This window comes from Cucumis melo, chromosome 4, assembly GCF_025177605.1.
Source record: "Cucumis melo cultivar AY chromosome 4, USDA_Cmelo_AY_1.0, whole genome shotgun sequence".
Taxonomy (NCBI): domain Eukaryota; kingdom Viridiplantae; phylum Streptophyta; class Magnoliopsida; order Cucurbitales; family Cucurbitaceae; genus Cucumis; species Cucumis melo.
The window spans coordinates 7,097,498-7,169,586 of NC_066860.1; the positions used below are offsets into that span (position 1 = coordinate 7,097,498).

Consider the following 72,089-nt stretch of genomic DNA (forward strand, 5'->3'; position numbering starts at 1 on the left):
AAACAAAACCATTACTCAATTTAATTGGGATCTAAAAATGTTAGTACATTGGCAAATTATTGAAACTAATTCTGAAAGGCTAAGCATGCTTTCAAAATAAAAACAGAAATTATAAAGAAGAAAATATACTTTCATTGACGACTCTGTATCTGCCAAATGCCAAATTGGGGCACCACCACTTGAATACATTCCTATTTTTTAGAATGAAATTTTGGTTTGTGGGAACCAAAATTGGAAAGGAAATTTTTTCAGAGAATTTTTCTTTCGAGAAAATACTCAATACATAGAAATCCCAAAATGCTTCTTTTTCTCACATCCCAATTACTTCTAAAGAGGAGGGTAGTTGAGAGAATATGGAAACGTGGGAAAACCACCCACGTTTCCTACTTTTAATAAATTAATATTAATATTAAATTAATTAATTCGATCATATTTACTTAATATTTCATTTAAATCATATTTAAAGGAATATCTCTCACAGAACCTATAGTTTTAATTTAATTAATTCAAATAAATCAAATTTAATTAAATAAAACAAAACTAGATTATTAATTAATTCTTCAATTAATTAATTTGTAAATTAAATATCTTATATTTAATTTAATCCAAACTTGAATCATATTCAAATATAAATTTCTCTCCTAACATATAGTTTTAATTTGTATCATATACACATTAAATTTTAACCTATAGTTTTAATATGAATTTAATTCACATAAAATTAATAGTTGAACTCATTAAAATATTTTATTCTCTCATAAATTAATTTTGAATCATATCCAAAATTAAATTAACATAATAAATTTTAATTAAAATATAAGCGTTATATTATAATGTATCACGTACATTATATTAATCCCTTAGTAAATTGGAACATTTAAAATTACAAAATATACAAATAAATCTCATTACATTTTATGAGCTAGGAATGAACGTAATAGACCTATAGATCAGAAGCTACAATGATCTGAAATTGGATAAACTCATTATACTACTGAATGGGCTAATCCAATTTTTTGCATCGGGAAAGAGACACTTCATCGATGTAGTGACGTCTGCGTCGGTTGTTGTCATCTTTTCTGACGTTGTATTGAAGACGTCGAGACTGTGTACACCTTCCTAGATGCCATGCACGTAACAATCATTGGAAGGTAACATTTAAAGAATAATTTATTTTTACCGATGCCATGCACACCAACATCGAGAATGAGGTGGCTATGCTCGACATGGGAGTCTGTGGCAACGGGAAAAAGGGAAATTATTGTTTAAATGTTTCATTTTTCTCTACATGTTGCATGCACACGTCGGGAATTTAGTCACTATTCCCAATGTTTACATAGCCCACGTTAGGGAAGACGTAACATTTTAATAATAATTTCACTTTTTCCCGATGCTATAAGTTAAACGTTGGGAGTGATCCCCATTTATCTTGACATTTTAATTACGGCGTTAGAAGAAGTAGGGATCTCATAATGTTTATGGGGTGCATTGGGAGAACCCATATAAATATGAGTTCTATGTTCACATAACACAGAACTAAAAAAAAAGTAAAAGAAAGAGTTAAAGACCAAGAGAGAGATCCATCTGCCTTTGCCATCATCGTCCATTTGCCATCACTATCGCTTGCTCTGCCACTCACCACCCTTCACTTGTCATCCTATTTCGCCACCGGTCGCCCTACATTCTGGTAAACTATTTGTTGTTTTTTTTAAGTTAAATAAATATATGTTTTAAATGTATAACGAATTTATTTGGATGGATGTTTAAACGTATTGAAATCGTTTATTGAAATCGTTTAAAGTTTAGGAATTAAATTGTATGTATAAAATGTATATTGAAATTTGTTATACGTTCAAGGTTAAAATTGTTGAAAATTAAGTTTAAATGTATTGAAATTATTTGAACTTTAGGAATGAAATTGTATGTATAAAATATATATTGAAATTTTTATAGATATATGGTTTAAATTGTTCAAGTTTATACTTAATGTATTGGAATTGTGATTACGTTTGGGTTGAGATTGTTTGAGTTTTAGGGTTGAAATATATTAATATTTAAAAATTTGAAAATAAATAAGATAGTTTTTAAACGAAGTATCAAATTTTTTTAGTTTTATTTAGATACCTTTAAAATTTCAAAAAAATCAAATAGCTTTTTTTAAACAATATTCTTTTATATTATAGATTTATTTTATTTTAGTTCATGTAATTTCACATGTCTAAATTAGTTTTTGTACTTTAAAGAAAAAAATTCAACACGTATACTAAACAAAATTGACAAAAATTTGTAATGCTAGAGTTATCTATACATGAAAAATATAAGGGTTTTTAAAAAATATAACAAACCAGTAAAATATTTATACTTTATAGAAGAATTTTGAAAATGGAACAAGCCCACAGGCCGACAATGAAAAATACAAAAAATACTCCAATCAACACCTGATTAATCGACCACATGCATGCTTGAGTTGTGAGACCTAGATCCGAAAAAGGAGTCAAGTTGGAAAGAATCTTTGAACAAATGAATGATCATTTTAAATGGAAAGGAATGATTATTCTAAAAATAAATAATGGTGAAGAAGGTTATGATTTGAAGAAAAACGACACAAGGAGAAGTATCTGCATCTAGAGAGTTGTTGCAGTGAGGCAAACATTTGTCGAAAAGGTTAGGTGTCCCGTGTAGTAACGTATGATGAAGTTTGGGAATAAGGAGTGGGTGTGTGATTGTCTGTCGCAGAGAGAAGGCAAGCGGAAAAAGTTGAGCAATCCAAGAAGATAAATTTAGCATTCCAAGGGAAATGTCTAATCCTGAGTTGAGCATTCCAAGAAGATAATCAGTTTAAGGTTCCAAGGAAAGCATTCAATCCTAAGTTGACAGTTGACAACGTATCAAGTTTTAGTTTGGTGCATGACCTGACAAGCAATAAGTTGACGCATGTAAAGTTCTAATTTGGAACTAGCAGGTAAATATTGGAATCAGTCAAAAGGATCAGTATGTATAGGAGTAAAAGGATCAAGAGAGGTATTGTTATCCAGAGGTGTTGCCAAGAAGTGTTGAGTGTCGATTTGATGCCAAGGAAACTAGGTGGAAGAAGAGTTGAAGTTAGGCGTTCTGAGAAGAAGGAAGTCAAGTGTCTTCGTGAGTTATCTTCATAAGAAAAAATAAGTAATTCATGAGCAACTGTTATCAGTAAAAGAAGTATTCTTGTAAATAATGAATTAAAATTATTCTCTCTGAGTCTGTAGTTGTGCTTAACGAGTCTTGTTATATATATACTGTTGTGTTGGTATTGATATCACTATTTATTTGAAAAGAGAAAACTGACGATTTCTATGTGATAATTGTGATGCTTGTATGCAAGTAAACCATTGGACTTATTCTAATCAACTGAGCCGCTTGTCGTGTGGTGTCGTGTGGATGCCGTGTGCAACGAGAAAAGAAGAATCAAGAAAATTATCGGACACTGCGGATGGAGTGAACATCACGGTGGTCAAAATGTAGGATATTGACAATAATGAATCCTAGTAGTTTTTCCACAGGGAACAATTCGTATCTTAGTGGAAAGAAATAAGAAGCTAATGTGTGAGTTTCTATGATTTTAGAAAAAAGGCGTCGTGAGCCTGTGTTTACAAAAGGAAAATGAATTTATGTGATGTATTCCCCAAAAGGTTATCTAAAAACTTTATTCACTAAGTATTTAACTTACGTGTTGAGTTTCCCCTTCCCCATGTGTTTAGGAAGGGAACCCAAGTACAGTTAGGTAATATGTGTGGTTAGACGAGAAAACTAATCAAGTTATCCATTTTTTGATATTTTAAAGTTATTATATCTAAAGAGGGCTACATAATATCACGATTTTGTGTGAAAGTTAAGCCTTCATCTTAAGATGGATTGTTAAGCGATCAAGCTAAGCGAGGGAAGGAGTGATTATACTCCTACACACCTTGAATGCAGAGGAGCTACGACTAAGAGCTGTGTAGAAGTGTTAGGCGAAGTGTTAAAAGTCTAGAATTTACTTTTGTACTATGCAAGAGAAGAAAATATAATTTTAAAGCTTTAGCCAAGAAATAAAAGATGTTGTGTTTAGTACTTTTGTGGTGCATTATTTTGTTTTTACCACTAAATAGCAATAAAAGTTAAGTTGAGCTAAGTCCAAGGGGGCTAAGTTGGTCGTTTAAGTTATTTATTCGCTGTGTTATATTGAGGAATTCTCCTAAGACTAAGATGGAACCTTTGCGAGGAGACTGAGTGAGAAGTAGTTTCAATTACTAGGATCAATTGTTATGCGATATGATACTCGTTGAATGTCAAGGCGACATGCCTCCACTTGGTTGCATTAGTGGAAAAGTTTAAGCAGGACATGACATGAGTAATCTTCTTTTAAACGATCATGTACTACAGCCTGAACGAATGGTCTACGATCGTCTAGGTCATGATACATGATCATGTAGTTCTTTTAATGGTAAGAAAAATGCTTCAATTTTAAACGATGGTGTTGACCATGGTAAATGATCGTGCTGACTATGATAAGCAATCGTTTAGATCATATCTACATGATCATGTTGTTCTTTTTAAACGATGGAAAAAGGACCTCAAATCTATACAATTGCGTTGACCATGCTAAATAATCATGTTGACTATGCTAAGCTATCGTTTAGATCATATCTCAACACGATCGTGTAGTTATTTTTAAACGATGGGAAAGGTCTTCAAATTTAAACGATCATGTTGACCATGATATACGATCGTGTTGACAATGGTAAATGTGATGGAAAAATATTAAGAGACATACTGCAACGGAATAAAAAAGGATCATGCTTTACACTATATGCATCTAAATAATTTAGAAGTTGACATGCATGTGCTATGAGATGGACCTAAGCGAAGAGCATAATAGGTAAACGATAAACTTACCTTTTATAGTTCTGAACTTATTCTTCGATCCAAAACTTCTTCTTTGCCTGAATATCACTAGCAAGGACAACAACTAAGTTGACCTACTAATCTCAGGACCAAGAACGGAGTTGTGGGACTCAGTTTTGTGATGTAAAACTTACAGAGAAAGGAAGGAGCTGTATCGTTTAGGTGATTTTTTCAGCAAAACATCATCCTTTCTCATTTTGTAATGAGAAGTTTATATATGAAATTTTACATGCAAATTGCATGCAAATTATTTCATACATTCTCAACACCTAATTAATCCATTAACTCTTAATCAAATTAGTGGCTTTTATTTCACAATAGGCTACCACATTGCCCATTAACTTTTAATTAATTAGTCAAAAGGGCATTTTGGTCATTTGACCGATTAAGTCAAAGTCAAACTTTGACTTTTCATAGTCAAAAGTCAACTTTTTGACTTTTTACTATTTTTTCCGTCTTGACTAATTCTAACCTCCCGAGTATGAATCCGCATTCATTTTTCTATAATTCAAATCATATTAGAATATAAATCGGGTCAATGTTTTGTTTCTAAAAGTTAAAAGTCAACAAGTTGACTTTTAGAACTTTGACTGTTTCGAAACTTTCCAAGCTTCTAAATATGAATCTATATTCATATTTATTTAAATTATATTTAAACACAAAGCTTAAAGTTTATATCTACCAACTTATATCATATATATTTGTCGGTTTCTCTCTCTTCTCTTAATTCGAACAATTCAAGTTACTTCAACATATTGTTCTTAGTTGAATCCATATGAGCTAGTAAGGCAACCTAATGGACCTATAGATCATGGGCTCCAACAATTCGAGATTAACTGGCTAAACTCTTTTAGATTAAGCTTAATCAACATTCGTTAACTAAAGAGTCATTCCACTAAAGACTCTTAGTTGCACCCCCTCACTATAGATATATTTCGGCCCACCTGATATAACCAGGATGAGTAAGTTGATCCTTCACAGGTTGTTCGTAATCTTGGTTGGATCAAAATACCGTTTTACCACCGAGATTACATCTTCCTCCTTAAGACCCATTAAACCACTATTGAACAATTGGTTTAAGGTCCAACCTATAAACCTGAATTCTTCTCGGGCCAATGAGAAGGTGGGGCCCCTTGTTCAAGACTTGGATTCAGTCCTTAAGGGAACAATCTATCCACTATCCTAGAAATGGGTAGGAGTGAATTCCGTCTAGCAGCCTATGTCTCTAGCTATCCCCTCGGTCTTATCACTAAAATGGGAGGCTTATTGGGCCAGCGATGATGAGCTGCCCTCACCTATGCAGATCTAAGGATACTACCGAATGAACAGAAGTTCATAGTTAGTTCAGGATTAAGATCAAGGTACCTGGGTCATCATAATTGAAATAGTCAGTTTATAGTTCACGGTGTTATAACAAAAAGTGATTATTTCGTCGTTTCGGTCTTATGCAAACCATTAACATAGGATGCCCCCACTCCCATGTCTCTACATAAACAATTCAGGATTACATCGTTTGTACTAACTACGGAGCGGGCCGCATCCATAGTGTTTATCCAAAATAAGGTGCCCAACCTTATTCATACACTATAGACTATTTAGGCTATTAACTTGAACTTAATCCATGTTTATGTCTCTACATAAAGTTAATGTGTATTTGACAAACTCAGTAAAATAACCTCGGCACCTTAACTTTATAGCATTCAATAGTAAAATTTATTGAATCAAATAACAAAGTACACAAATTCCAACAAAATGATCGTTTAGATCATGTTAAAATGATATTTAAGCAATCTTGATATTCTCGAATATGTGGAAGATGAATTAGCTTAAAAATATTTTGTCGAAAAATAGAAGAAAGAAAATATAAAAGAGGAGATGAAGAAATCTGGAAGAGAATAAATCAAAAAGAAGGAAGAAGAAGAAAGAGAAGCGACACAAGGACAAACCTAGAATTATGAAAATATTTTGTCCTACTTCATGAACTTTTATTTTGTTTTGTTACACGGGATGTAAATATTTTTGGGTCTTGTTACATTTACGTAAATTAACCAAAGATATGCTATACGTATTTAATAAACAAGTTGCTAAGATTATTGTTTTATACATTTTATAATATTCTTTGTTTTTTATTTTTTTAGAAAATGTCAGACAAAATTTTGTTGCTTATGAATAATAATATGATTAATGACGTTGATGAAGTTGATTATGATCAACCAACATGTGGAGGTTTTAGTTTAAGTGTGAACAATGAAATTGTATTGGAACAATTCATTGAAATCGTAGGGTCATCAGTTTGTATATACACAGGTAAACTAGATAAAAATTATATATAGAAATCCAAACCTAACCTCATTATACGATTTATGTCATTCTCTATTCCTGACGAACAAGCAATGAAAATTATGTTTTCAATTGCAACGTTGATCTCGAACATTGGGCATCTATATGTCAATATGAATAGGATGATGTTGGGTATAAACCTGATTTTTGAACCATTTAGTCAATTTGAAGATCAAACTCAATTTATTAATGATGACTCCAAACAATATGCAACGCCACTTTATGACGATGAAGAAATAATAGCTAGTAATAGTTATAAAGGCTTGCAGACATAAAGAAATAATGAGATTGAAGAGTGACTTTGATGGTCGTGAACATGAATTGTCATGAAATACATTCAATCAGTTAGATATGGATGTAATAGAGAATATCTATGAGTATGACTCCAATTGTAACCCCCGTGGTTGATAACAATATGAAATTGTACAACAGAAGGATTTGTTAAGATAAAGAAACTTCAACACATGGTTAAATATTTTGTTATTAAGAATCACGCTCCATATGAGGTAGTGGAATTAACAACAATTGTCTAGGCAATTCGTTGTAAGAAGTGGGTAGAAGGTTGCATGTTGAGACTTCATGCAGAAAAGAAAAAATTAGATTATTTGTTTAAGACTACTAAATTACCTGAGCAACACACTTGTTTTTATTTAGAACTCGTTAGAGTCATGTACAATTGGATTCTTCAATGATGGCTTAAGAGTTTTGTGATGCCGTAAAAGGAAAATCGTTGATTGGTGTGGTATAACTAAAGTCCAATATAAAAAAAAAATGGATATGATGTTCCTTGTCACAGAATGTAGGATGGAAAAAGAAAGTGTTGGCTAAAGTGTTGTATATGCTTATTCATAGTAATCTCGAAACACCTGTGGAATTGAGAGTACGGGACGCATGCAAACCGAAAGACATATTACCCTTACTTTTGTATTTTTGTCATTTTGTGTAATGACCCGACTCCTTTCACTAAGCTAAGGTAATTACTTCAAAATAAACGACATTACAATTTAAACGAAAAGAGAGGGATACTAAAATTTTAATAAATACATTCAAATACTCATTCATAAATCATAATTTGGCAAAATAAGAAAAATGCTAGGTAAACATAGTTCTAGTTCGGGCCCTATCTAAAATTTAAAGAGAATCACATAAAATAATTAACAAGTTTCAATAAATTCAAATAAAATAATTAAAGTAAAAAAACATTGTAAGTATGAAAACGTGGAAGCAAATATCCTATGGCAAGTCACGAACCCTTCTTGTCATTTGCAAACTTTCCTCTTCTTCTACCTTTGTCTTAAATATTAAACATAGAAAAGAGTGAGTATAAATATATACTCAGTAAGTGACCAACCAAATTACTAGTCCCACTAGGTGTTAACTTCCCATTAGGATCCAGTAAGGAGGTACCCAAAACTATCGTGTGCCTGATGGAACACACTTAATCTAATGATCTCGTAGGAAAACTCTCATCTTTCGATCAACCCGAAGGAACACCCATGATATCAGGTTGTAAGTGATCTTGTCGGATCACTCATAAACAAATAAATCATGGTAGAGCACGACAATATGCAGATAGAGTAGAGTTGATTACTGTAGACTGTGATGCATGCGTGGCTGACAGAGCAACTTTGTTGTGACCTAGGTGGGGTCTTAAAGTCATGACCGACATTTTTTTATATTAAATAGGATGGGTTCTTTACATCCGTCTTATATAGTTTTTTTTTTCTTAAAATGAAAAACAATATGAAGGATATGGGTTCTCCCGTCCTTCCTAAAACTACTCTATTTTCCTAAATACTTCTTGAAGCTACCATATTTTCCTAAATAATTTGGCCAAAAGAATTATTTATAGTATATATAAAAGCTTCAGTGTGGATAAATTTTTTTCTCTCCATTATACACTTGAGTTTAGTTCTATGTCCAATTGAATATTTGGTTTTATGGCAAATTCATTTTTTTTTTTTGTAATATACATAATTATATAAAAGGCACACCCTCTCCCACTACTTTTTGAATTAATTTTACTTAACTTTAGTGGAATTAAAGTATGTACAATGAGAAAAGTTGAATGCAAATGGTTTTTCATTTATCCACCACTTATTTAATTAACTATACTTAAGTTTATTGGAATTAAAGTATAGGATGGAAAGAATTGGAATGCAAACCGTTTTTTATTGACATTTTAGAAATTAGTTATAAATTAAATATCTTTTAATTCTAATTAACAAAACAAATTTAAAAACTTGAAAGTTGAAAAGTTTTGTAACATTTTTTTCTACTATATAAAAAGCTTCCTCGATTTGTTTCTACCAACATTGTTATTGAGAAATTTGGAACCATCCAATGGATCATGTAAGGGGACAAGATTGGTATGTCAATCATTTAGCAAAAGTATTATACATGTTGAAATAGCAATGAGTGATCATACAGGAAAACAAGTTTTTCATTTAGCAAAAATATTATACATGCTAAAAAATAACAATTCCCCATTCATTTATGCTTTGCAGTGACAATTAACAAAGCACAAGAACAAACATTTCCTAATGTTGGAATATATCTTCATGAAAAATGTGTTTTTTCATAGAAAACTTTATGTTGCACTACGTAGAGAAATTTCAGTGAATATAGCAAAACTTTGGATCAAACCCATAAATGACAATAAGTTACCTTCAAATTGTAACAAAAAAAATATTGTTTATAAAGGAATTTTTTTTTTATATATATAAGTTTTACATTTAAATTCTTATGTTTTAATCTAATTATTGTAACTTCTTACTATTACATTTTGAATTTTATACTTTTAAATTTAGCACAACCTAAATATATATATATATATATATATATATATATATATATATATAGTTTACTATAATCTAAAGCTACGCATTATACGTGACATGGACGTGCCTTTTACTAGTTAACCTAGAAAGTTCAATTATAATTATCTTTCAATTAGTTATATTTAGAGTGAATGTGAAACTGAAAAAAAAATTACATATTAAAAATATATTAAAAGAAAAAAGAAAAAAATTATGTGGATGAAATTAAACAAATATTTTGATTCAATTCACCGTTAATTTGAAAGTGAAAGGTTTGGTTTTATTCTCCTACCTCTCTGCATATTGACAAACAAAATCCACACGATATTATATACTCTTTACATAGAGGGATAGTCGAAGGACGATTACAAAAGTTATTACTTATAGAGAGATAGCTATTAAACGTATAATCAAAACTTGTAATAACTTTTATTATAGAGAGATAGCTATTAAACGTATAATCAAAACTTGTAATAACTTTTAAATATATCAAAATTTATTAATTATAGATTCCATTCTCTATAGTTTCCCACCAATAATAGACTCTACCACTAATAAACGTTTACTAGGGATATATCCTATTATTTTTAGATTTCAAGAGCTAAATCGATAAAAAAATTTAGATACATTTTACTACACATTCGTAAATCTTTTGAATTATGTTATCTTTACAAATACTTTAAACATGATTGTTATACTTGCATATAGGTGTTTTTGGAGAATTAGTCTTAGACACTTTTCTTGCTTCCATTTTGTTGAAGGATAAATATATATGTATCCTAGTGGGTTGTTTTCAAAGGTCGGAATGCGTGACTTGATGCCTGGACCATACATTTATGCATATATGCTGAATAACATAAGAGGAGTATTGTGATAATGGAAAACGTTAATATTGTTAAGTGATTCTTGTGAACACTTTGAAAATATAATGTTTCCATAGGAAACGCCAATATATGTTTCCCCAAAGTCAATTTTGCAATAGTACACAAGGAGACAAACTAATCCCACTCTTAGAAAAGACCAATGGAAAAGAAAAATGAAGCACCCGATATGAACCACATTTATAGCCACATAACATTACCAATATTTTTATGCGTGGAAGATACGTCTATAGTTGATCTTTTAGTTATTTAGAAAACTTCTAGCATTTATTGGTGTGTGTACACCTAATTTACGTCACACTAAAATTTTTCTTTAACCATATATGATTTAAACGTGAAATATACTACTATTACTTTTATAGTTAATTTGAAAAACTTCAGATCTGTTTCAATTCATCACAACTCGAATTTCCAAATTTTGTCTCTATAGTTTTAATATTGTTATAGGTAATTTTAGATTTGATTGAATATAGATTGAAGGTTAGGGTAAGACCGATGAAAAATAAATCAAAATGAAATGAAATTCGTCTCAAATAGTAAATTCAAAAAGCAATTAGTCAACTGAACAATTATGATTTAATTAAATTGGATTACATGACGTTAATACAGTATCAACTAAACCTTTACTTGATGTTTTTAAAAGTGTCAAGTAATCGACTGTTAAGTATAGTCAGATTACTTGATACTAAAAAACTGTCAAGTATATGTTTACTTGACACTGTATTAACGTCAAGTAATCTATTGCACTTGACATTTTTTATGTACCAAGTAAGATCGTATACTTTGCCGTTTACGTGTCAAGTAAACGAATACCGTACGGTTTTTGCACGTTAAGTAAGATCGTATACTTGACACTATTTACACGTCAAGTAAGATTGTATACTTGACACTATTTACACATCAAATAAAATAGTATATTTGACACTATTTAGACATCAAGTAAAATTGTATAGTTGATGTAACGCTCCAAGTTAAGGTAATTTTAATCTTAATTATCTTAAGTTTAATTTTGGCTAATGTTGAAATTTTTTGGTGTTATTTGATGTAATTGTTGAAATTGTTTGTTTTAAGTGATTTGTAATTGAGGAAATTTTGATTAATTATATATGATTTTATAATTAATTGAATTTGAGGTAATTATATTATGAAGATAATATAATTATTTAAGGATATATTATTTTGGGGAAGATAAAAAGAAGATTTGATTGTCGAAGTTATTGAAGAGAGAGAGAAGATTTTAGTTAAAAGGGGAGATTTGATTGGACGTTTTAAATGTAGAGAGAGAATATTTCGATACTTATTAGGAAAAGAAAAATAATAATAATTTTATTATTATTATTTCTTAAATAGGTCTCGGGATGCGCATTATGACTATTCACCTTCCCTTCCAAGAAATCCTAACCACACAAAACCCTAGCAACCAATTACGTTGTTGCTGCTATTTAACCTTCTCCTCACAAGCCACATGTCTTCTCCGTCGTCCGTCGTCTCAGCCATCTTGATTTTGTCTGTCGTTTGCTCCCGCCGCGCTTTCATCTGCATCGATCGTCTGGCACATCGACCAATAGATACTGTCGACCAACATTGAAGAACCGTCAATAGTCATAAGCCATTGGCCATCATCGAACATCAGTCGAGCCTCGCACGGAACTCGAACCCATGCAAGTTGCCGCGTCTCTTCGTCGACTGTCGTTTTGTCAGCCGCGAAGTCAACCCAAGCTGTTTCTTCATCAATTGTCAGCCCTAGCTGCACGCACCTGAGCGAGCAGCCCCTACCCGAGTCGTCGCGTCTGCCTTCCCCTTTACCCAAGCCGTTTTGAGTCGTCAAGCTTATTTTGGCCCATTTTCACCTATTTTTGGTAAGTTTTGGTAAGTTCATTTGGGTTTTGGTTAATGCCCAGCACAGATTAATTTTGGACCCTAACTAATTTAATTTTAGATTAATTTAGTTAGATTTTAATTGGAAGTTTGGGCTGTGTAATTTTTCCAACCAAAGTTAAATTGGAATTCAACCTCAACCTTAGGTAAGTTTAACACAATGATTTTGAATCTTTAGGCAACTGTTAATTAAGTTGTGAGCTTAGTATTTTACCCTTACTGTTTAGGAATTTTTCTTAGAAAGCTTGATCTTGCTGTTAGGAATATCTTTGGATTAAGCTAATCTCAAGGTAAGAGATTCTCCTACTAGGCATATAAACTAAAGTAAGAGCTTGCATGTAATTTTCTATTGTGCATTGATGTAGCTAAGATGCATAATGAGTTTATGTTTATGATGACTGATAGTCATGACATAGTTTATGTTTAAGATGACTGATAGTTATTGACGTGAGATATGCTGATAATGTTGATGTTTATGCATGAAATATTAATCTCATGATTAAGAATGCTATGATTAATATTCATGTCATGCTTATGATGTTATGCTATGCTATATGCTATTGCTAAGGTGTACTATTAGCTTTATCTATTAAAGTCGTACCCACATGTCTATCCCTTGAAATCACCACTTTTTATGACTGTGTAGTCTGATAGGATCACCAGTCTAGTCTGTGATATGATATGTATATGAGTGGTTCGACAGGATCACTCACAATCCGATTGTCTTAGTGTTTCTTTCGAATTCACTAAAGACCAGTTTTGTCCAAGGTATTCCTTGTGTTCATCGAAGACAAGTTTTGTCCTAGGTGTTCCTTTGGGTTCACCAAAGACCAGATATGTTCCTACAGGATCACAGGTTGTGAGTGTTCGGGAACATGAGTTTAGGGATACCACTTTACTAGACTCTAACAGAAAGTTAACAGACACCTAACGTGACTAATAGTAGGTCCCTTACTGAGTATATTTTTATACTCACTCTTTTATGTTTAATTTTTCAAGTAGGGCTAGAGGTAATTAAGGGCATAGGAAAGTTGGCGAATGACAAGAAGTGATCGGTTACAGTGCCATAAGGAACATTTTTGTTTCCGCCTTTATGTTATTAGTTTTGATTTCAATTAATCTTTATGCATTTTCATTTTTACTCTTTTAAATTTAGATAGGGCTTGAGCTAGGATTTTATTTTTTTAAGATTTGTTTCTACTTACATTTGTTTATTTATGATTTTAATAAGTACTTAATGTTTTGATTATGAACTTTTTGTTTTATTTTTCCATTTTGATTTAAAAAGTTTTATTTTCCTTTAAGAAGTAATAATCTCAACTTAGTATAAAGAGTTGGATCGTTAAAGTTGACACTAAAAAACCGTCAAATAAAATAGTATATTTGATTCAAGATAGTATACTTGAGATGTATTTAACGTCATGTATACTATTTATTAATATATTAAGTATACAAATTTTCCATTTTATATTTCCTGCATTAGGTACATTCGTTTCAATAAAACATATCCATCAACAAAATAAACTTTCCAACAAGTAGTTACACAACAAAAAAAAAAAAAAAAATGACAAATAATTTCTTATAATAAGTAAACCAAAAATAATTTCACTATTCTAAACAATGTCAACAATTACACGATTTCAATCCAACTAAAATTTCCTATATGTTGCCTATTCCAAAATCAACAATAATAATAGCTATTATATATAACCAAAAACATGAATGTACATATACATCTTGAATGTACATATATGGTCATTATATACTTACAACATAAGAACATTGTTGTTATTCATATTATAAAACGAGAGATGATCATCGTTCTTAACATAAAACACAAAGTATAAGTAATATTAAATAATAAGAAATAGAGACATCACATTCCTCCAAATACCACAATGCTCTTAGATAAATCCAAACTTAAAGTCTCATCGATATAAAGTTACAGGTGAACTTCCAAATAAGATCTTCTCTAGTCATCAAAATGTTTTGCTCAATAAGAGATAATACTACCTGTGTACCTGAATAAAAATGTTATAAGTTCACCCATTTATATGCATTCTTATGCATGTTTTTAGCACTGAATTCACATTTTTCAAAAAAATATCTCCATGAAAAATAGACTCCTTCCACAATAATAAAAATGAACACATTGATATACTTAAGAATATTTTGTTGGCAAGAATAACTTAATTATAACTTCATCACATGGGTTTATCACTATCAATTTTTAAATCAAAAGATATTAAGATTATAAAACTATTTAAAATTTGAAGACAATGGAATTAATACGAAAATAAAGAAATGTAGTAGAAAATACAGCAGCAGTAAATGCCTCAATTTGACCACAGCAAATATCAAAATCAGTTAGAGGCTTAACATTTAATCCATGAGTTTTCTTAACTACCTTGGCCAGTTCATCACATAACCTTTGGACATGCCTTGTGTTCTAAAACTAGGCTTAGTACATTAGTTAAGAAGACAAATTGTATTAACAAACATACTAATTTGTAGATATTGAAATTATAAATTGGACAATAAACATGAAGGAAGGTGATGAGTGAGTAAAGAAGTTACGGAGAATGAAGGTAACTTCACCTATACTAGTTGAAATCGGAGTTAATGGCGAAAACAATGATGTTTTTTAGGGCGAGGGAAGTTGGAAAATCTGGAAGTCCAAGCTGCATTCCAAACGCCGACGGAGGTAGACGACGAAGCGACAAAGGGTGGGAGAAAAAGGGCGAGATGAAACACGTCGTGGCGGAACGAAAAGTGCCCTTCATTGTTGGGAACGAAAAGTTCCCAATTTTTTAGAGGAACCTAGTGGACCTATAGATCATGGGCTCCAACGATCCGAGATTAACTGGCTAAGCTCTTTTAAATCAAAATTAATCAACATTTGTTAACTAAAGAGTCGTTCCACTAAAGACTCTTAGTTGCACTCCCCTCACTATAGATATATTTCTGTCCATCTGATATAACCATGATAAGTAATTTGATCCTTCACAGGTTGTTTGTAATCTTGGCTGGGTCAAAATACCGTTTTACCCCCGAGACTACATCTTGTTCCTTGAGACCCACTGATCCACTATTGAACAATTGGTTTAAGGTCCAACCTATAAATCAAAATCCTTCTCGGACCAATGAGAAGGTGGGGCCCCTTGTTCAAGAATTGGATTCAATCCTTAAGGGAACAACCTATCTACTATCCCAGAAGTGGGTAGAGTGAATTCCATCTTGCACATATGTCCCTAGCTATTCACTCGGTCTTACCCCTGAAATGGGAGGTTGAGCTGCCCTCACCTATGCAGATCTAAGCATACTACTGAATGAACAGAAGTTCATAGTTAGCTCAGGATTAAGATCAAGTTACCTAGGTTATCATAAATGAAATAGTCAGTTTATAGTTTGCGGTTTTATAACTAAAAGTGACTACTTCGTGGTTCTAGTCTTATGCAAATCATTTACATAGGATGCCCCCACTCCCATGTCTCTACATGAATGATTCAGGATTACATCGTTTGTACTAACTACGGAGTGAGCCACATCCATAGTGTTTATCCAGAATAAGGTGCCCAACCTTATTCATACACTATAAACCATTTGGACTATTAACTTGAACTTAATCCATGTTTATGTCTCCACATAAAGTTCAAGTATATATGACAAACTAGTAAATAGCCTCGAGACCTTAAAATTATTGGTTTTAAGATTATAGCATTCAATAAATTTTATTGAATCAAATAACAAAGTATGAGTTTTAGGACACAAATTCCAACAAACTCCCACTTGGACTAAAACTCCAAGTAAGTTAGAATTTTATAATGAGAGAAAAGTATATATACATGAGTACAATAAACACATATATAAACTAGGGCATAAGCCCAATAAGTCGCCCACTTGTCCTAGTTTACAAACTACGTAGACCTAAACCAGGTAGGTGTCTCTGAACCACTTAGCCGTGAGAGCTTTTGTAAACGGATCATCCATGTTTTGCTCGGAGGTGATTTTTGTTACTATAACGTCTCCTCGATGTACGATTTCTCTGATAAGATGGTACTTTCGTTCAACGTGCTTTCCACGTTTATGACTTCTAGGTTCTCGTGATTTTGTAACTGACCACTGTTGTCACAATACAAGGTGATTGGAATATGCATATTTGGAACAACTTCCAAATCTGTTAAGAACTTTTTAAGCCATACTGCTTCTTTCGCTGCTTTGCAGGGAGCTACATATTCAACTTCCATAGTGGAGTCGGCAATACAGGATTGTTTTATGCTTCTCCATACTACTGCTCCTCCGTTCAGAATGAAAACTGATCCTAATGTAGATTTTCTAGCATCTTTATCAGTTTGAAAATCGGAGTCAGTGTATCCAGTAAGGATCAGATCCTTAAGACCATACACAAGAATGTAGTCTTTTGTTCTTCTAAGATATTTTAGAATATTCTTACGGCTGTCCAATGATCACATCCAGGATTGAATTGATATCTGTTAACTATTCTCACTGAATAGCAAATGTCAGGTCTAGTACATAACATTGCATTCATCAGGCTCCCAACAGCATAAGCATAAGGAATGTTACTTATATCCTCAATTTCTTGAGGTGTCTTTGAACATTGTTCTTTTGATAAATGAATTCCATATCTGTACAGCAACAAACCCTTTTTGGAATTCTGCATCTTATATCTTGACAACATTTTGTCTATATAAGATGTTTGAGACATGACTAGTGTCTTGTTCTTTCCGTTTAGAACTATTTGAATACCAAGAACATATTGTGCATTTCCCAAATCTTTCATTTGGAATTGCGTAGCTAGCCATTCCTTAATATCAGTTAGATGATTTATATCATTCCCAATGAGTAGAATGTCATCTACATACAGAACTAAGAATGCTACAGTAGAATTGATGATCCTTTTATAAACACAAGGTTCATCAACATTTTGTTCAAAACCATAAGATTTGATCGCAGTACGAAACCTTATATTCTAGGATCTAGAAGCTTGTTTTAATCCATAAATAGATTTTTGAAGCTTACAAATCTTTTGTTCTTGACCCTTTTGTATAAACCCCTCTGGTTGGACCATATAAATACTCTTTTCAAGATTATCGTTCAAAAAGGCTGTCTTGACGTCCACCTGCCAAATTTCATAATCATAAAAAGTGACAATAGACAAGCATATTCTTATCGACTTTATCATGGCAACAGGAGAGAAATTTTCTTCATAATCTATTCCCTCCTTTTGTTTATAACCTTTTACCACAAATCGAGCTTTGAAAGTCTGTACTTTACCAGCTTGGTCTCGTTTTCTCTTGTAGATCCATTTACAACCAATAGGTCTTACATCATTTGGTTGATCTACTAGAGTCCAGACAGAATTGGAATACATAGATTCCATTTCGAGGTCCATGGCTTTGATCCACTGGTCAGAGTCTACATCATTCATTGCCTTTTTAAAGGTCAATGGATCTTCTATTCCATCATCAAGTATGATTATTTAAGCTTTACTTAAACCCAAATAGCGGTCAGGTTTTCATATAACCCTCTCACTATGACGAGGTTCTCCCAACTCTTGAGAAGGATGTGTTTGACCAATATTCACTACTAGAAAAAGACCCTTTCTTGACGGTTTCTCGAAAAACCGTCAAGAAAGGGGCGGTTTAATGAAAAAATCGTCAAGAATTTTGATTAAAAGGCGGAGGGGAGACAATTTATAGAATTCTTGACGTTTTTGAAACGTCAAGTAATATGCAATGTTTCCTTGACGTTTTGGAACCGTCAAGTTGTTTATTTTACATTTTTGACATTTTTAAAACGTCAAGAATTATCATGAGTTTGATATTCTTGACGTTTTTTAAAACGTCAAATGTATATATTTATCCTTGACGTTTTAAAACTGTCAAGAAATATCGATAAATTCTTGACGTTTTAAAACGTCAAAAAATTTCATTTTCAAATTTATGGATGTTTCTTGACGTTTTAAAAACGTCAAGAATGTTTTAAAAAAAACCTATTTTTTTAAAAATATATTATTATTTTATATTATTTTTAAAATTTTATTATTATTATTAAATTTATTTTTCTAAAAAAAACCCTAGAGATTTCATCTAATTAACTTTTCTTCTTCTTCCTCATCTAACTTCTCCAAACGGCGGCACGCTCCCACGAGAAAGTCTTCGACGGCTGCACGCTTCGACGACAGTAGCTGCGACGGTCCTAGGCTTCGACGACCGCAACTTCGACGGCGGCACGCTTCGACGGCAGCAGCTTCGACGACGACCACCGCCTCGCGCCATTCATCGCGTCAATCAGGCTGCGACAACCGCCGCGTCTCTTCCGACGACAACCGCCTAACGACAACCGCCGCATCACCTCATTCATCGACGACTACCCAGCCGTAAGTCATTTTATCATAGTTTATTATTTGGTTTCGGAGTTTGAGTTCAAAGTTGAAGATGTTGCATATCTGAGTTACTTTAGCTAACTGTCTGTGTTTTTCTTAGCAATCTAAGTTGACGACTACCCCCCCCCCCCCCTCAACTGTGTTTTTCTTAGCAATCTGAGTTAAAATGTAAAATCTTTTTTGTTTTTTTCTTCTATTTTCTCAATTTTACATCTTCAGATCTCTTAATCAATCCCCACACCTATCCATTTCTTCTAGATGGGAACTCTTTTAAGTACTATTACAAGAGGACAATTTTACAACCTTACTTACCAAAGACTTGATGCAAAAAATGCACTGATTGCATTGACACATGTTGCATATCTGTCCAATAAGAAAGACATTACACATTAGGAATAGATAAATATTGCACATAAAAAAGTTTGAAAAAACCAATTATACCTTAACTTTTCATTTCTCAGAGCACTTGCATTTCAAAAGTCATTTTGAATGGAGATACAACCTGTGAAATTGGAATCTAATTACCCTAGCTACCCAAATTTGGATAAGTAGATTAATTGATTGAAGCATTGTTGCCTGTTGGTAACTATTACTAGCTGTCACAGGTTGAAAATTGTGTAGAACTTCCTAATCCCTTTTCTGTATGCTAAAAAGTGGCTACCACTAGGGAAGTGGAAGATAACTATGGCAATTACTAACACCAACTTAACAATCATCTCTTTACCAAGGGAATCCAATCTGACATGAGTCCATATAATAATGATGAGGTTCAGGAAATTTTATACGTTTAAAACACATTGATTTATTTAGAACTTTTAATTTTGTTGCAGTTTTGGTAAATTTCCAAAGTTATTTTTTTTAAAAAAAAAAGGTTGAAAATTCTATCTAATTTTAATGGAATTCAGTCCATAAAAGGTTAAATTTTATTCAACTTGATTATATACTAATACTAGTATTCAGACAAGTATGGTTCAAAATTAGACAATAATAAAATAACTTACAAGTATGGTTCAAAATTAAAAAATAATAATTAGAAAAAAATAAGTTATTGTATGTAAAGGACAAAAATGGATTGAAATTATAAAGGCTAAAATGGAACCAACTTAAAAATAAAATGATAACTTTTGATAAAAAAAAACGCCATATTGTTATTATCATGACCAACTAAAATTCAGCACTAAATTATTACATTAGAGAAATTACATATCCAATCCCTTCCTTTTCCTATTTATTATGCAACGGTAGAAGTCATGCTTTGAAGAAAGTTATGATTAAGGAAAATGAAAAGTGGAACTTTCTTACCCTTTGCTCTGTGTCCTGTGTTCATCAAAATATCGTACCATACTTCATTAAATAGTTGGTAATGAGGACCAATGACAATGTTACAAGTTGATATTAGCAAAAATTAGAAGGTTGAAAGTAACTTAAACCTTATAGTATCCCAAACTTTCTTTGTCACTTTTTTTTTCCCTTTTTGTGTTGCCATCAAATTTTCTAAGTTGATTCAACCATCCATAGACTTGGGCAAGGAGATTGAGGGGATATGAAGTTTCTTGATGTTTGTTTCTTATTCCTTTGTATTTTGATTGTTGGATTTTAATGTTATAGATTTAGTTATGGCCTATAGTAACTTGTATTCTTTTTGTTAGTAGAAGTTGCTAAAATCTTGTATTTCTTGTATTCTTTCATATGAATTTCTTTCATATTATGAATTTCTTGTATTCTTTCATATATCTCAACAAGACTTTTTGAACTAATTTAATTTACTTTATTTTTCAATAGATTTACAATTATGGATAAATCATGGATGCATAAAAGTAGATTATCCAAAGAATATGAGTTGGGCGTGGAAAATTTCATCAAGTTTGGATTTTCGAATACAAGTACCTCTTACATTCGTTGTCCTTGTTTGAAATGTGGGAATTGTGAAAAGCATAGTAGAAAGGATGTTAGAGATCATTTATATGTTAATGGTATTGATGAAAGTTATAAAATTTGGTTTTGGCATGGTGAAGCACTTCCTAACTCATCTTTCTATGGAGAATGTTCAAAGTTTGACACACATACATGTGAAGAGAATGATGTTGGAAGTGTAAAAGAAATGATTGAAGTTGTTCACGAGGAGTATTCAAAAGACCCAAATGGATTTGAGAAGTTGCTTATTGATGCTGAAAAACCATTGTATGAAGGATGTAAAAAGTACACCAAGTTGTCTACTCTAGTTAAATTGTATAATTTAAAAGTTAGATATGCATGGAGTGATATTAGTTTTTCAGAATTACTTAAAACTTTGAAGGAAATTCTGCCAACTACCAATGAACTCCCAAATTCATTGTACGAAGCAAAGAAAACATTAGGTGCATTAGGAATGGAATATGAAAAGGTTCATGCATGTCCTAATAATTGTTGTCTCTATAGGAAAGAATTTGCTAATGCAACAGAATGTCCTGAATGTGGTCAATCGAGGTGGAAAAACGTTAAGGATAGAAATAAAGAGAGAAAGCAAATTCCCTCAAAAGTGATATGGTACTTCCCACCCATTCCACGATTTAAAAGGCTATTTAGAAGTATTGAATGTGCTGAAAACCTGACTTGGCATGCTAGTGAAAGAATTGAGGATGGTAAGTTACGACATCCCGCGGACTCTCCAGCATGGAAGTTAGTAGACTTTAAATGGCCAGACTTTGGTTCTGAACCTAGAAATCTTCGTTTAGCATTGTCAACTGATGGAGTAAATCCTCATGGTGACATGAGTTCTAAATACAGTTGTTGGCCAATAGTGATGGTTATTTATAATCTTCCACCATGGTTGTGTATGAAAAGAAAATACATGATGCTATCAATGCTAATTTCAGGGCCAAAACAACCAGGGGATGATATAGGCACATACTTAGCACCAGTAATTGAAGACTTAAAACTTTTATGAGAAAATGGTGTTGAATGTTATGATGCTTATTGAGAAGAAGTATTCAACTTAAGGTCGGTTTTGTTGTGGACAATCAATGATTTTCCTGCATATGGTAACCTCAGTGGATGTTGTGTTAAAGGGTATAAGGCATGCCCAATTTGTGGAGATAATACAAATTCTATAAGGTTACGACATGGGAAGAAAATAGCATACCTAGGACATCGAAGATTTTTAGCACGCGATCATCCGTACCGACGTCAAAAAAAGTCATTCAACGGTAAAAAAGAACTTGGTACAATTCCAGAACCACTTTCTGGGGAGGATGTGTACTTGAAATTGAAAGATCTTGAATTTCCTAAAGGAAAGAAGATCCATAAGAACCTATCGATGAACAGAAGTGAAAAGATTTGTTGGAATAGGTTATCTTCCTTTTTTGAGTTGCCATATTGGAAAGATCTTCATGTTAGACATTGTTTAGATGTGATGCACATCGAAAAAATGTTTGCATGAATATCTTAGGTACGCTTCTTGATATTCCTGGTAAAAGTAAGGATGGGTTGAATGCTAGACGTGATTTAGTTGATCTAAAACTTCGACCAGAGCTTGCCCCTATTAGTAGTGAGAAGAAAATATTCATTCCTCCTGTGTGTTATACTCTTACAAAGGAAGAAAAACGATGTGTTTTGAAGACTTTGTCAAGAATAAAGGTTCCCGAAGGTTACTTTTCCAATATTAGAAACCTTGTGTCAATGACAGATTTAAAACTTAATAGTTTAAAATCTCATGATTGTCATGTGCTCATACAACAGTTGTTTCCCATTGCGATAAGATCGGTGCTACCGAAACATGTTCGTTATGCTATTACTAGGTTGTGCATCTTTTTCAATTCTGTATGCAACAAGGTGTTAGATGCGCAACAATTAGACAAGTTGGAAGAAGATATTGTGGTAACATTGTGTTTATTTGAAAAGTATTTTCCCCCTTCATTCTTCACAATCATGATTCATCTCACAGTACACATAGTTAGGGAAGTCAAACTTTGTGGCCCTATATATCTTCGATGGATGTATCCCTTTGAAAGATTCATGAAAGTCATCAAAAACTCTATGAGGAATAGATATCGTCCAGAAGGTTGTATTGCCGAAAGTTATTTAATAGAAGAAGCTATTGAATTTTGTTCTGATTTCTTATCTGGAGTGGATCCCGTTGGGCTTGGGACTCGCAAGTCACAAGACCATTTAGACACTTCAAACATTGGTAGGCCGTTGTCAATGGGAGTTCCATTCAAACCTGAACAAGAACTTCTACGTCAAGCTCATCGATATGTGTTGGAAAATACGATTGATGTTCAACCATATATGGAGTAAGTTTATTCATTGATTTCTTCATTCTTTCATTCACTTTTAAATAATTAAATCTAACTATATTACAATGTTTGATTGATGACTACAAAGAAAACATATGAAGGCTTTGCAACTACAATATCCGAACAAGTCTAAAAATCAGAAATGGCTTCAAGAGGAACATAATCGAACTTTTATACATTGGTTACGAGAAGAGGTACAGTGTTCAACTTTGTAATTTAGTTATACATGTTATGTGTTGAACTTGAAATAATAATTTTTGTGGTAGGTATCAACTGAGCTTGAAGTTGGAAATAATGGAGTTTCAGATAACTTAAGGTGGATTGCTCATGGCCCTCATCCATTTGTTATTACATATAGTGGTTATGCAATAAACGGATGTCGCTATCACACAAAATCTTCTGAGAAGGATCGAAGTGTACAAAACAATGGAGTTAGTTTAGTTGCAAAAACAATGCAAGTGTCTAGTTATAAAGATAAAAATCCCGTCATTGGAGATATGTCATTCTATGGAGTGATACAAGAGATATGGGAACTCAATTATAATACGTTTAATGTTCCGGTGTTTAAATGCAATTGGGTTCAGAATAGTGGTGGTGTTTGGATCGATGAACTTGGTTATACTTTAGTTGATTTAAATACAGTAGGACACAAGTCAGACTCATTTATACTAGCAAGCCAAGCAAAGCAAGTGTTTTATATTGAGGATCCAAGTGATGTTAGATGGTCAGTTGTACTCACTCCACCACAAAGAGACTTTGAAGATAGATATAATGACGATGAACTTGGTGATACAATACTTCGGTGTGAAGGAATACCCAATGATATGCCAGATGTCTATTTAAACAATGATTTGGATGAAAATGTCTCAACGTACGTAAGGTCAGATTGTGAAGGCACATGGATACCTACATAATATTATAATGGTGTGTTCACAATTACAAACAAGTACACCATAAGTTTATTTATGATTGATTTATTATTGTTTATTATTGTTTAAAATTTGTATATCATGCTAATTTTTTCTTCATTTTGATTGACGCTTCGCATAATATAATATGGACGATCTTAATGAAGAAGTTGGTGTCGGTGAGTTGAATGCAACAGTTGAAGAAACCCCAAAAGAGTTGAAGCGACGACGAGGACCTACTATTATGTTTGATGTAACTCGCATTAGAAGTTTGGGAGACAAGAAGGTGGTGAGGTACAATGAAGACGGAGCACCTATTGGTGAGAATGGAGCGAAGTTAAAGTCTTTCATAGGGTCTGCAACCCATTATCATGTCCCTATCACATATATGTCTTGGAAAAGTGTGCCTGCAGAACTGAAAGATAAGATATTCACTACAGTTGAGGTATATATAACTTGTTCTTCTTGATAATGTTAACTTATTATATTTGATAATGTTCTTGTTGTATGGACACTTGATTAAGTACTTTTATTATATTTAGGCTGCATTCGTCATTGATCCAAGATATAGGAAAAACGTTCTCCAAACTGCAGGTATTTCGTTTCGTCAGTTTAAGAACTAGCTAACAACGAAATACATCATCCCGCATAAAGATGAACCACAATTGCTTAAAGTTCCACCTGAAAAGTATTCCTTCATTGAGCAAAATCACTGGGAAGAGTTTGTAAGGTCAAGGTTATCAGAGACCTTTCAGGTATGAATAAGTTTTATACATGAAAATCATTCGGAATAATTTTTGCTACTTTCTCATTAACAAATACATTTGGATATAGGAAAAAAGAAAATTACAACAAGATAGACGATCGAAGAATAAATACAATCATAGAATCTCAATGAAAGGGTATGCCAATCTTAAGGAGGAAATGGTAAGATATTTAGATGTCTAAGGAGGAAACTCCCATTTTTGTAGTTTGTTCTTTCTTTGTTGCCAAAGAAACCTTATAGAATTTGGGATGTCTGGTTGGATATCTGGTGTAATGCTCCTCTTTGCTTGCGTGGTATAAGTTTGTTTGTTTCTTGTAAATGGTTGCATAAAAAGTTGTAAGTTTGTTGTTTGTTTCTTGTAAATGGTTGCATAAAAAGTTGTAACTAGGATTCTTGTACGAATTTGTCATGGGAGGGGGGGGGGGGGAGGGTGTTGTTTGTTTCTTGTAAATGGTTGCATAAAAAGTTGGGGGGGGGGGGGGTTGTTTGTTTCTTGTAAATGGTTGCATAAAAAGTTGTAAGTTTGTTGTTTGTTTCTTGTAAATGGTTGCATAAAAAGTTGTAAGTTTGTTGTTTGTTTATTGTAAATGGTTGCATAGAAAGTTGTAACTAGGATTCTTGTACGAATTTGTCATGGGCGGGGGGGGGGGGGGGGGGGGAGGGTGGTGTTTGTTTCTGTAAATGGTTGCATAAAAAGTTGGGGGGGGGGGGGTTGTTTGTTTCTTGTAAATGGTTGCATAAAAAGTTGTAAGTTTGTTGTTTGTTTCTTGTAAATGGTTGCATAAAAAGTTGTAACTAGGATTCTTGTACGAATTTGTCATGGGAGGGGGGGGGGGGGAGAGGGTGTTGTTTGTTTCTTGTAAATGGTTGCATAAAAAGTTGGGGGGGGGGGGGGGGTTGTTTGTTTCTTGGAAATGGTTGCATAAAAAGTTGTAAGTTTGTTGTTTGTTTCTTGTAAATGGTTGCATAAAAAGTTGTAAGTTTGTTGTTTGTTTCTTGTAAATGGTTGAATAAAAAGTTGTAACTAGGATTCTTGTACGAATTTGTCATGGGAGGGGGGGGGGGAGGGTGTTGTTTGTTTCTTGTAAATGGTTGCATAAAAAGTTGTAAGTTTGTTGTTTGTTTCTTGTAAATTTTGCTTTATACCAAAAATGGCATACAAGCTAATATGTTCACCAATTGAACTCCATGTTCTCGAATGAAGAAGGATGGTTCAAATGAAGTTTATGTTGATCGAGCTAAACTATGGAAGAAAGCTCGAGTTAACAAGCAAGGACAGTACGACAACGACGACATTCAGCAAGTCGTCCATAAAATAGTAAGTCATTACATGTAAATCACACATTTCAATTATCCATTACATAAGCAATCATTTCTATAACTTACATTAATTTTGCTATCTTTTTAGGATGAGATATCAATGAATACAGATTCATCATCTATGAATAGACACTGTTCGAATGATGTATTAACACAAGCATTGGGTACGAAAGAGCACAATGGTCGTGTGCGTGGGGTTGGTGGATACGTTACTCCAACAACGTACTTTCATTCAGTTAAGAAAATATCAAAAGATGAGGCGAACATTCTAGTTGAGAATGAAGAGCTCCGTAGGCGAGTTAGTGAATTAGAGGCACAAATTTGCTCAAACTTATCTACACCGTTGTCTGCACACGGGAGTTGTTCAAGGCCAATAGTGTTAGAGGGGATTGAAGAGAAGGGTAAGAGAATAGAAGTGGAATCGTTGGACAAACCAAAACATAAGGAAAAGAAAGGGAAGGAGGTGATGAAGATGAATGAACCAGAGTTGAACGTCTTGAAGGTATGTAATCCACTATTAAACTCGAATGTCTAATATTGTACGTCATACTGAATTTGGATGTTCTTGAATTAGGAGAGGGACTTAATAAAAATGCCTACAAAAGTTGTATGTGAATCAAAATCAACTTTGCCATTAGCGTTGAAGTCGATTCCCAGATATGCTGAGAAGGTAATGGAGAAAGATTCCAGCATCACTTTTTCACTACCTGCTGACCTTTTTGGCGTTAGTCGAAAGACTTTTGTGCTTCGAGAGGATATCGTTGATCTTTGTAACATGAACGAAGTGAAAATGTTTATATTGGTGGCCTATATGATGTAAGTCAATTTCATTCATTTGCATCTAAATTTATGTATCTCTTTTACGAGTTTATATATTTTGTAGGTACTTGTATTCGTCTGTTAGTGGTTCGAAAGAAAATATGCAGTATGTCTTTGTAGATCCGTCCCTAATCTCTTCTGGAAACACACAAGAATCTCGAATTCGAAACTTGTGTAGTAGATTGATGGTGTCCAAACCCGACCAAGTAGTTCTTGCTCCTTTTAATCCTGGGTAAGTTTAGTTAGGGTATTGGTTGCATTGACAATAAAATAGTACTTACATTTTTGTATAATTAGGGGTCATTGGGCACTGCTTGCTATAAATGCGTATGAGGATACAGTGTTTTACCTTGACTCGCTAAGGACGACATCAAAAGAAACTACAAGATGTGTAACCGACACGTAAGTTTAATCTTTTATATCATGTAGTGCTCTTAATTCTAATGCATGTACAATATTCTAAGATATGTGCAATCTTATCTTGGCAAAACAGAGCAATAGCAATATTTCACTCGCAAAAGAACATTAATAAAAGCAGGAAACAAACTTTATGGCGAACAGTAAAGGCAAGTATAAATATTTAAATTCAATTGTATTTTGTAGATAACTAGCAATTAAGACTAGTCCGTTATTCTAATTTATTGTTTTTATAGTGTCCACTACAAGTCGGGAGCACTACGTGTGGATACTATGTCATGAAGTATATGAGAGAAATTGTAAATAGGGGAAGCATTGTCATCTCGGATTCGGTTATGTTATATATCAAACTATTTCTTTTGTACGTATAATAATTTTCATGAATACTAATTCATTTATTTTGCATGTCTACAGATTGATACACGAAAATCATACTCACAAACCGAGTTAGATGAGGTGCGGGTTGAGTTTGTAGAGTTTTTGGGTCCGTACATGTGATCTACGACTTATGACGTCATCTCTGAAAAAGGAAATTAACTTTATTTTTTGTGGCTGATTTTTTGAAATGTTCATATGGAGGGTAGAGGTTAATTGATATACTTTTGAGACTTTGTAGAGGATTAGAGTTTAGGTGAATTGTTGATAGGTGAACTGTTCATATATGTAGGGGGTTGCCATTATGAAAGTTTATGGATTGGGGATGATATACTTTTGGGCTAGGTTAGTTAAATAGATGATGTTTAGTTCAATTCTTGGAAATCTGTTGAAATTGTTTATATATATATATATTGGTTTTGTAAATGATATATGAATATGATGCAAAGTTTTGGAAATGATATTGAATGGATGATGTTTAGTTGCCATTTGATGTATATTTGTCGTTTATATGTAGTTGAATTTTTGGACCAATGGGAGCATAATACAGGAAGAATAATATAAAATAAATTACAATTAAAAAATGAAAAGTTGCTTGACGGTTTTCAAATGTCATTAACAATACATTTCTTGATGGTTTGCAAATGTCATAAATAACAAAATTCTTGACGGTTCTAAAATGTCATTAAAAAGCACTCTTGACGGTTTCCAAATGTCATGGCAAAGAGTACTCTTGACGGTTATCAAATGTCATGAAAAATTAACTCTTGACGGTTTGTAAATGTCATGAAAATTGAATACTTGACGGTTTTAAAATGTCATGAAAAATGCACTCTTGACGGTTTTGAAATGTCATGAATAATCGTATTCTTGACGGTTTTCGGGCTTCATCATCTAATTCTTGACGGTTTAAAACAGTCATAAAAACGTATCCTCTTGACGGCTCTCAACTGTCATGAAAAATTGAATACTTGACGGTTAAAAAGTGTCAACGATATCAATTCTTGACACTTTTTACAACCGTCAAGAAAATGGCCTTTCTTGACACTGGATTCAACGACGGTTTTGAAAACGTCAAGAATACTCATTCTTGACAGTTTAAAACAGTCAAGAGAGTCAGTTTTTGTAGTAGTGATTTTTAGTTTTATCTACTACTTTAGTAGATGAACTAGGTCTATCTGTAGAATTCTTGGAAATTTCTTATAATACTAGTTTACTGCGAGTCTGATGATTTCTTATGTGGTCTTCCTTTAAGAATGTAGCATTTGTCAACAAAAATACTTTATCTTCTTGAGGGTCGTAAAATAAACCACCTCTTGATTCTTTTGAATAACCTACAAAGAGGCATAATTTTGAACGATGTTCAAATTTTTTAGGGTTTTGTACCAACACATGTGTTGGACATCCCCAAATCCTAAAGTGACGTAAACTACTTTTACGCCCTTTCCATAGCTCATAAGGTGTTTCAGAAACACTTTTAGAGGAACCGTTGTTCAAAATATAGATAGTTGTTTCTAAAGCATATCTCGAAAAAGAATCCGGCAGCTGAGCAAGACTCATCATGTCTAACAAAGTTCGGTTTCTTCTTTCTGATACACCGTTCTGCTGAGGCGTACTAAGTGTGAAGAGTTGTGATTGGATTCCATGTTCTATCAAATAGTCTTGGAATCGCAAATCCATATACTCTCCACCTCGATCTAATCGAAGTGTCTTTATTGTTTGACCTGGTTCATTTTCAACTTCAGCCTTATATTCTTTGAATTTTTCAAAAGAATCAGACTTGTTTTGAATTAGGTAAACATGACCATACCTCGAATAATCATCAATAAAACTAAAGAAATATTTGTATCCTCCTCGAGCCTTGACATTCATTGGTCCACAAAGGTCCGAATGTACGAGCTCTAAAGGGGTTTTGGCTCTAAGACCTTTTCCACTAAAAGATCTTTTGGTCATTTTTCCTTTAAGACAGGAATCACATAGAGATAAAGAGTTATCTTCTAACTGATTTAGAAGTCCAATCTTAACCAATCTCCCAATCCTATTGAGATTAATGTGACCGAGTCTTAAGTGTCGTAAGAAGGCATTAGAAGAAACTTTTTGTCTTTTATTCTGAGTTTCAGCTGTTCTAAACATCTCAGTATTTAAGACAAAGTTTGCTCGGGTTGGTCTTAACTTATATAAGTTGTTTTCAAGTATAGCAGAACAAATGTGAATACCTTTTCTTAAGATGAACGCTTCATTAATTTCAAAATATATTATATACATATGTTCTATTAAACAAGAGATAGATATCAAATTCCTCTTCATTTGAGGTGCATACAAGACATTCTTAAGTAGAATATATCTATCATTAAAAAATAACTTTAAATCTCCCACTGCTTTAGCTGAGACCATTTCTCCAGTTCCAACTTTGAGAGTGATCTCGCCCTCAGAAAGCCTTTTCCAATAACTAGTTTCCTGAAATGAGAACAAATATGATTAGTGGCTCCTGAATCTAATATCCAAGGGGAATTTTCATTTTCCACTAAATATGTTTCTAGAACAAGTAAATCAAATTTACCTTGTGCTTCTTTCTCTGCTTTTTTATGAGTAAGGTATTTTAGGCAGTTTCTCAGCCAGTGCCCATTTTCACCACAGTGGTAAAATTTACCTTTTTCTGTAGTCTTCTTTACCTTGTTTTGCTTGGGAGTCTTCCCTTTTTCCTTCTTTTCAATCTTTCGATTGGGTTTTAATGGTCAAGTTTTAGATCTAGAGGACGATCCTCTTTTTAATTTTCCTTTTGTAGTAGCAACATTTGCTTCTACTTCTTTTCCCTTACCCTTGGTATGATTCTGGAATCGCTGGAGCTCATTCAGAAGGGTTGTCAGGTTAAATTCTATCTTATTTAGGGACGCATTCGTTTGGAATGGTATGATCCTCTTCGGAAGAGATTCTAAGATAAAGCTAACTTGATTAGCCTCATCGATGACACCTCCATTTACTTCAGCAATATTGAAGTGCATCATCATGTCCAGGACATGTTCTCTAACAGAGGTCCCCTCCTTCATACGCTTAGTGTAAATGTATTTGAATGTCTCGTGTTTTAGGGACCACTCAGGTTGCCCAAACATTTCTTTCAAAGAATCCATAATTTCTTTAGCTATGGCTAAGGATTCATGCTTCTTTGCTAAAACATCTGACATGCTAGAAAGAATGTAGACACGGGCGTTTCTCATTTGCTTTTATCCATCGATCATATGCTTTCCAACTAGCTCGGTTTGCATTTGAGGCCAGGGTTTGAGGACATTCCTCAGTTAAGACAAATCTTAAATCATCAACAACTAGTATTGTGTTAAGATTTGATTTCCATGCCACATAGTTATCACAGTTAACTTTTTCGGAAGCTAATAATTGAACTATCGAGCTATTCATGCTGAAAAACAAACATACTTTATTTAGAAACTATAATTTGAATAAACCAATCATTTTGGCAAAACTTTATATAATATACCCTTTTATTATGTTTTGCAATAATAATTCAAAGGTTTAGAATAACCTCTACCTAAGGATAGTCGATTACTCGTCCTTTAAATCAAGACAATCTTGACCAAATGCTAACTCACAAATATCTCATATTTACTTAGCATTTAGTTACCGTTTACTTCGGTCAAGAATATACTAAGTATTTTAGTAATTCTTGTAAGTGTGACCCTCCATTTTCGGTCCTCAAAGATGAGAATCATTATGCTCCCGAAGGTGGAAAGACAATATAAAAACTTATCTATGAGACCCTATCCATATATGAAGTTCGGTGTTCCGAATCCTATAATACAACCCTCCGAAGGGAACGTCGCTCCAGGACAGACAAGCAGGCGCATTATAGGAATCTCGCGGTGCGACCTAATGAAAGAGACCGTAGGATGTATTGTCATATATCCCTCACCCACTTACTACGAACTAATTCCCTCATTCACCTTATTCATAGCTCATGCAAACACTCTCCAAAGGGAGTCCGCTCCTATGCACGATCCAAAGCCCTGCACGACCTCACGGTGTGAACTCTTGGAGACGCTAGAGCTAAAAGTACGATACTTTTCTCCAGCTGAAGTGTTCTAAATAATTTTTTAGGTAATTTATTTAGGATTTAATTTAGGCTAACTTAAACAAATCCTAAATCTAGGTAAAACATCCAAGTATAACACTTATACTTGGATTTTAACCTACGATGGCTAGGTGATAAACCAATTTTATTATCTTACATCTCTCACGCATGCTTATAAAATTAGGTTAACTAAACTCAAGAACTGATTACGATCTCCAGTTAGGAGGTGTTCCGTAAACCGTCAACTTAAAAACCTCAAATCCTTAGTCATCTTATCTGACTTTTTAACAAGATCGAATCAGATGAGTCTCTTGTAACTTAGTTTTACAAGATATCGACCTAAATCTAATTTTGGAAGATATGGTATTTAACCTAGGTGAGCATGCATCTTCTCATTATTATAGATTTTAAAGTCTAATTTTATTTTATAACAATTATAAAACCCTTAGACCAACCTATAATCATTCATCTAGGAAAAACAAATGAACATGGCTTTGCAATAATTGAATAATTTTGTTAAATCATATTTAATAAAATTAATTCAATTATCTTTTAAATTAATCAAATTAATTTAACAATTAATTAATCATATTAATTTTCTCAACATGCATGTACATGTTAACCTATAGTGGAATTTTAAAACTATATGTCATACAATATGCACTTACAATTTTAGTAATAATTAAACCATACATCACATGCAAGAATAATTAAAACACCCTAAAATAGATTGATTTTTGGCTCTCTAAATTAAGTTAAAACTAAATTATTACAATAATAATTTGATGGAGTACAATAATCGTTTGATAACATTTGCACGATCGTTGAGTAGGTAGACGACATTCACGGGCATAGGCGATTCACTTACCATATACAATCGTTTAGTATGTAAACGATCAATTGTAAGTGCCAGCGACACGCTACTATACGCAATCGTTTAGCATATAAACGATCGTTTAGGCGCTTAGCGTTATGCGTACCTTACGCGATCGCTTAGTGGATATACGATCACTTCAGAGGTAAACGATCGTTTAGCTCTAGCACAACACGTACCTTACGCGATCGTCTAGCAGGTATACGATCGTTTCTTATGCAAACGATACGCATACCTTACACGATCGTTTAGCATATAAACAATAAAGTCATCTCAACACGATGTGTGTACTATACATGATCGTTTAGCTGGTAAGCGATGGATTCTTCTTCAAACGATATGCGTACCTTACACAATCGTTTAGCTGGTAAGCGCGATGTTCACTGGCCCAAGTGAACGATAGGCTTGATTCATCTCCTTCTGAGCTTCTTAAACAACATCATCTTTTTCCCGAATACAAAATTTACAGCCTAATCTCAACTCTAATGACTCTAATAAACTACAGACTCTTTGCAAAATTAAATTAAGCCACCAACAGGCTATATACGAAGATTGAAGTAGATAAACAACTTAATTTAAAGCCAAAACCAAAACTAATCTATTTTAGTTCAACCATATCAATTTATCACATAAATTGTAAGAACCCACCATATGCATATGAGTGAAGCTAAGAGACATGCAGCAACTCTTATACCACATGCTCTGATACAACATGATGGAAAAAACAAAGCATAAGAGACATGCAGCACCAGAAGATATAGATCATGCATCGACCATGCGTTGAACCTAAACGAAGAGAAAGGAAGGTAAACGGTATACTTACCTTTGTAGTTCTCAATTTCTTCTTTGGTCCAAAAACTTCCTCTCTTCTTGAAAATCACGAGCAATAACAACCACCAAGGTGACCTACTATGTTGAGGATCAAGAACGGAGTTGTGGGACTCGATTATGCAAAGAGAATTTTATTGAGAGATGGGAGTCAATCGTTTAGGTGTTTTCTCAGAGAAAACCTCTTCCTTTTCTTATTCGGTAATGAGAAGTTTTATATGAAATTTACATGCTAATTTGCATGTAAATTATTTCATATCTTATCAACACCTAATCAATTCACTAACCCTTTAATGAAATTAGTGACTTCAAATTCATAATATTTTGTCACATTTCTCATTAACCGTTAATTAATAAAGTAATTAGCCTAAGGGACATTTTGGTCATTTGACCAACTTAAGTCAAAGTCAAACTTTGACTTTTCTTAGTCAAAAATCAACTTGTTGACTTTTCACTATTTTTCCCGTCTTGACTAATTTTAACCTCCCGAGTATGAATCTGTATTCATATTTCTAAAATTCAAATCATATTTGAATATAAATCCAGCCAAAGTTTAAAATCAACATGTTGACTTTTGACCGTTTTCTAAACTTTTCAAGCTTTTAAATATGAATCTATATTCATATTTATTTAAATATGAATCTATATTCATATTTATTTAAATATATTTAAACAGAAAACCGACTTATATCTTATATATATTTGTTGGTTTCTCTCTCTTATCTTTATTCGAACAATTCAAATTACTTCAACATACTTGTTCTTAGTTGAATCCATATGAGCTAGTAGGGGAACCTAATGGACTTATAGATCATGGGCTCCAACAATCCGAGATTAATTGGCTAAACTCTTTTAGACCAAAGTTAATCAACATTCGTTAACTAAAGAGTCATTCCACTTTGCACTCTCCTCACTATAGATGTATTTATGTCCACCTGATATAACCATGATAAGTAAGTCGATCCTTCACAGGTTGTTCGCAATCTTAGCTGGGTCAAAATACCGTTTTACCCCCGAGACTACATGTTGTTCCTTAAGACCCACTGATCCACTATTAAACAATTGGTTTAAGGTCCAACCTATAAACCAGAATCCTTCTCAGGCCAATGAGAAGGTGGGGCCCCTTGTTCAAGACTTGGATTCAATCCTTAAGGGAACAACCTATCTACTATCCCAGAAGTGGGTAGAGTGAATTCCATCTTGCACATATGTCCCTAGCTATTCACTTGGTCTTACCCCTGAAATGAGAGGCTTATTGAACAAGCGATGTTGAGCTGCCCTCACCTATGCAGATCTAAGGATACTACTGAATGAACAGAAGTTTATAGTTAGCTCAGGATTAAGATCAACTTACCTAGGTTATCATAAATGAAATAGTCAGTTTATAGTTTGCGGTTTTATAACTAAAAGTGACTACTTCGTGGTTCCAGTCTTATGTAAACCATTTACATAGGATGCCCCCACTCCCATGTCTCTACATGAACGATTCAGGATTACATCATTTATACTAACTACGGAGTGCGCCGCATCCATAGTGTTTATCCAGAATAAGGTGCCCAACCTTATACATACACTATAGACCATTCTATTAACTTGAACTTAATCCATGTTCATGTCTCCACATAATGTTCAAGTATATATGACAAACTAGTAAATAGCCTTGGGATCTTAAAATTAATGGTTTTAAGATTATAGCATTCAATAAATTTTATTGAATCACATAACAAAGTATGAGTTTTAGGACACAAATTCCAACAGCTTACGTGTAATCGTCTTATGAACGATCATGATACACGATCGTATAGATACACGATCGTGTAGGTAGTAGTATCAACGCGATCATGTAGTTCTTTTTCGACAATGGAAAAAGAGTTTCAAATCTAAACGATTGTGTTGACCAAGCTAAATTATCTTTTTGGTATGGTAAGCGATCAGTTACCTCATATCCACTTGATCATGTAGTTTTTTTATTTAATGATGGGAAAAGAACTTCAAATCTAAACAATCATGTTGACCATGCTAAATGATCGTGTTGCTATGGTTAACAATATTTTAGATCATTTTCACAGGATCGTATAGTTCTTTTTAAACGATGGAAAAAGAACTTCAAATCTAAATGATTGTGTTGCTATGGTAAGCGATCATTTAGATTACATCGACACGATTGTGTATTTCTTTTTTAGACGATGGAAAAAGAGCTTTAAAATCTAAACGATCGTGTTGACCATTCTAAACAATCGTGTTGCTATGGTAAACGACCATTTAGATCATATCCACACGATCGTTGTAGTTCTTTTTAAATGATGAGAAAATTACTTCAAATCTAAAACGATCATCTTGACCATGGTAAACGATCGTGTTGACAATGGTAAACGATCGTTTAGATCATGTCACAATAATATCAAACGATCTTGATATTCTTATATGTGCGAAAGATCAAGTAGATCCAAAGAATCTTGCTGAAAAATGGTGAAAATGAAATAGGAGATTTAAATAGAAGAATCAATCGCTTTAAACAGAAGAATTAATCATTTTATAAAAAGAATCAATCGATTTTAAATAGGAACCGTAGAAGTCTGGAAAGAAACTGTAATTCTTTTTAAACGATGAAAAATTGCAAAGAAAAGAAGAAAGAGAAGTGATGAATGGCCGAAAGTTGAAAGGCAAAAATGGAAATTATGAAAATATTTATAGACTTCGTCGCTTTCTGCATTTTGTTACACCAAACGTAAATATTTTACTGATTTGTTACATTTATGAAAATCTGCGTTAATTTTATAAATATTTCTTTTTTTTTTCAAATTAAATATATGACTTGGTGATTTGTACTAAATTTTGTTTATTTAGTTTTTATTTAAACATCATAATTTAGCTCTAGCTTCATTATACACCCACCTAACTACTAAGATCATAAAATAATTTTCCTCATACAAAATCAACGATTCGTTCTTCTATCCTAGTTAGCAAATCACATCAAATTGCAAAACTTTGGTAACAAAAACAAAAAGTAGTTATATAGATGTTGTTCCTAAATTTTATTTGTTTATTTGATTATTTTTTTAGGTTCGAGCATAAAAACAATAAAACCAAACTTTAGAAAGAGAATGGAGCTAAATGGAACCAATTTGGTGTCTTAATGAAGAAATTAGGCAAACAAAAGTGAAAAAACTAAAAAATTGCCACCAATTCGGGCGTTATGACATTCTTCGGTGCCATGCCACCAAAAATTAAACAACATTCTTTGGTAGCTCCACGACATTGTCCTATAGCATCGTAGTGCTCTACACAAATATAAAAATACCGCATCAACTTTTAGGTCATATCTTTTGATCAGGTGCCCATTTTAGCAAATGACCACTCTTCTCTTTGGTTTTTCATCATCTATCTAGCTACAATATTGTTTTAGGTTTTTTTTTCTCATTTATGCAATCAAGCGAAGTCTCTATCTTGTCCACCATTATTGGAAGGTAAGATCTCTATTCTTTCTAGCTTAGGAGATTTTGTAAAAACCAACATTTTGTTTTTTTGGGAGTATTTTGGCAATATGATTGAGATTTCTTGTTTATGTGGGTTTTACTCTTGATTTATTGAATACTTTGAATTACATTTTTTTTGTTATTGGTTGACAATAAATGCTTGGTTGTGAAATTTGATGCTTTAGATTAATATATAATATGTAGCATATATTTACATGTTAATCTTCGAAAAGAAATAGGTTAAATAGACTTGTGATTTGCTGTCTACAACAAAAGAGATTGTTCTATTGATCTTAGGTAAGCCTATTAAATTACTAATTAGGCATTTCATATGAAAAATATATCCAAACATAATCCCTAAATTGTAATGCGGTTAGTTAAATTGACTAAAGATGCTTCTTATCAAATTAAATTTGCTAATTTGATATTTATAACCCTTGGTTAATCTTTCTAATAATCATTTGGGCTAGGCAAAGGTAATGAGTTAAAATCTTTCTTGAATAAATTTGATGATCAAAGTTACATTCTTTGGACAACTCTATGCATCTCCCTGATTCTATTGAGGTTGGTTTCTATTGTCATTGTGCCTTTCATTCCTCTAACTATGGTACATATATCTTCTGTTGTCAATGTTCCTTTGCATGGTTGCATGGTGGTTGACGATCCAGTTTCTCTTGCCCCCTCTTGTTGGGATTATCCTTGCGATTCAGTGTTCCACTGCTTGTTTTTCTAATGGTGTTATTCCATTGCATATAGGGGTGAGCATTGAGGCACGGGATCGGTTTTGGCCAAAAATTGTTATCGATGTCGAACTCATTGGTTACCATCGGGTGGTTTTCCAATGGTTTTCAAGATATAATGAACATCAAGAATCAAGCACACGGTTGAATTAGTCAGATTTGATCGTTGAATTCTAGAAGCAAAATGAGAACGTTTATGATTTGAAAAGAAATAAAGAAAGAATAGAGAAAAGAAAATGTGGCAAATAGAGCCATTCGAACCAGCCAAATCTAATAAGAAATTAAAGAAATTAAAGAAATTAAAGAAAAACGAGGGATAAGGAGAAAATAAACCAAGAAGAAGAAGATAAAAGGCTAGATAATATAAAAATATTTTTTGAAAAAATAATAAGAGACGTTTACAATGTCACTAATAGAGTCAATGTCATATTAGTGACATTGACTCAAAATTGTTTATGATAATAGAGCTAAAGTCATTATATTTTCTAAATTGTATAAATTAGAAAAGTAACAAATTTAAAAACAGATAGCTCTCTAACTCTCTGATAGTTCTTTAGTAGTCTTCTGATATATATATAATTACCTGTCATATTTGCATACCTAAAACTTTTCTTTTCTTTTTTTTTTTTTTTTATTCTAAAATAATAATTACATACCTATAGCTAATCATTTCATATAATGGAGTCTTTTCATATGATTTTTTTTTATATCTTTAATTGGTTATTGCATGTTGGTCACTAAAAGTTGGTAATTGCACGTTTTTTGAGATGAATGTTTTAAAGACATTTTCAATATAGCTGGGGGGCAGCCCCGAAATCCAAGGGGTGCCCGTTTAACCTATAGAAAATCAGTGTGTTTCTTTGGTTTCCGGCGGTTTTGACTGTTCGGTTTGATTTTTTGGCTACGTTTGGTCACCTTTTGCATATAAAGAATTTTGTTCCTAATGTTTTCTTAATATGGTTTTTATTCTTTTTCTTATGCTACCCATGTGATTGATATCTTTCATCATATGAATGAACTTGCTATTGTTGATCCTACTGGTGATTTTGATGTTGATGTTGATGTTGATCCTACTGGGAATGAATATTTGCTAATGTTGATCATGATATTGCTACCTCTAGGTCAAGATTCTTTGGTTTTTTCACTGGTTTTGTGTTCTCCTCTAATGTTTTGTATCCTCGTCATTCTATAAGATCATGTTGTATCGACTAAATTAAGTAAAATGTTCCTATGATAAACATGGTTTTGACTCTACTTGTCACACCCATCGAATTTACCTACTCAATCAAGAGAGGATGTAACTGATGAGAGAAGTGTCAACATCCCTACTTGATGTGACACTCGAGGCGAATGATGTTATGTAATTTTAAAAATAGAAATTATATGTTCGACCTTAGTCCATAAAGTTTTTGTTCGACAGCATTTTGGCCTTTCATATTCAAAATTTTAATTTTTGAGGTTTGAATTTTTTAGTATCCTGAAGATTTGCCTTCAGTTTTTGGTTTATTGTGGCAAGAACACAAATGCAATTTTAAATTTTTAAAAATAAAAATATTGTAACGATCCAACTCTTTATACTAAGCTGAGATTATTACTACTCAAATGAAAATAAAACTTCTTAAATTAGAAAAAAGAAAATATCAAAATTTCGTAATTAAATACTCAAATATTCGTCAAAATCATAAATAAACTAAAGTAACCAAAAATAAATGTGAAAGTAAGTTCCTATATCGAGCCCTATCTAGTTTTTAAAGAGTAACATAAGTAAAAGTTCATAAATACTGAAATCAAAGTCTAATAACATAAGGCGAAAGCAAAACGTTCCCTATGGCATGTCACAGACACTTCTTATCATTCATCAGCTTTTCTATACTCTCACCTCTATCTCTGCCTAAAAAATTAAACATAAGAGAATGAGTATTAAATTATACTCAATAAGGGACCTACTACTAGTCCCGCTACGTGGCTGTTAACTTCCTATTAGAGTCCTGTAAAGTGGTACCCCTAACTGCACGTTCTTGAACATGTGGAATCTATGATCCCGTAGGAACATTTATGGTCTTCGGTGAACGCAAAAGAACACCTAGAACAAACTGGTCTTTAGTGAATCTCGAAAGAAACACTAATACAATCAGACTGTGAGTGACACCGTTGAGCCACAAGTAAACATATCATCTCAAACGGGATTGGTGATCCCGTCGGTCTACGCAGTCATATAAAGGTGGTGACCCCAAGGGACACCTATGTGGTTACGACTCTAATATAAAAAACTAACAGTACACCCTATTCATAGCATGAAGCATAACATAACATCATAAGCATGACATGAATAATAATCGCAGCAGTCTAAATCATGAGATTATTAATTCATGCATAAGCACCAATCATCATCAAACATGGTCATCATCACACTACCATGTCATAACTAACAATCATCATAAATACAAACTCTGCCCTGATTATCAGTCATCTCAACATAAACTCATTTCGCATCTTAGCTACATCAATGCTTAACGGAAAGTTCATGCAGCTCTTACTTCAGTTTGAAGGTCTAATAAGAGAATCTCTTACTTGGAGATTAGCTTAACCAAATATAATTATGACAGCAAGGTCAAGCTTCCAAAGAATAAATCCTAAACATAAAGGGCAATTTACTAAGTTCAATAACTTAACTCGCAGTTGATTAAGGATCCAAAAATCCAGTTGATTTAACTTACCCAAGGTCGAGGTCGAATTCGATTCACCCTTAGTTGGACAAATTTTCAACTCAGCTTCCAACTAAAATCTAACCAATTTAATCCAAAACCCACAATTAAATTAATTAGAGTAAAAAAATCAATCTTTGTTGGGCATTAACCAAAACTCAATCCACCTACCCAAAACTTACAAAAAAAAAAAAGGTGAAAAAGCCCAAAATAAGCTTGGTGCCTCAAAATGGCTCGACTAGAGGGAAAAATGGCTAGGCAACTCGGTTGAAGGAGGAAAATCGACTAGGCAGGTGCCTCGCACACACAGGGTCGGCTCGGTAAGGCTGCGCACGTGTTGAAGAGGGTTGCAGCTAGTGGCAGCTCAGCGCCTGGAAGTGGCATATAACTAAGGCGTGCGTACGGCTTGGGTACAACTTGCATGCCGCTCACTTGATCAGCAACGACTGACGGAAAGCGAGGCTCGGTGACGTGCTTGACGCAGCCAATTGGCTCAAGCGTGAGGTGGCTACGGACGACAAAGAAGACGGCTTGAGCGAACGCAGACGATTGGTTGAAGGTTGCAGATGGCTCGACGTGTAGAACGCGATGGTGAGGACGGCTGTTGGCTTGGGCGTCTGCAGCTGAAGGCTCACGTGACGACAACCAACTGTTGGACGATGGCGGACCAAGATAGAGATGGCCACGACGGAGGAGGCGGCTGCGATGAGGGGTGGCTAGGGTTTCCTTGGAGTTGTTTGAGGAAGAAGATGGTGAAGAGCTACCACGCATCCCAAGGTCCGAATTAAAGAAAATTAATAATAGTATAAAATTATTATTCTTTTCTTTTCTTTTCTTTTAATCTTTTCTTCAAAAATATCATACTCTCTTTCTTCAATAAAAACCCACCAAATCTTCTTTTTAAACTCAAATCTCCCTCTCTCTCTCCTATCAGATGACTATTTTTCTTTCCAAAAATAATATATAACCTTAAATAATTATATTATCTTCGTAATATAATTATTTTATCTTCAAATTTCAATTAACTATATAATCATATATAATTAATCAAATTTCTCTCAAATACAAATCTCTTAACACGAACAACTTTAATTAAAACTCCAACTTTAAACAGTTAGACATTTTCAAAAATATCTAATAAATTTCAATTTCCACAAAACAAATATTTCAACAATTAGTCAATTAACATCCAAATTAATCCCCAACACTAATCAAAAGTTAAACTTAAGATAATTAAAATAAATTACCTTAATTTGGGGCGTTACAAATATGTTGGTTTAAATATTACTTTAGTTTTTTTATTCAATTTGGTTATGATACTGTAATGATCTAACTTTTTTGTAACGACCCAACTCCTTATACTAAGTCGAAACCATTACTAATTTAAAAGATAAATAAATTTGTAAAGTTTAGAAAAATAAAATAAAACAAAAACCTCAAATTTTCATTTAAAAGCATGGACAAATGTGATTAGAGATAAGTATAAAAATGGAATCCTAACTCGGGCCCTATCTAAATTTGAAAGAGATAAAACGACAAATAAAGAATAAACTAAAATGCAAACATTAAGGTCTGAACTATGACGTGAAGCGGAAGCATAAGATCCCTATGGCTCGCCACGGTCACTTCTGGTCGCTCGCCAGCTTGCCCTTGCCCTTACCTCTACCTCTGTTTGAAAAAAAAATGGAAAGGAAAGAGTGAGTATAAAATACTCAGTAAGGGACCCACTACTAGTCCCACTAGGTGCCTGTTAACTTCCTATTAGAGTCTTGAAGAGTGGTACCCCTGAACTGGAACGTCCCCGAACACGTGCAATCTGTGATCCCGTAGGAACAAGTTGGTCTTTGGTGAAGCCAAGGGAACATCTAAGACGATCGGGCGGTGAGGGCTCCCGTCGAATTACTCACATCATGTCTATGTCAATGTCAATGTCTGACTGGTAATCCCGTCGAAATACACAGTCATAAGCGTGAGCGACCCCGTCGGAATACATAGTGGTGATCCCGAAGGACACTCATGTGGGTACGACTTTAATAAGAAGCTAACATACACCCTACCCATAGCATGTACACAACATCTCATCAATCACATCATAACCTATCATAACATGTCATAATTACGTCAAATCATGCCATAACATATCAAACCATGACATATCACATCACGTCATTCTCAACCACGAAAAAAAACTATGTCATTAGGACGAAGGCGATTGTGTCGACGTACTATTCACGCGAACCATAGAGTCAACCGGTAGACACAATTTCAATATCAGTCCGTCTCTCAATAATCTCGAGTTATATACTTAACTATCAATCGTGCGTAACCATATATTCATACATGCGGTCTCTTTAATGAAATTCGACGGTCTAGTAGGAGAATCTCTTACCTGGAGGTTGCTCAACGGGTTCTAGCAGTCCTACATGGTTAGAAAACCACAATTTAATAATTTAACCCTCAAAGAATTTAGGTCCAAAAGTCCATTTGAAGTGACATACCCAAGATCAAGGTCGAACTCGGTTTGAACTTAGTTGGACAAATTCCCAGCTCGACTTCCAATTAACTATAGTCAATTTAATCCAACATTTAACTTAGTTAGGGTCCAAAATAAACCTTAGCTTGATAGACTAGAACCAAATCAAACCTACCCAGGTTTACCGAAAAATATGGGTCAAAATAGGGTTAAAAGGAGCTTGACGGCTCAACTGGCTCGACTGAAGAGGAGAAAACCGACTGGCGGCTCGGATGGAGGTGAAGCGACTCGGCTGGGATGCAGGCGCGGCTTGACAGGGACGCGCACGGCTCATACGGGCGTGCGGCTCGACGCGGATGGGTGCGAGCGCGGCTCAGATTGCGGAGAAGAGACGCGGGTCGAGTCAGCTTTTGCAGTATTGGAGTCGTGGACACGTGGGTCGACTTTTCGGGTTCAGGTGACGGTGGAGACGGAACGCAGCCGCTCGACGACGGCTTCCAGGCAGAGGAGACGTGGATCGAGTTTCGATCTGCAGAGAACGGGCGGCTACAAGCGCAGGTCGACGGGCGTTTCACTCGGCTGTGCGATCGGCTAGGTAGGCGCGGGTCGACGGGCAAAAGGCTGCGACTGACGGCGGCGACTAGGGTTGTTTTTTCTTTCGTTTCTCAATGAAGGGGGTGGTGGTTCAATGGTGCACGGGTCCCAATTGGCCTTTTAAAGAGAATAATAATAATAATAATATGCTTATTATTATTCTTCTTTTCTCTTTTTCCTAATCTAATCAAATAAATTCACTTAATCTCTTTCTTATTTAAACTCAATAATCTCCATTATAAAAAAAATCAAAATCAACCAATCACCTCAATCTTTTTCCCAAATAAATATCACCATTAGATATTTTCTTGATGTCTAATAAAAATCAAATGTTCATAAATCACTTAATTCAAAACATCCAAAATTTCAATAACTACACTTAAGATAATAAATTAAATTCCAAATTTTGGGGCGTTACATTTTTATACTAAGCTGGGGTCATTACTATTAAAAATAAATAAAGACTTTCCTAACAAAATAGAAAATAACACTAAAATTATAAATAAAAGTATGTAAAAATAAATCTAGAAAATAAAATCCTTTTTCGGGCCCTATCTAATCTTTAAAGAGAAATAATCAAAGAATATACAAAAATACTAAAATCAAAACTATAAAATAAAAGCGGAAGCAACAAATTAAAAGTTTCCCTGTGGCTAGTCGCGGTCACTTCTTGCAATTCGCCAGCTTTCCTCTACCCTTACCTCTACCTCTGCATGGAAAATTAAACATCGAAAGAGTGCGTATAAACAAATATCTCAGTAAGATGTATACTACTAGTCCTAATAGGTATCTGTTAACTTCCCATTAAGGTTCTGTAAAGAAGTACCACTAAACTGGCACGCTCCCGAACACACGCAATCTAATGATCCTGTAGGAAGTCATCTGGTCTTCGATGAACCTAAAAAAATACCTAAGACCAAATTGATTTTCGGTAAACTTGAAGGAACACCTAAGACAAACTAGTCATTAGTGAACTCGAAGGAGCACTTAAGACAATCAGGCTGTAAATGACTCCGTTGAACCACTCAGACACATAACATATCATTAGAGATTGGTGGTCCCGTCAAACTACACAATCATAAAAAGGTGGTGATCTCGAGGGACACCCATATGGTACGAGTCTAATGGATAAAGTTAACAAAAAACCTATTTATAGCATGTAACACTTCATAAACATCATAAACATGACATGAATATTAATCATAATGTCCTTAATCATGTGATTGATATTTCATGCATCATCATTAAGGTAAATAAGTCATTATCATCAATATAAATTAGTCATCATCATCAAAATAATATTAATCCTAAATATCAGTTATCAACATAATTCATTAATATATTATGCATCTTGGCTACATGAGTGCATAATGGAGAAATTACATGCAAGCTTTTAACTTCGGTTCGAAGGTCTATTAGGAGAATCTCTTACCTAAAGATTAACTTAACAAAATTATCCTAATAGTCACGGTCAAGCTTTCCAAGAATAAGTCCTAAAGAACAAGGGAACCCAATAACTAAAATTAATAATTTTAATGGTTGACTAATAACCCAACAATAAATTTAATTCAGCTTACCCAAAGTTGAGGTTGAATTCCAATTCAACCTTGATTAGGAAAAATCACAACTCTCAATTCTTCCAATTAGATATAACCAACCCTTCATGAAAAATATAATCCAACATAAATCCAAAAATTAGTTTTCTTAAACCAAAAATCAATATTTGATGGGCATACTAAAACTCACTAAAAAAAACTTACAAAAACTTACCTAAAAACTACCAAATAGCTCAAAACGACAATAACAAGCTTAAGCGGCTCGACGAGAGGAGGATGGCTTGACTCACTACTTGAAATAGGACACACTCGCGCAAGAGAGCACGCGGCTCGCTCTTAGCTTGGTGACTGGTGCACGCGACTCAGGATTGATTTCACGCGGCTCTCGAAAGGGAACCAACTTTGCTTGCTCGTGCGACTTGGATGATGGCACGCGACACTCGGGTAGAAAAGATAGGTTCGAATGATGGTGCACGGCTCGGGTAGAAGGATCAGCTCGGTGGAAGACGACGGAGGAGACGACTTATAGGAAAGAGAGCGGAGATGGAGGCTTCGGCTTAAAGGACGGAGGCAGACAGAGAGATCGGCTCATAAATGCCTTGACTTCAAAGACGACTTGACTAGACGTCGATTTGGCTTCAGATGAGATAGAGAAATGTGGAGAACGATGGTAGTTGGTTGATCGAAAAGGGAGGTGGCATGCTAGGATTTTTTGAGGTGGCATGCTAGGATTTTTTTTTAGAGGGAGAATAAAAGGTTGAAGATGGAGTGCATGCTTCCCGAAATTCCTTAAATAAATAATAACTTTTCTTTTTCCTCCTTTTTTTTTTCAAAACAAAACATACATCTCTCTTCATATTTAATACTCAATCACATTATTCTTTTCTTTTTCTAAAAATAAAATTAAATATTCTCCCTCCTCATTAATCTCTTCCATCATATTATCTCATACATTCCCTCTTCCCCAAACATCAATTATTTTTCATAAATAATTATATTATAAACCAATATAATTATTTTTCTCTCAAAAATTTATTTATATATATACATTTTTATATAATTAACCATAAGGCGTTAAATCCCACCAAAAAAATTAAATCAAACTCATACATTAATGACAAAAATTTCCAAATCTTCAAACTAATTAAATATCACTACAAGAAGTGGGAAGACTCTCGACGCATGAAAATGTTAGCAGAAGTGGTAAAGACGTCAGGAAAAAAATTCTCGACGCAGAAAGAAACGTCGGGAAGACCGTCGGAAGAAATGCGTCGGGAGACTGATTTCCAACGTGTCACCAACAAGACATTGGAAAAAACCTTCTCCCGACGTCTTTGATGCGTCAGCAATAGGTAATCCTCAACGTCCACAGTTTCGATGTCATTTGTGCACCGAGAATGACAACTCTCGACGTGTTTATATCTGACGTTGTACATGGGTCGGGAATAAGTATCCTAGACGTCTTTATATCAATCGTCGGCATCTCCTCCTTTTTCTCTCTTTCGTTTCGGTTCTGTGTTTCACAGAACTAAAACATCAATTTTATAGGGGAACTCTCGATGGAGCACGAAAATGTCGGGAGATCCCTTTACTTCCGACACCATTTGTGACGAATAATTAATGTCGTCGGAGACCTCTCATTACTCCCGAAACTATTTTCGACGCACAAAAATAACATCGGGATATCCCCTTACTCTCGACGAAGTCCCCAATGTCATGAAGGATGGGTGAGGGGAATATTTGTACTGATTTCAACTTCCATTTATTTTTATCTCTTCTTATCATCGAAGGGGCCCCGGGGAAGCCACAAATTCCACTTTTGTCTGATCATCTTCTCCTTTTTATCTTTCCCTCATTTTTATGGCCAAGGACTTGGTACAGTCTAATTATACATGTCTCTCTCTGTGCTGCCTTTGTTTTATCACACCCCAAAATAATAATCATTCGCTTTTTCATAATATAAACAACAAAATTACATATCATGTGGCATATTTTAATTATTGGCAGCATAAATATATTGTATATGACCCAAAACAATAGCAATGTATTTTTCTATTTTTATTTCCACCTATTTTCAAACAAAAATGTGATCATCACACCATATTATATGCATATGACCATTATATATACCATTCAAGTTTCATTTGACTCAATTTTCTTCCATAATTTTAATTGTATGTTTTACTTTAATAGTAGTTTTGAAAGTTATCAGATGTCAGTATTAAATTTCTTTATAAATTACTATAACTTTTCGTTTTTTTTTTTTTAAATAGGGAAACTAGTATAACTTCCGACAAAAACTTTTCTTCAATAATTGAACCCCAAATTTAAAAAGGGAGGCAAAATATATATTTATATATATGGATAAAAGGACCCTTCTTATTGAGTACCCACAAAATGTAGCCTTTGTTGTGCGGCAACAATATAAGATCCACGGATAAACATTACACATAAATAAAGGAAGTGGGAATATAAAATTCACCATTAGAAGAGCTTGAATTAATTTACTGTGTAAAGATGAGAAGGTAACCGTGAAGTGACCAAAACATTAAGAGGAACCACCTTCTCGTTAGCCATTCCGAAATTCTCCGACATATCAATAGGTTCTTTGGTCGGGTTTTTGACATCAAAGGAATGTAAAAACCCAGCCAAAGCAAAATGCACCATTTGAAGTCCAAACGCAACTCCAGGGCAACCTCTCCTTCCACTCCCAAATGGAATCAACTCAAAATTATTCCCTTTCAAATCCACATTCTTATGGGTTGTCAAGAATCGCTCCGGCTTGAACTTGAATGGGTCGGGCCATACACGTGGATCTGTTTGAATCTTCCAAAGGTTTGGGATCAATTGGGTGCCTTTTGGGACAAAGTAGCCGGCTACAATGCAGTCCTTGTAGAACTCACGTGGTCCTAATAAAGGGCCTGCTGGGTACATTCGCATAGTCTCTTTGATTATGGACTGTAAATAAACAAGATTTGGTATGTCTGACTCCTTCAGTCGTCTGTCTCGGCCAACCACAGTGTCGAGCTCTTGCTGTGCCCTTTCGAGGACGTGTGGGTTGTTTAGTAACAATGACATCGCCCATGTTAGAGTTACTGTCGTGCTTTCAGTTCCACCGGCTACCATATTCTACACAGTTCGTTCAATTACTATAAAATTTTTATCAAATTATATTTTTTACTTTGACGTTAAATAATCTATCCGTAAACCCAAAAAATTAAGTGATGGGTTACTGGAAATTTGACTATATATCTAAAGTTTAACCTGTATTGTTTGGATATGGATTAATGTTGATGTTAAAAGAAGTTAAATTATAAAAAAGAATACCCTTCAACTGTATTTTTCTTCTTTTTTTTTTTTTTTTCCCTTAAGCTAGCTTGAAGGCAACTTTCAAGAATTTCAAAAATAATATTCAATCGTGTATTTTGAATTAAAAGTATTATAAAAAAAAAAGATAAATTTTTATAAACTTTCGTAAATGTAAAAAATTATTAAAATATTTACCATCGGCGTAACGGAAGCATAAAATTAGTCATTTTTTAAATATTTTAGGTTTGCCTTTGATCTTTCTTTCCCTACGGATCGTCTTTGTTTCGCTTTTTCTATCATCTTTTTTCTTTCTTTTTTCATTGTTCTTCTTTTTTTTTTTTTATTATTTTTTTATGTCGTTTAGATTGGGATAGCCAAATCTGATTTCTTTTTATAGTTTTTCTTCTTTTCTTTTTCTTTTACTCCATGCATCGTCTTTCTTCTTTTCCTCCTCTTTTTTATGTCGTTTAAATTTGAGGTAGCAAAATCTAAAAGATTGTGTATAAAAAGAATCTTGAAAAAAGCCTTACAAAAGAATTAAAAAAAAAAAAGCGTTTAGCCAAATCTAAACAATCGTGTACCAAAGAATTTTGGAAAAAAAAATAAACGATCACGTAAACAAATCTAAACGATCGTGTACATTGAAAGAAAATCTTTTAGCCAAATCTAAAAGATCGTGTAACCAAATCTAAACGATCATTTAACCAAATTAAACGATCGTGTAATCAAATTAAACGAGCAAGCAAATTAAATGATCGTGTAACCAAATTAAACGATAAAATTGAAAAAATAAATGATTTAAATTTGGTTATCCAAATCTAAATTACCAAATATAAACAATCGTGTATCGAAAATAGCCAAATCTAAACGATCGTTTACATTTGGCTACTCTAATCTAACTGATTTTTTTTTCAAGATTTTTTATACACGTTTTTTTATTTTTATTTTTTTACACGATTGTTTACTTTTTTCCACCATAGTTTACATTTGGCTACTCCAATCTAAATGATTTTTTTTCAAGATTCTTTATACACGATCTTTTAGATTCTACTATTTTTTGTACACGATGTAAAAAAAAAAGCAAAAGAAGAAAAGCGATGGAAAGAAATCGCAGAGAAAAAAGAGAAGAGGAAGACTAGAAAGACGGTGGAAAAACAAAAAAGAATGAAAAGAAGAAAAACGATGGAAAGATTAAACGATGTAAATAAAGAATTGAAAAAATAAGAAAGATGATGGAAAGAAATTGCAAAAAAAAAAAAAAGAAAGAAAGAAGAAATACGAAATCGCAGGAGAAAAACGATGAAAGAAATAGTAGGAGGAAGACACGAATCGCGAGGAAGAAAGGAAACATGGAAGGGCAAACCATAAATATTTAAAAAATGACAAACTTTATGAGTTTTATCATACGGGCCGTAAATAGTTTGGTGTTTTATTAGGTTTACAAAAGTTTCCCTAAAATGTTTCTCTAAGTGCTTGCTAAAATTTTAGAAAATGGTAAATAACTCCCGGATTTCAAAGTTTAGGAGTAAAAATTGAGAATTAAGCAGAACAGACTTACAAGGGTTGTGGCTTTGATGATGGTATCACCATCATAGTAACCTTCAATCTTTTTGCCATCATATAGAGAAACAAGAGCATCTATAAAATCTCCATCTTTTCTACCACAACATGAAGAAGTTCTATTACGCTTGTGCTCATCCAGCCATTCCCTTAGAACCACGTCGAATCGTGTGGCTATGTTTCCATCACCTTCACTTGTCTATTAAATCCTAGCCATCCGATCAGAGGAACATAATCTCTCAACAACCCTTGACCCATCAAATGGAATGAATCCCTAATTGCCAACTGAAAATCTTTAGCTTGTTTTTCACCTCCCTTGGCGTTTGGACCGACACATCGTTTTCCGATGATGATCTTCAGAAGCAGATTCACTATCACATTATTGGAAATGACTTATTGGGCTTGGCCCAAATAGCAAAACCATCTTGGTTGTCCCACATGGATAAATCTTGAAGTAGGATGAGGAAATATAAACTATTATCTTTCAAGAGGACTACAAACCAAGTTTGGTGGTGATAGCATAACCCTGTCACACACGCGCGCCGCCGCCGCCGTCCGTCCGGGCGGGCTCGAGCAACCGCGCTTGCGCGAAAGATGGGAATATAATTTTATTTTTTATTTCTTTGCAGCTAAGGGACACGTGTAATCTTTTTAGACAGTCAAGGCATTCACGTACGTGGCGTACTCTTAGGCGGTTCAAACATACGTGAAACGTGTCCAACGTTCTGCCAGACTTTTGCGAAGTTCACTCTCGTCCCCTTCTTCCCGTAAAAGACTCTCCTCCATACACTTCCTCCCTCACCCCTCTATAAATTGGAGAGCACTCATCCATCAGAAATCACAATTTACTTCGATCTTCTCTTCCTCTCTTCCTCTCATCCGTCCTGTGTTCTGAGCCCTTTAAGCCTTTGTTTCTATTCCCTGTACTTACGAGTGCACGTTCGTACCAGGGAAGCTGTGTTAACCTTGGGGAGCAAACGGCATAACGATTAGCACCACGGTCAGCCGAAATTGCTTTCAGGGCAGTGGTTCGTCACGGCACACCAATAATTCTGATCGACCCTATCTTCTAACAATCTGAAAGCAAATATGTCGATCAAGACTTCCAACAAAATCCTACCGGACCTGTCTAAACTTGAGCCACTCGACGGAACAAACTACCGCCGTTGGTCCCAAAAGTTGCTAATCTTCTTTGAGCAACTAGAAGTCGATTATGTCCTCACCACAGATCTCCCGACATCTGACCCCCCAACTACCACGTCAACATCCTCTGATCCAGAATCATCTACGGGACCTCTTACAGCTGTTGCTGTCACTGATCAAGTAAAGAAGGACGAAGTGATTGATTCTGAAAAATATGCAAAGGATAACAAGACCGTTCGAGGACACCTGTTAAACCATATGTCTGATCCGATGTTTGATCTCTTCGTAGTCCAAAAATCTGCCAAGGACATCTGGAGCACCCTGGAATCACGGTATGGAGGAGATGATGCTGGACGGAAAAAATATGTGGTTGGAAAATGGCTACAATTCCAGATGACTGACGACAAACCAGTCGTGGAACAAATTCATGAGTACGAGAACTTGGTGGCAAACGTCCTGTCTGAAGGCATGAAGATGTGCGAAATACTTCAAGCAAATGTCCTGTTGGAAAAATTTCCTCCATCCTGGAATGACTACCGTAATCATCTCAAGCACAAGAAGAAGGATCTAAGGCTCCCAGAACTCATCAGTTCATATGCGCACGGAAGAAGCCAACAGACTGAAAGATAAGTTAGCCTCCCAAAATTTAAATTCAGTTAATGCTAACTTAGTCGAATCATCCTTTGTGAACAGAGACAGAACGAAGCAGGAACAAGGACATAAAGGGAAAAACTCAGAGAAGAGACAATTCAAGACCACTGGGGGACAAATTAAGAAGAAAAAGCTGGTCTGCTACGTGTGCGGAAAGGAAGGGCACAAATCATACCAGTGCAACCAGAGGAAAGGGAGGCCAAGTCAGAAACCAACACCTCAAGCCAATCTAGCAGAGCAAGACAGTGAGATCATAGCAGCCATAGTAGAAGCCAATCTGATAGAAAACAAGACGGACTGGATTCTCGACACTGGAGCCTCGAGACACTTCTGCACCAATCGTGAACTACTCCATGACTACGAAGACACTGCTGATGGAGAATGCATGTTCATGGGAAACTCAGCCACTGCAGGAGTAATCGGGAAAGGGAAGGTTATTTTAAAGTTAACTTCTGGCAAAACTTTATCTTTAAGTAATGTTCTATATGTACCTTCCCTACGTAGGAACCTGGTGTCTAGGAGTCTGTTGAATCGGGCCGGGCTTAAAATTGTGCTAGAAGGTGACAAAGTTGTCCTCACGAAAAATGGAGATTTTGTCGGTAAGGGGTATCTGTCTAATGGCCTGTTTGTGCTAAACACGATTTCTATGAATGCAAATGCTTCCAGTTCTGCTTACTTGATTGAATCTGCAAACTTATGGCATGGTAGACTAGGACATGTGAACTTTGCATCAATTAGAAAACTTAAAGACATGAGACTCATTAATACCTCTGAGACGCATGAAACTGGTAAATGTTCTATTTGCATAGAAAGTAAATTCCATAAGAAGCCCTTCAAACCAGTTGAATATAGAACTACTGAGCTGTTAGAATTAATTCACTCAGATCTAGCCGACTTTAGAACCACTGCCAGTAGAGGTGGTAAAAACTACTATGTATCCTTTGTTGATGATTACTCTAGATTCACTAAGATATACCTGACAAGAACAAAAAATGAAGCTGTCAGTATGTTCGTAAAATTCAAGGCAGAATCTGAGAATCAGTTAGGAAAAAGGATAAAAAGATTAAGATCAAATAGAGGTGGTGAGTATTCCGATAAAACTCTTAAAGAATTTTGTGAATCAAATGGTATCATCCATGAATTTACTGCACCCTACTCACCACAACAAAATGGCATAGCAGAACGAAAAAATAGAACTCTTAAAGAAATGATGAATGCCATGTTATTAAGCTCTGGTCTATTTGATAATATGTGGGGGGAAGCCGTGTTGTCTGCATGTTTTATTCTTAACAGGATTCCCCACAAAAGGCTAGACAAAACTCCATACGAACTCTGGAAAGGACATGCACCAAATCTTTCCTACCTCAAGGTCTGGGGATGCTTGGCTAAGGTACCACTTCCTGCATTGAAGAAAACTACGGTAGGACCTAAAACCTTTGACTGCATTTTTATCGGGTATGCTCAAAATAGTGCTGCATATAGGTTCATGTGTTTAAATGACAAAACTATAAATGAATCTAGAGATGCAGAATTCTTTGAGCATGTTTTTCCGTTAAAACAATCATTGTATGCTCCTAGCCTTTCTGACAGAATGCATGATCCTGAAATCGTTAGTGAAATACCTGTTTCTGAAACTGTTGATACACCAAACCTAAGTTGTGAATTAGAACCTAGGAGAAGTAAAAGACAAAGAACTGAGAAAAGTTTCGGTCCAGATTTCCTAAGCACCTTCATAGTGGAAAGGCGTGATGAAATTGACTGTAACTTCACAAACTTGTTCTTAATAGATGAGGATCCTAAAACTTACCAAGAAGCGCTAAACTCTGTAGATTCAAGGATGTGGAAAGAGCCCATTAAAAGTGAATTGGACTCACTGGCCATGAATCATACATGGGAACTGGTGGATCTTCCTATGGGAAACAAGCCAATTAGATGTAAGTGGATCTTTAAAAGGAAAACAAAACCAAATGGATTAATAGAAAGATACAAGGCTAGATTAGTGGTAGTAGGATATACCCAAAAACAAGGTGTTGACTATTTCGACACCTATTCCCCTGTAACTAAGATAACCACAATTAGGGCCTTGATTGCTTTGGCCGCAATACATAATCTTCTTATTCATCAAATGGACGTAAAAACAGCCTTTTTAAATGGTAACTTAGAAGAAGAAATTTATATGACACAACCAGAAGGCTTTAAAATCTCTGGGCAAGAAAACAAAGTGTGTAAACTGAGAAAGTCCCTATACGGTCTCAAACAAGCTCCCAAACAGTGGTACGAAAAATTTAACAACACGTTGATAACCAATGGATTTAAAATAAATTCCTCTGACACGTGTGTTTATTCAAAGATGGTTGGAGCTGATTGCATATTAATATGATGTTGTGTACCCAACAAACTACAATTAAGCAACCACATAGCTAGTCACTTTACTATTTAGAATACGTTGAACATGATTCTCTCGTTAATGTTTGTGATTCAGGAATTTGAAAATCATCTGACATTACATTAGGTTTTTTTACTTTCTATCTTGGTTTTCTATTATTGTTAAAATGGATATTAATTGTTATTATCCAGATTGAAAATGTCCAAGATATCTATCCCAATATATTGATATCTTAATTTTCCTCACATTTTAATAAAAGTATCGTACAAGGTTGATTTCGAGAGATATTTTAAACAAATTATAAATTAATTGTAGAATAAGAATAGAAATTGAGTTGAATATCGTCTAGTGTTAAAAAGTTACGTAAAAATAAATATTTTATTATTTTCAAACAAGTTAGAATGTTTAATAACTATATTATATTTATATTAGTGATATTTGGTCTGTTTATTTTCTATATGAATCTTTTGTATGATACCATGAAAACATCAATTCATCTCTTATATATCAATACAGAATCTATTAAAATATAGAAATATCATTGAAAAGATAAATATACAAAATGAAACTTTAATATTGTGGTTATTATTCTGTTTCTTTTTGCTTGTACGTGGCTAATGTAGGTCCATAAATAAAAACACAAAATCTGACAAATTTTGAATAACAAACTCAACACATATGTGCTATGTTTTGTCTTGTTTCATCCCATCGATTTTGGGTAACTATTCTTTTCAGTCCTTTATCACAAATTGTGATTTCAACTTGGAGGAAAAACAGCTCAATCCACAATCTCCATATCCGATCCGAATTATTATTCGTATTGGTTTTTTAGGCCTTTGTCGTGTTTTATTGATGTGGCTAACCTTTTAGTAATAAGTATTTGAGCTCTAGAGATTACAAAGTCTATATATGTTTATAATATTTTGGTTGTTTTCTCTTTTTTCATACATTTATTAACTATTCAACACTTTCAAGTATATTGTGGTAGCTTCTTAAATAACTTTTTCAATATCTACATTATTGCATAATGTTGACAAGTAGGGTACTCTAATAGAAAAAACGTTACAGTTGTTGTTCCTATAAATATCTTGTAATGTATTTTAAAACAATAATTGAAAAACCAAATAAACGACGATATAGATTCAAAAGTGTGTCTAACTTATCATTAATAATGGAAATAAACGATTTACAATCTACATTTTTTCCTGACCTTAGGAATAGTTCTAAAAGATCCTTGAATGTGTTTCATTTCCTTTACCTGTCATAATCGTGAAGGACTAAACATCAGGAACTTAAGTGGAACGAAAGAAGAAGAAGCAAAACAAACTTCTTTTCTACAGAGGATGAAGCTGGACACTTTTTGACGAAAAAGGTTTCGAAGGTTTTGAAACTCCTCCACAAGAAGCAAAAACCCGAAGAAGATGATTGAAGGAACCCATTCAAGAATTTCAAGAAAGAAAATGGAAATAAAAAATCTGAAGAAGACGACTGAAGCAAAAACTTGAACATTTCCCTGCCATGTGCTGAACGTTTGAAGGGTTTTGAAGATAATTTTTCGGTGATCATTCCGCGTAACCTCTTTCGGTGAATGTTTGAACATTTGAAGGATTTGAAGCACATTTATGAGAATAGTCTTTCCAGTACGATTTGAAGAAAAAGTACGAGACAACAACCCCAATTTCTATTTTGAAGTTGTTGTTTAGATGGAGATGATATTCGGCTTTTAAGGGAAAATGAAATTTTGATGGGTTTTAATTGATTTGATCACTAGAAGAAATCTAGGCTTTAATGTCAGGTGGAAAAATGAAAAATGAGCTTTAATGTTGCTTTTCAAAAGGCAGATGTTTAATGTCGGTTTTAAACCGACATTAAAGCCGACATTAAAGAGAGAGCTTTAATGTCGGTTTAAAATCGACATTAAACATCCTCCTTTTTTAAAAGCGACATTAAAGCTCATTTTTTATTTTCTTTAATTTTGTAAAAACTTAATGGTTTGTCTCTCTTACTTTACTCTTTTCTCTCCAAGCCATACGATTTTACAATCTCTTTCACTTTCTCACTTCCTCAATTTTTTCCTACTCCTTTCAATCTTCATCTCATGCCTCCGATCCCTAACTCTACCTCGAACAACCGCCGCAAGAAATCCATCGAGCCAACCCGTGCTTAGTCATCGTCGAATCCAATACCGTCATCCCTCGTGCCCAACCTTGTCGTCGAACCACCACGCACCCAACCTTGTCGTCGTCTTTGTTATGAAAAAATTAATTAATTATTTGCCCACTGTCCACTCTCTCCCATTCTCCTCCTTCTTCACACTCTTCGTTCCATATCCACAACCTATTTCTTCTCTCTGAATTTCCACTTCTATAGGTCGATACTCCTATTCAATACAACCCTCTGGACGATTTGGATTTCTCACAGCATTTTTTATAACCTTCATGAATCTTTCAAATGGATACATCCATCGCAAATAAATGGGTCCACAAAGTTTTACTTCTCTAACAAGGTGTACAGTGAGATGGGCCATTATCGTGAAGAATGAAGGAGGAAAGGAATATGCTTCTAATCAGACCTATTTATGTTTTAGAGACTTAAACGATGGACAAGGGTTGGATGAAACTTAGGAATAAGTTTTTCCTTGAGTATAGAGAGGGAGTGGCCTAATTTTTAGAAGTTGTCAAGTTCCATGTTAATGTCTACTGACGAATAAAGTGTGCGTGCAAAAGATGTATAAACTCAAATTGGAACTCACTAGAGGGTGTGGAATGACATCTACTATCTAGTAGAATATCCCCCTACTACACAAAATAAGTGTATCATCGAGAGTCAATTAGCTTTAAAGGTATAGAAAACTTTGAGGAAGGAACTAGTAGTAAACCTTTTGATAAAGGAGCTAGTAGTAGTTAGTTTGATGAAGAAGATGATACGTTTGGTATGTTGAATGATTTACAAGTCCTCATTGAATAGGAAAAGGAAACGAAGGAAGGTCGCTTGGAGGATGATATGTCGGGGAATATTGGGGTAGATATAGATGAAGATACAACAAACATATTTAAGGACTTATTGAATGAAGCACGTAATGAGTTGTACCTGGTTGTTCTTAATTTTCTTCCTTGAATTTTTTGGTTAAGTTGATGCATGTGAAGGTTCTAAATGGTTTGAGTAATACGTTCTTCCACATATTGTTAGAACTCTTAAGAGTAGCGTTTCCAATGTATAGTAGTACTATCTCTAGTTCATTTTATGAAGTCAAACAAAAACTTCGTAACTTCTGCTTGGGATACAAGACTATTCACGCGTGCAAGTACAACGATTTGCAACATTGCCCTACTTGTGGCAAGGCTCGGTACAAGGTTAAACATAACAGAGGGAAAAAAGTTATGTATAAGATATTGTGCTACTTTCTTTTGGTACCAAGATTACAACGGTTGTTTGTATCGCAGAAAGGGTCCGCTGATATGAGATGGCATAGGGATAAACGTGTTGAAACAGATGATGTGTTATGACATGCAGCTGATGTAGAGGGATGAAAGCACTTTGATTCTGAATTTCCTGATTTTGCTTCTTATCCACGAAATGTGCATTTGAGGTTGACTTCAGATGGGTTTAACCCATTTCGTCAAATGAGTACCTCGTACAGTACGTGACATGTTGTGTCACTTCCTTACAATTTGCCACCATGGAAATGCATGAAATAGACAAATTTCTTCATGTCACTGCGCATACCCAATCCTATATCTCATGGTAGAGAAATCGATATGTATCTCCAACCTTGTTGTGGACGATTAATGACCTTCCGATGCATGGTGACCTATTAAAGTGGAGAACAAAGTATTGGGAATGTGCCCTAGTTTAATATATATATGCTTATTGTACTCATATATATATAATCTTATTCTTCTCTCATTGTTTAAATTCTAAACTTTGTATATTCTACTGGGAGTTTTAGTTCAACTGGAATTTGTTGGAATTTATGTCCTAAAACACATACTTTGTTATTTGATTCAATAAAGTTTATTATTGAATGCTATAATCTTAAAACCAATAAATTAAGGTTCCGAGGCTGTTTTACTAAGTTTGTAATTCAGTTGAACTTTATGTAGAGACATAAACATGGATTAAGTTCGAGTTAATAGCCCAAAGAGTCTATAGTGTATAAATAAGGTTGGGCTCCTTATTATGGAAAAACACTATGGATGCGGCCCGCTCCGTCATTAGTACAAACGATGTAATCCTGAATTGTTATTGTAAAGACATGGGAGAGGGGGCATCCTATGTAAATGGTTTGCATAAGATTGGAACCACGAAATAGTTACTTTTAGTTATAACACCGTAAACTATAAAATGATTATTTCAATTATGATGACCTCGGTAACTTGATCTTAATCTTGAACAAACTATGAACTTTTGTTCATTCGGTAGTATCCTTATATCTGCATAGGAGAAGGCAGCTCATCTTCGCTGGCTCAATAAGCCTCCTATTTTAGGATAAGACCGAGTGGATAGCTAGGGACATAGGGTGTAAGACAAAATTCACTCCTACCCACTTATGGGATAGTAGATAGGTTGTTCCCTAAAGGACTGAATCCAAGTTTTGAACAAGGGGCCCTACCTTCTCATTGGCTCGAGAAGGTTTCAGGTTTATAGGTTGAACCTTAAACCAATTGTTCAATAGTGGATCAATGGGTCTTAAGGAGGAAGATGTAATCTTGGGTGTAAAACAGTATTTTGACCCAGTAAAGATTATGAACAACCTGTGAAGGATCGACTTACTCATCATGGTTAATATCAGGTGGACAGAAATATATCTATAGTGAGGGGAGTGCAACTATGAGTCTTTAGTGGAATGACATATTAGTTAACAAATATTGATTAAGCTTGGTCTAAAAGAGTTTAGCCAGTTAATCTCGAATTGTTGGAGCCCATGATCTATAGGTCCATTAGGTTCCCTTACTAGCTCATATGGATTCAACTAAGAACAATATGTTGAAATAACTCGAATTATACGAATTAGGAAAAGAGAGAGAAACCGACAAGTATATAAGATATAAGTCGGTAGATATAAACTTTAAACTTTGTGTTCAAATATGATTTAAATAAATATAGATTCATATTTAGAAGCTTGGAATGTTTTAAAACGGTCAAAGTTGTAAAAGCCAACATGTTGACTTTTGACTTTGAAAAATAAAACTTTGACCGAAATTTATATTCAAATAGGATTAAAATTTTAGAAAAATGAATGCGGATTCATACTCGGGAGGCTAGAATTAGTCAAGACGGGTAAAATAGAAAAAAGTCAAAAAGTTGACTTGTGACTAAGAAAAGACAAAGTTTGACTTTGACTTAATTGGTCAAATGATTAAATTGCCCTTTGACTAATTTCCTTTTTAACTAAATGTTAGTGGAAAATGTGGCAGCTTATAATGAATTAGAAGACACTAATTCCATTAAAGCATGATCCTAGTCTTCCACTGCATGTTAAGATTATATGAAATAAATTGCATGCATTTTGCATGTAATTTTTCTATATAAACTTCTCATTTCAGAATGAGAAGATGATGATGATTCTCATAAAATTATCTAAACGATACACCTACCTCCATTTCTTCTCTCTAAAAGTTTTCTTCATTAAACGAGTCCCACAACTTGGTTCTTAATCTTGAGATTAGTAGGTTAACATAGTGGTTGTCCTTTGCTCGTGATCATCAAGGGAGAAGAAGTTTTAGAACGAATTAGAAGTTAAGAAGTACAAAGGTAAACTCATCGTTTACCTTCTCTAATCTTCATTTAGGTCTATTGTTTAGTTGTTGCATGTTAATTTCTAAATCGTTTAGATGCGTATGGAGTAAAGCATGATCCTAGTCTTCCACTGCATGTTTTTCTGATGTTTTTCCCATCATAAAGGGGTATCAGGTATGTCTCATGCATATAGAATATCGTTTAGGATATGAAGTAGAATATCTTTCATGGGATATAGACGCTATCTTCTAGAGAACCACGTGTGGCATAAAAGTAGGCTACATGATGGAAAGGTAGAGTGTAGGGCTTCTCCAGTTGTGATGAATGAGTATGAAATCTAAGAACAGCTAGATCAGTTGGAGTTTCCAGTTATGAGAAACATTCTTCAATAAAGGATAAAAAAAGAAAGAGAGATTTTAATTGGACGAAGATAAGTTTTTTTTTTCAAATTTCCTTACTGGTCGAGACTACTGTTATATCACAAACTTGACGTAATGCACATTAAGAAGAATGTTTGTGACAATTTACTGGTACGTTGTTGAATATCGAGGGAAAACCCAAGGATACCTTGAATGCTCGGTTGAACCTACAAGATCTGAAGATAAGAAAAGAATTGCACCTTATAGAAGTTGGTAATCGATTGGTCAAGTCACACGCGAGCTACACATTGACTAATAGTGAAAGAGTTGAGTTTTACAAGTTCTTGAAATTAGTTAAGTTTCCCGATAGATTTTTTTCTAATATATCGCGATGTGTGCATGAAAGAGAGAGAAAAACATCATGACTCAAAACATTGGACTTTCATCTTTTATTACATTGATTGCTACATATTGGTATTCGAGCATTCTTACCAAAAAAATGTGTACACTGCTACTACCGAACTATGTAGTTTTTCTTGTGACTTATGTGATAAAACGACAAGAGTAAGTGATTTGGACAGATTGCAAGCAGACATCATAATCACACTTTGTAAGTTGGAAAAAATATTTCCACCTACCTTCTTTAGCGTGATGGTACATCTAGCCATTTACTTACCATATGAAACCAAGGTTACTAATCCGGTTTCTTATTGTTGGATGTATCCCATTGAAAGAAGTCTACACACTTTAAAAAAGTATGTTAGAAACAAAGCACGTCCGGAGGGGTCAGTTGCAGAAGCATATGTGATGAGTGAATCGATCACCTGTTGTTCGCGTTACCTAAGTTGTATATAGACTCGATTCATAAGAGATGAGCGAAATGATGAAAACATTCTAGAGGACAAGGTAATTGGTGATTTTGAAACTTTTAAGCAGAAAGTACGACCCTTAGGTGTGCCAACTCTCCGTACTGTATCACAGGAAGAGAAACGCCTCTTCCATTGGTACGTCATTAACAATGTAGACGAAATATCAGAGTATCGCAAGTAAGCATTTCTTATCTTCGTATTTCTTAGGTTTAGTTTTTGAGTATTTGTTATACATTGTTGTTACACAAATTAAACTCATAATCATCCCTGTCAAGAAACATCTGAGATTAATACGTCGACAGACTCAAAATGCTATTGATTTGTACAAAATACATCAACAGGGATTCCCTGAATGGTTTGGAACACGGGTATATAGCATGTTTTCTTGTGACATGTATGCATTAACGTATTTAAGCATGTGAATGTGTATAATGATTGTCACATTAATTTCAGGTCATAGAACTGTGTGAGTCTAAAAATCTATCTAACGATTTCTTCTCACTTGTGATTGGACCATCATTTTACATTTGTTATTACAATGGATGCACATGGGTGGGTTGAGATTTCACACATCAGAACCTGATGTCCGACACACTACACAAAACAGTGATGTGATGGTAATTGGTGAAAGCGATGCAAGTGGAAGTGGCGACAATAATTTGGACGATGTTCTGGACGAAGTGTTGCATGTTCAAGACCCGTTGAGAAGAAATGTTTCCCTATTTAAGTGTCGATGGTATGACACAGACGTCAACAAAAGTCAAAGAACACACGTTAAACTAGGGTATAAATCTCTCAACCCGTTCCGTTTTTGGTTCGTTGAAGAACCTGTAATTCTTGAGACGTAAGCATAACAAGTCTTTTACCTAGATGACCCAAAAAATGATAGCAATTGAAAACCTGTGCAAGTCGTCCAGAATAAGTGTATATGGGACGTGAAAGGAAAAACATCAAAAAGCATGCAGCAACGAAAAAAGGATCATGCTTTACTCTATATGCACCTAAACGATTTAGAAATAAACATGCAACTACTAAACAATGGACCTAAACGAAGAATGTAAAAGGTAAACTATGAGCTTACCTTTTGTAGTTTTCAACTTCTTCTTCGGTCCAAAGCTTCTTCTCTGCCTGAAGATCACGAGAAAGGACAACCACTATGTTGACCTACTAATCTTAAGACCAAGAACCGAGTTGTGGGACTTGTTTTTGTCAAGATTAACTTTTAGAGAGAAAGGATGGAGGTAGGTGTATTGTTTAGGTAATTTCTGAGAAAACATCATCATCTTCTCATTCTGTAATGAGAAGTTTATGTATAAAAACTACATGCAAATTATTTCATATAATCTCAACACCTAATTAATTCATTAACTATTTAATGAAATTAGTGGTTTCTAATTCACAATAAGCTGCCACATTTCCCACTAACTTTTAGTTAATTAAGAAATTAGTCAAAGGGCCAATTTGGTCATTTGACCAATTAAGTCAAACTCAAACTTTGACTTTTCTTAGTCAAAAATATACTTTTTTGACTTTTTGCTATTTTACCCGTCTTGACTAATTCTAACCTCTCGAGTATGAATCCGCATTCATTTTTCTAAAATTCAAATCATATCTGACTATAAATTCCGGTCAAAATTTTGATTTTTAAAGTCAAAAGTCAACATGTTGACTTTTACAACTTTGACCGTTTCAAAACTTTCCAAGCTTCTAAATATGAATCTATTTAAATCATGTTTAAACATAAAGCTTAAAGTTCATATCTACCGACTTATATCTTATATATTTATCGGTTTCTCTTTTTTTTCTTAGTTCGAACAATTCGAGTTACTTCAACATTCTTGTTCTTAGTTGAATCCATATGAGCTAGTAGGGGAATCTAATGGACCTATAAATCATGGGCTCCATCGATTCAAGATTAACTGGCTAAACTCTTTTAGATCAAGCTTAATTAACATTCGTTAACTAAAGAGTCATTCCACTAAAGACTCTTAGTTGCACTCTCCTCACTATAGATATATTTCTGTCCAGCTGATATAATCATGATGAGTAAGTTGATCCTTCACAGGTTGTTTGTAATCTTTGTTGGGTCAAAATACCGTTTTATCCCCGAGACTACATGCTCCTTAAGACCCACTAATCCACTATTGAACAATTGGTTTATGGTCCAACTTATAAACCTGAATCCTTCTCGAGCCAATGAGAAGTTGGGGACCCTTGTTCAAGACTTGGATTTAGTCCTTAAGGGAACAACCTATCTACTATCCCAGAAGTGGGTAGGAGTGAATTTCGTCTTGTACCCTATGTCCTTAGCTATCCACTCGGTCTTATCCCTTAAATAGAAGGCTTATTGGACCAGCGATGATGAGCTGCCCTAACCTATGCAGATTTAAGGATACTACCGAATTAACATAAGTTCATAGTTAGTGCATCATTAAGAATAAGTTACATAGGTCATCATAATTGAAATAGTCAGTTTATAGTTTACTGCGTTATAACTAAAAGTGACTATTTCGTGGTTCCAGTCTTATGCAAACCATTTACATAGGATGCCCCCACTCTTATGTCTCTGCATGACGATTCAGGATTACATCGTTTGTACTAACTATGAAGCAGGCCGCATCCATAGTGTTTTTCCAGTATAAGGCGCCCAACCTTATTTATCCACTATAGACTATTTAAGCTATTAACTCTAACTTAATCCATGTTTATGTCTCTACATAAAGTTCAAGTGTATTGACAAACTCAGTAAAATATCCTCGAGACCTTAATTTATTGGTTTTAAGATTATTGCATTCAATAATAAATTTTATTGAATCAAATAACAAAGTAAGAGTTTTAGGACATAAATTCCAAGAGGACGTGCTAGAAGTGGACAATGTTGAGAATGAGCACCTGAATGTACTAGAAATCGTTGTTAACCATCGAATGGATGAGCACATCGAGGATGACACTTTGTGCAGGACTAACGTTGATCCCACAATCATTGAAAGACCGTTGTGCATCATATCACTAACGACTTCATTGACGATGTGGATGAACACTTGTCACATGTAAGTGGAACAAGCGACAACGACGGATGATAGTAACGAACCATGTACCCACATATTTATGTAGTTTATATATTTCGATTCTAGTTATGTGTTTGTATTTGCTTATTGAATGTTTGTTTTGTATGTGTACAGACCCTATATCGTCATTCCCGAGTAGTTTCGATGAGACTGATGCTATATTCCTCGAGTTTCGAAAGGCACTAGATAACCCTTGGGAGGGTCGTCGTCGGTGAGTGACAATTTAAGTGAGTCTAATAATAGTATACATTTTAACTTAGGATTATTTGAACTTTGTTTCTGACATTATATGTTCTTATAATTTATTAAGCAGGTACTTCTCAACCATCTCTGACTCTGACTCCTAAGAGACGTGCGCAGTCTCGACTCTTGGAGTTGGAGCTCTACGTTGTAGCCAATAGGCAGATTCTGATGATGATCGCCCCTGGCACGGAGAAACTATTTTTCCACACGCTCTTCGCTTCAGCCAGGCGATAGACGTGTGTATGTGAAAGACATTTTTCGTCTGCTTCCTTAAGTGGGTGAACATAGGAGAGAATACATCGAGGTCATCGAGGCCGACCTCCAGGTAAGTTCACTACACATTTCTGTTTTCATTTGAAATATATTTAAGTTAACGAAGCTAATGTGTTGTTTTTGTAATGTGCAACAGTTTTTTGTGCTTAATTTTAATGATCAAGAAATGAATAGGTTTGTTGAGCATCAGATGCTCAACACCTTTACAGAGTTTCAGGGCGACTATCACAGACACTTCAAAAATTATAGCGACTTTGAGGAGGCTCGTGCCAATCCATCACATCTACTGGTGGGACATGATGAGGATTGACACTACCTCTGTAACCACTACATGAGCCGTGCATTCCTGATTAGCAACTAAACCCTTTTTTATGATTAATTATGATTTCAATTTTTAATTGTATAAGAAATAAACAATTTAATTGTTTTCATGCAGGAGAAATCACAGACGAACGAGGTTGCTAAATAGAAGCAGTCTTACAATCTTAGCAGCAGGTCAAAGTCGTTTCTACAACGACAGCACGAACTCGCTAAGCAAAGAGGGGAGCCGATTGACATTGTGGAGTTACTATGATAAACACACGTTTGAGATAGGACGTTCATGTCGCAAGTAGCGGAGGATGCACATGTAAGTCATCCAAGCAACACTCCTGCTCTTATTTGTCCTCTTTAATATATAATATATTTTTTCTCGTATTCTTTCAAAAAAATATATATATAATATAGTTTTTACTTACTAAGATAGTTTCTAAATTTATTACAGAATCAAATGTTAGAACTCCAGTTCCAGCCTACCGAAAAGGCTACTAAGTCACTCTCTGAGATGAGATATGCGATATGGTGTTGGGTAGACGATCGGGCTACTCAAAAGACCTTGGTTGGGACCCAAGCCCAAGGCTCGCAGGATGGCTAGAGCGAGCAGTGCCACGACCTCATATTTGCAGTCCACGGTAAAGCTCTAATTACGGGTTGTGCTTGAAGAAGTTATGCTATGGATTGAAAAATAGACGAGAAATCACGATGCATTAGTTTCAAAAGTAGAACAAATGCGGAAGCTTAGAAAAAACATGACTCGGACACAGCAAGGACCACCACATGATCCATAGCTTTGTGATACGTATATATGTTTCCATTATTCTTAAGTTCTTGAAATGACAGTATCCAGTGATGATATGCAATATGTACTAAACTTAGCCACATTTGTATCATTGTAGGACCCATGGTGTAGAATAGCGTACGAGACTCATTAGGAGATGTACGACTTTCTTTGCATTTCTTTAACGAGGAATATCTTTTATTTCTACCATGAACTTTGTTACATTTTTTGAATTTCTTTGTATTATTAACATTTAATTTTTTGTTGAATTTCTGTTTGTATCTTGTAATTTACTAATTTATTTTGAATTTTCTTCAGTTGAATAAAAAACGAATGTGAATATTTTAGGAAAATTAATCTTACAGAAAAATATTTTAGAAAAAAATTAAAACATATATTTAAAATATTTTTCGATGCAGTACATACATTGGAAATATGGGGCAAACGTCACATCGGAGATGGTTATTGTCAACACATGGATAATGTCGGATGTACAAGCATTGAGAATAGTTATTTCTGACGCATAGCTGATGTGGAGGATGGCTTGTCACCGACGCACGGTAGACTTTGGTAACGATAACGTATGGAGAAGTGTATTCCCAACACCTTTTTGGTGACGCATCGAGAATCTCTGTCCCCACGCATTGCTTCCGATGGTCTTTATGCGTCGGGAGTCACCCCACTTACACCGACGTATTTATGCATCGGGAGTCGCCTCACTTCTTGTAGTGTTTTTTATTTAGGTTTTTTTATGCATATTAACTTCTAAATTTTTTAGATTCAATTAGAGTAGAATTTGATCTGTAATTTCGCTGTGCACGTATTACTTTCCTTCACACTCCTCGTTTTGTGGAGCGTTAGCATAAGAGGGGATTATCCTTATCACTTTATTCCATTTCAAACTCTCACAACCCCCTTTTGTTTTTATTCAATTATTTTCACAATCTTTTGTTTTTGTATTAGTGCGATTTTATAAAAATTTAAAAATGATATACATTTTTAATTTTTTTTCTTAGAAAAGTATAAAAATTTTAGTTTTAGCTTTAGTTTTTTGAACTCGGTATTGTATTTTAAAATATTAGTAGAAGGTGAACACTAAAATTTGAAAAAAAAAGAAAGAAGAAACTTATGAAAATTAATTTTATTAGATTATTTAAAAAAAGTAGAAAGTAAAAGATTTAGACCTTTTTATACAAATAATCATTTGGTTTTTATTTTTTATTCTTTTATAAACATTTAGCTTGTGAACATTTTTTATTAGCTAATTACCTACTTTACAAATATTTTAAAAAAATTAAGTTGAAATTTGAAGAAAAATATAGTTTTTAAAAACTTGTTGTTATTATTATTTTTAAATTTTTGTTATTAATTTCATTCTCGTAGTTAAGAAACGTGACTTAATTTCAAAAATAACAAAAGGATTAACCAATTAAGATTTTTTGTTTATCTTTTAAAATTAAAATTAAGTTGATAATAATTATTTGCATACACAAGCTTCGATTATTGTTATTATTTTTTATTATTGTTTTACTAAATCAAAATTTGAGAAACTACAAAATAAATAAATAAATAAATAAATAAAATAAAAAATCAAAGGGTCATTTTCATTTTTAGAATTAGAATTGATCTAGAAATTTCAATTTTATTTAATCTTGAATGTTTTGGGGGAAAATAAAAATTAAATTTAATAAATATTATAAAAAATTGCAAGCAAATAATTTTAATAAAAAAATGGAAAACAAAAAGTTACCGTATGAATGCTGATTTTTTTAAGTACAAGAAAACTTAGACCCATAAGAATTTTTTTAAAAACTATATAATTTTTTATAGTTGAAATTACTTCTTAATATGATTTATTAAAATAAATATATTTGATTTGTTTATTGGATATACATTAAAGAAATATATATCATAGCACTACTATCATAATTCTTCTCCTAAACGCACACTATCATAACATTACCTATCATAGTCCTTCTGCCAAACGCATACTATCATAACACTACCTATTATAACCATTCCCCTATATTATCATAACACTACCTATAATAATCCTTCCTCCAAGCACATACTATCATAACAATAGTTTTATGATAACACTATAATTATCGTAACAATAGTTTTATGATAACACTATAATTATCATAACACTAACCCTTCATAAAAATCAACCCTTCCTCCAAACGGTTCATTTGTTGTTGTCTAGGTTGCACATCCCAACCCAATTCAATAAAAATAAATTCATATAACATTTTTACAAAAATAAAAGTGAATTTTTATTGTTTGTAACTAAACAAGAAGAACATATGCCGTTTAATACAAGAAGTAAGATATTTAAAGTTAGGTACAAACAATTATTAATGTAATTAATGGAATAAAGTACATAAATAACAATCTAATAAATTTAGCCAACTTCACACGGGTATTTTCAAGTCTAGATTTATTATATACTCAATCAATTGAGCTATATTTATTTTAAATACTATTAATATATATTGATCAATGCCCATTAGTGTGCTTAATGACCATAACCACATGCCAACCATTTAAACATCCAATATTCATGCCATGCGTCTACCAAATACTCACACTTAGTGGCCATATTATCCACTTCATGCTTGCCAAATTGCCTATAAATAGTGGTATTTGGTAAATTTGTAAGTTTGAACATGGAGAGAAATCTAAAGAAATTGGAGAAAGTGGAGAAAATTAAAAGTTTTCTTAATTACCTAGTTTTCTTTATTTATTTCATTTGTTTATATTATTATATTTTATTATTTTAATATTATATTTTCTTAGTTTTCGTAGTCCCGTTGTGCCACGTTTCACAACACATTATCAATACGAGCTTCAAACGTCTCCTCTGCCAAGGTAGGTCGTCTTAACGGTATGTCGATTTTCCCCTACTCGTGATAATTAATAAAATATATATTATTTTACATGTTTGATATATCACTAGAAGAAATATAGGCTTTAATGTCATTTTGAACCGACATTAAACGTCCTCCCTTTTGAAAACTGACATTAATTCTCCATTTTAATTTTAATTTTAATAATTTTATTTTGTAAAAAAACAACACTTTCTCTCTCATACTTTACTCTGTCGCGAATAGTTTTTCTCCTCCTCTCAATCACTTCGCGCAAGCCCTTTCTTCCCCAAATGGGATCTGCCCCTTTCTTCTCCGAATAACCATCGCCCTTTCTTCTTTGAATAACCATCGCTGCCACCATTGTGATTGTCGCCACCATTGTGCTCGCCGTCACCATTTTCGTTGTGCTCGCCTACACCTTCTAAACAAATTCTCCCGCATTTCCCACCTTCTAAACAAACTCGTCCGCATCTCCCTCTTACATTCTCACTCGTGACTATTTATGCCACTTCTACCTTTAACACTCACAGCTTCTGCACCCACCTTCTAAACAAAATTGCCCGCATCTCCCTCCCTCTCACATTCTCACCTCTTTGTGAAATCACAGTTGCTAGGGCCTTTACCGTGCTATTCAAGCTATAAGAGAATTCGGTAATGACGTCCCTACTCGACGTTAACATCTAACTCCGGTGGTGGCAGCAGAAGCGTTACAGCAACAGTAATTTTCATCTTCTTTCAAGTGGTCACGATTTTTTTGATTTGGGGTTTAAGGTACAATGTTTTTTTACTTCGATTTAGATTGCAAACCACCCTTCAATCTCAAAATTCAACACTCATTGTTTCATTATTTGAGTCATATACCGACTGTGTGTTTACGAGTTGTAAGTTTTGGATTTTATAACCCGTTGGATCTTCCCTTCAGTTCAACTTTTAGAAATTTGAACTTTTGATGTTTGCATTCTAATCTGTTTACTCAGGTTATGTGTACTTTAGTATCGTATAGGAGATTAAATTTTAAATTAAATTGCATCTAATTTCTTTTTTAGATTAAAATTTATATTTTGTTTAAATCATTATATAATGTTAGATATTCTCTGCATTTTTCCAATTTATATACGTTCATAGTAAATTCTTTTCAATTTAGCTGTATCTGTGTGTAAATTCTTTGCACGATACATTTTCTGACTGCTTTATCAAACCAATAAACATTTCATCAATTTGTGAGTGCATTTTTTGCCCATTTATTTGCATCTGCATCTGCTTCATACCAACCCATATTTCTTCTTCAAGATCCTTCAATTTCTCGCTAATCTTTCTCTTTCTCCATTGTGTAATCAATCGCGTAATGAAGGTTTTACAGGCACTTGATTCTCAGGTTCTCATTGGTTTAGTAGCGACGTTGGTTGTCATTGTTGTCGGTGTTGTTTTCCCATTTTACATCCAGAGGTTTCTTCCTATTTCGGATTTGCTTATTGTAAATGATTTTTTTTGTTTATCTATTTGTTGGTTGTTTTGTTGAACTCTTTGTTCAATTTGAAGTTTTGATGATTTGGGTGTAGATTAATCTAGTTTTTTTTACTGTGATTCACTGTTTCTTATTTTTTTATTTGGATGTGGGGATACATCTTGCTAATTGAAGTGTTGGTATTTCTTTTGTAGTTGTGTTCTACTCTAATTCTTGTTATTTTTTTTCAGTAGAAAAATGATTGAATGGTTTGATTTGGTGGTTGTTGAAGTCTATCTTGGAAGTTTAGTATCCTCTAGGAGTGGTAGCATTCTTGGAAAAGATCAAGTGCTTAGCTAGGCTTTTAGATGTGTTTGACTTTCAAACTAGTTGAGTTGATTGAACTATCTTCTTCTCATTGGTTTAGCTGCAACGTTGGTTGCCATTGTTGTTGGTGTTGTTTTCCTGTTTTGCATCAAAAGGTTTCTTCCCATTTCAGATTTGCTTATTGTAAATGAATTTTTTTGGGGTTTTTCCATTTGTTAGGCGTTTTGTTGAACTCTTTGTTCAATTTGAAGTTTTGATGATTTGGGTGTAGATTAATCTTGTTTTTTTTACTGTGATTCACTGTTTTTTGTTGTTTTTTGGACGTGAGGATACATCTTGCTAATTGAAGTGTTGGAGTTTTTTCAGTTGTTGTGTTCTACTCTAATGCTTGTTAGTTTTTCAATAGAAAAATGATTGAATAGTTTTATTATGTGGTTGTTGAAGTTTATCTTGGAAGTTTAGTATTGTATAAGAGTGGTAGCATTCTTGGAAAAGATCAAGTCCAGCTAGGCTTTTAGATGTGTTTGACTTTCAAACTAGTTGAGCTGATTGAGCTGTCTTCTCATCATTTGTTTAGCAACGGCGTTGGTTGCCATTGTTGTTGGTTTTGTTTTCCTACGTATGGCAAGTTGTGTGGTTGTACGGTTGTACGGTCAAAGGATATCATGCATGTCCAATTTGTGGGAGAAAACTTCATCCTTTTATTTGCGAAAAAGAAGCAAGATGATATATATTAGGCATCACAAGTTTCTACCACGTCATCATCCATATAGGAAACAAAAGAAAGTTTTCAATGGTGCACAAGAATTAGAATTGGCTCAAGAATCATTGAGTGGGGAAGAAATTCTTGTACAAACAAGTAAGTACGAACACTCATTTGGTAAGAGAACTATCAATGAAAAGAACAGTGAAATGAGTTCTTTAGGAACTTATTGGAAAAAAAATCAATTTTTTTTAGTTAGAATATTGGAAGTACCTTTATGTGCGTCATTGTTTAAACGTGATGCACATTGAAAAGAATGTGTGTGTAAATCTCATTGGCACATTACTTAATATTCTCGATAAAACGAAAAATGGAGTAAAAAGTCGATTAGATTTGGTTGAACTGAACATTAGATCAGAGTTAGCCCCTTAAGTAAGGGAGAAAAATATCTTTTTACCCCTAACATGTTATACATTATCTCGAGCAGAGAAGTTGAGTTTTTGTAAGACATTATCTGAACTTAAAGTACCAGAAGGCTATTCATCAAACATTCAAAGCTTAGTGTCGCTCACTGATTTGAAACTCTATAGACTTAA

At 34.0% G+C, this 72,089-nt stretch overlaps 3 protein-coding genes, 1 long non-coding RNA gene and 1 pseudogene across 4 annotated transcripts; 2 read left to right on the forward strand and 3 right to left on the reverse strand.

Annotated features, from left to right (window-relative positions):
• Window positions 1-24,567: 24,567 nt before the first annotated feature.
• LOC127148903 (uncharacterized) lies at window positions 24,568-25,172 on the forward strand. Its single transcript, XM_051083333.1, has 2 exons — window positions 24,568-24,874; window positions 24,972-25,172. Exons 1-2 carry the CDS (start codon window positions 24,578-24,580, stop codon window positions 25,050-25,052), a joined length of 378 nt encoding a protein of 125 aa, XP_050939290.1. The 5' UTR covers window positions 24,568-24,577; the 3' UTR covers window positions 25,053-25,172.
• Window positions 25,173-27,420: 2,248 nt separating this feature from the next.
• LOC127148856 (uncharacterized) lies at window positions 27,421-28,563 on the forward strand. Its single transcript, XM_051083234.1, has 5 exons — window positions 27,421-27,566; window positions 27,632-27,736; window positions 27,828-27,900; window positions 27,988-28,083; window positions 28,166-28,563. The coding sequence occupies exons 1-5, from the start codon at window positions 27,436-27,438 to the stop codon at window positions 28,247-28,249; spliced, it is 489 nt and encodes a 162-aa protein (XP_050939191.1). The 5' UTR covers window positions 27,421-27,435; the 3' UTR covers window positions 28,250-28,563.
• Window positions 28,564-29,044: 481 nt separating this feature from the next.
• LOC127148870 (uncharacterized) lies at window positions 29,045-31,537 on the reverse strand (annotated as a pseudogene).
• Window positions 31,538-44,316: 12,779 nt separating this feature from the next.
• Window positions 44,317-46,256, reverse strand: LOC127148884 (uncharacterized). Its single transcript, XR_007820081.1, has 3 exons — window positions 45,668-46,256; window positions 45,475-45,556; window positions 44,317-45,390 (listed from the first exon to the last, which is right to left on the reverse strand). It is a non-coding gene; the product is annotated as an uncharacterized LOC127148884 (long non-coding RNA).
• Window positions 46,257-47,952: 1,696 nt separating this feature from the next.
• LOC103502568 (cytochrome P450 82A3-like) lies at window positions 47,953-48,579 on the reverse strand. Its single transcript, XM_051083257.1, has one exon. It carries the CDS (start codon window positions 48,577-48,579, stop codon window positions 47,953-47,955), a length of 627 nt encoding a protein of 208 aa, XP_050939214.1.
• Between the last annotated feature and the right edge of the window lie 23,510 nt (window positions 48,580-72,089).

Coding starts and splice junctions, on each gene's coding strand:
- LOC127148903 (XM_051083333.1), top strand. CDS start 24,578: ATGGACGATCTTAATGAAGAAGTTGGTGTCGGTGAGTTGAATGCAACA. Junction 24,875..24,971: donor AGATATTCACTACAGTTGAG/GTATATATAACT, acceptor TATTATATTTAG/GCTGCATTCGTCATTGATCC.
- LOC127148856 (XM_051083234.1), top strand. CDS start 27,436: ATGCAGTATGTCTTTGTAGATCCGTCCCTAATCTCTTCTGGAAACACA. Junction 27,567..27,631: donor CTTGCTCCTTTTAATCCTGG/GTAAGTTTAGTT, acceptor TTGTATAATTAG/GGGTCATTGGGCACTGCTTG. Junction 27,901..27,987: donor CTTTATGGCGAACAGTAAAG/GCAAGTATAAAT, acceptor TTGTTTTTATAG/TGTCCACTACAAGTCGGGAG.
- LOC103502568 (XM_051083257.1), bottom strand. CDS start 48,579: ATGGTAGCCGGTGGAACTGAAAGCACGACAGTAACTCTAACATGGGCG.